The sequence below is a fragment of the Silene latifolia genome, chromosome 7 (genome assembly GCF_048544455.1).
Source record: "Silene latifolia isolate original U9 population chromosome 7, ASM4854445v1, whole genome shotgun sequence".
NCBI classification, from domain to species: domain Eukaryota; kingdom Viridiplantae; phylum Streptophyta; class Magnoliopsida; order Caryophyllales; family Caryophyllaceae; genus Silene; species Silene latifolia.
Window position 1 is genome coordinate 114,222,261 of NC_133532.1, and position 72,089 is coordinate 114,294,349.

General features: G+C 39.6%; 2 protein-coding genes, 1 long non-coding RNA gene and 1 pseudogene across 3 annotated transcripts; all 4 read right to left on the reverse strand.

Annotated features, from left to right (window-relative positions):
• Window positions 1-903: 903 nt before the first annotated feature.
• LOC141592586 (uncharacterized) lies at window positions 904-3,742 on the reverse strand. The gene is made up of 6 exons (XR_012521184.1): window positions 3,648-3,742; window positions 3,433-3,515; window positions 2,160-2,344; window positions 1,913-1,997; window positions 1,600-1,662; window positions 904-1,092 (listed from the first exon to the last, which is right to left on the reverse strand). It is a non-coding gene; the product is annotated as an uncharacterized LOC141592586 (long non-coding RNA).
• Window positions 3,743-7,519: 3,777 nt separating this feature from the next.
• Window positions 7,520-11,478, reverse strand: LOC141592587 (heat shock cognate 70 kDa protein 2-like; annotated as a pseudogene).
• An 11,777-nt stretch (window positions 11,479-23,255) lies between these two features.
• Window positions 23,256-26,145, reverse strand: LOC141591254 (heat shock cognate 70 kDa protein 2-like). Its single transcript, XM_074411605.1, has 2 exons — window positions 25,773-26,145; window positions 23,256-25,009 (listed from the first exon to the last, which is right to left on the reverse strand). Exons 1-2 carry the CDS (start codon window positions 25,984-25,986, stop codon window positions 23,382-23,384), a joined length of 1,842 nt encoding a protein of 613 aa, XP_074267706.1. The 5' UTR covers window positions 25,987-26,145; the 3' UTR covers window positions 23,256-23,381.
• Window positions 26,146-27,115: 970 nt separating this feature from the next.
• Window positions 27,116-30,366, reverse strand: LOC141592589 (heat shock cognate 70 kDa protein 2-like). Its single transcript, XM_074413319.1, has 2 exons — window positions 29,898-30,366; window positions 27,116-29,049 (listed from the first exon to the last, which is right to left on the reverse strand). The coding sequence occupies exons 1-2, from the start codon at window positions 30,109-30,111 to the stop codon at window positions 27,320-27,322; spliced, it is 1,944 nt and encodes a 647-aa protein (XP_074269420.1). The 5' UTR covers window positions 30,112-30,366; the 3' UTR covers window positions 27,116-27,319.
• Between the last annotated feature and the right edge of the window lie 41,723 nt (window positions 30,367-72,089).

The window sequence follows — 72,089 nt, forward strand, 5'->3', positions numbered from 1 at the left end:
ATCCTTTTGCTCGGTCATGATTGGTTCGTTTTTAGTCTGCAAAGTACGGCGTAACTCAAGAGCGGTATCATAAATAGGGGCGTCAAATATCACCTAATTTTCTTCCTGGATGTCGTCATGGCTTGTTATAAATAGACCGTATTCAGTATCTTCATCCAATTCATCTCGATAGGACTTTGCCTCTCTCAATGTAACAATACGATTATTCGGGAAAGCGTGCGTAAAGTGTCTAAAGCCTTGACATTTAAAACACCTTACTTTCGACAAATTCTACTCTTGATTCACGACCACCTGTTTATCTTTCGTTTGAGGACTCGGAGTCGCTGTTCCCGATTTCGAGTAAGTGCTCGAACTATCAATTGAGCCAGCCCTTGTTTAAACCGTCTTGGGCCTGCTCCAGGATGATGCTCGCGGCTGGCCACTTGGCTAGCTTCGGCTGGTTTTAGTCTGGGCTTCAACTTTCACACAGATTGCAAAGTGCATCGAAGGAAGCATAGGGATGTAAATCGACTATATTAGCAATAGAACGATTTAAACCTCGACAAAACCGTGCCATCCACTAGTAGAAAACACCCCTACGGTGGCGGTCAAAAATGACCTTTTATGGCGGTTTTTAAAGGTTTTGGGTGCGTCGTTTATCACGGGGTCGTATATACTTTTGCGGCGGTTGTACAACCGCCACTATAGCTCGCCTACGGTGGCGGTTATTAAACAAAACCATCATTATAGACTTATATAAAACGACGGTTTTTAGACAAGAACCGCCACTGTAACTTATCTATAGTGGCGGTTTCATACTTAAGAACCGCCACCATAGATAGATATCTTTTTTAAAAAAAATGGTTATTTGCTACCAAAATTTCGGTAGCAATGTCGACATTGATTTGATAAGCCAAGTAGCGAAATAAACAAACAATACATACAAAACAATGCCAACCAACGAACTTGCATATCATCCGACAGAACAATAATGTCGATGTTCAAAATTATACATCCAAGTGTATAAATAATCACATACACGTCTGAGTTAATAAAATAATCAACATTTCATGTTCTCTCCACACCTCTTTAACATCTTTCATCTCCTCGAATCTGCAATAATACATTTAGCAAACCAATAGTTAGAAAAACAACCTAAACATTATTAAAATCAACATAAGACATTATAGAACACTCCCGAACAAAAGCTTTTGCATGAGTGAGACAAAATCGGCGCAAGTAATAACTAATACGACCTAGAGACCAATTTATTCAAATTTCAACTTCATATTTGTTATTAGCGAGGATAAGCCATGACATGACAAGTGCGATCGCAATTAAGCCTAACACGACTAGAGGTAAAATCCTTTTTTTTAATGATGAATTGATTGATATGAAGATAGCTTGTTTATATAACATGAATAAATCTTTAGCCTATACTTCTGGATGATTGTTGTCTACCAATTGGTTCATCAAGATTTGAGAGGAAGCGCATATATATCAAGTATAATTATAATTATATCCCTCGGAGATAATTGACAGCAAAGGATAATTGAAAAAACAAGAATCAAAGTCATAAGGATCTAGAAGATTAACACAATTTGGGAAGTAGTGCCGAACCTTTGATATTCCATTTCGCGAGCATGGAAAATAGATATGCCGGACCATCCATTTATGTACAAGCTGTGGCAAAACAAGTGAACCTATGAACGGATGGTATATATACAAAATTATAAAAAAAATCAAAATATTGGTTGAAGTTAAAATGACACATCTTATAAATGAATTTTATACACTAGGGGATGCGAATCATTTAAACTAGCATGAGTTGTTACTCTACGAACTGGCTTGCATAAAAACTGTGAAATGATAAACTAAAATCTGAAATGAAGACAAAAACAAGCAAAGGAAATAGAATATAGAAAAAACTTACAGCATCAAGCCATTATAGTTTGCGAGCTCAATTAGCTGGCTTTGACGGGTTTGATTACTCTACAGACAGATATTGTTCAAATTTCCTATAATATGGCAATATATAAGTAGATAAACACAATAAAACCAATACACATGTAAATACTCGACGGAACAAAAATAAATTCAAGACAACCATTAATAAAATGCAGCAATCCATAGAATCAAAAATACATAGCATCACTATAAACTTAGTAGATATCGATTACCTATGCAACCAACATCAAGTCGGATGAGCAAGACATGCGAAAGATGGGAGAAATACAGCCTGCTCCGCTTTCTGAAACTCAAGGTGACCTGAGTCACTGAGTGGATGAGAAAGAAAAATTTTCAGGCATCCTTCATTCCAGACAGAGAAATCAGAGGGTCTTGTTTGGGCAGGTGTAGTCTAGACCTGCAGAACAATCACTTAAAATTGCTAATACCCCAATACAGCGGATATAATAGGGAGTCGGGGTCAGTATCAAAACTTAAGAGAATAGATCCTTGTGCAACGAGGTAGTGATGGGTGCCTAAATTGATTCTAAACGAGCACAAAAACTTACATGAGACTATCAGGTATTTAGTGTGGAATCCAGAAGAATATGGAGTTAGTCTCAAGTATAAAACTGTTCCATAGAAGACTAACTGCTGATGGAGATACAGGGTGTTGAGGCTTCAACCACATGTTGGTAGGAGGTTTCTCCACATAACCCTTACTCCCTTAAGATATCAAAGGCGAATATTAGCTATCCTCTAAACTCAGCATGTCGGAAACTCTCAGGGGTCACTATTAAGCATCCATATAGTGTTACACAATCTGAACTCATGCAAAAGTATCGATAAAGATACATTGCAACAGAATAAAATCGGACCCGACATAGTTTTCCAGTAAACTAGCATGTGTATAAACTTCTTACATCTTGGGAAATATGGTACAAATTATGGCTAAAAATGCGGCGACTCCATTTTTCGACAACCTACGCTCACAGCAAAAGTTGTCTAAAACAAAATCAGAGGATTTAATACGAGTTTAGAACGCTTTAGGATAGCAAGGTCTAGAGTAACAGACTAACAAGGTATAGTCGAGAAACTTTGACAAATGTTCAGCTTGGAAAGGAAAGGAATCCACACTAAACAGATGATATAAACAGCTAATCCAATACCCAAAGACAAATCCTTTCCGTTTTTATGACTAGTTTTGCGCTGAGATTTTAGGCTAATAATCGAGCATTTACACAAACTACCACTAATTATCATAGTAGGGTGCCAAAACACTCAATCCTGGTACAATAGTTAACAAAATGAATAAGGTAGGATAGAGCAAATAATCGGTACAATATTAAACTTAATGACACAATGAGAAATTGATTATAATTGGAACAAATAAAGCAATAAAACGAAGAGCATTTGATTTGAATCGGAACCAAAGTAAAGCGATGAACCAAATAAAGCAATGAAACAATGAAAAATAATGGAGAGGAGGGTAGATAGAAAACGAACCTTAGCAGGTATGCTTTGGTGAAAATAGCGAAGGTTTTTCCACCATTGGATTAGAGATGAATCGTTAGATTTCCACAATTTGACTGCAAAAATGAAGAACCCTAAAAATGAGATTATCAAATCTATGAACCCAAAATCAAATTAAGCAAAAATATAACAGATTGAAGTGATGAGATCAAAAATAACGTTGTTTGGTTAAGGAACTGGAGGTGTACTGGTGGCGTTGGCGTTGGAGGGACTGGTGGCGTGGGATGGATGGGTGACCGACGGATATGGATGCATCGATTGGGATTAAGAATGGGAATGATAGGGAGATAAAGGTAATACATGTGAGATTTAGAAGAGGCCGTGTTTGTAAAGAGTGGGTGATATTTTTAGTGTCGGTTTTAAGACCCTGACAACGCTACCCTAACACATCGGTTATAAATAAAACCGTCATAAAAGCTTTATAATGGCGGTTTAAAAATCAAACCGCCACAAATACATTCTTTTATCACGTCAGTTCTTGCATAGAATCGCCACGAATAATTTTTTAACTACTTTTCGCATCGTTTCTAATAAAACCGCCACAATAGCACCGACGTGATAGGGGTTTTTTCTACTAGTGATCTTCTGCTCTTCGATTTCATCAATTTCACACATTATAGCGAGTTTCGAATTCCGTAGTATATTCCGCCACATTCATACTTCCCTGTATTAATTTCGCGGATTTACGAAATAAATCAATCTTATAATTGTTTGAGACATACCTCTTGCGTAGTTTACGCTTGAGTGACTCCCAAGAATTCATCTTTTCTTTGCCTTCTCGAGCACGATCCGCCTTAAGCTTCCCGTACCATAATGATTCATTTCTACTGAGCTTTAGAATCGCATATATGCACCTTTTCTCGTCATCTATCTCCTTAAATTCGAAAATCCGTTTGATTTTCCTTTCCCAGTCGAGATAGTCTTCTGGATCTGTGCTTCCTCCGAATTTAGGTAATTCGGTGATCTTGAATTCCTCCTGCTGCAACACACGGCGTGGTTGCATTCGGCCACCACCCTTGGGCAGAGTTCGCAACACTTCTCGAATTCTGTTGACTAGATTATCCTCTTCGTAACCGTCCATATTGACAGAGGATTCGCAACCTGGCTCTGGTAACCACTAATGATCTGAGTACGGAAGCGATTAAGCGCAACAAACGTTGCTTGTGGTGATAATCGAACCCGCCTTGAATCACGAAGGTGATTGGTTAGTTTCTCGAAGGATATTTAACTGGAATTCGCCTAAATTCGAGTCAATGAATGCTTAAATAACGACGCCGATCGATATTTAAACGGGATTTGTGATCAAAAACTTGATCGTTTTCTGATATTTTATTTATAACTTCAATGCCAAATTAGCTAATATAGACGTCCTATTTATAGTTAAAATAAACTACTCCTAATTGAAATAAAAGAGCAACTAGTCCGAGACTCCTAATTCCAGTCTAACACACGGCTTCCTTAAGTCCTACGAACGATCAAAGATCGGCTTATTCCTACTGATAGTATGAATTGTCTTATCATACTAGCTAATTATAATAAGGGTTTTTCTATCCTATGCCCACTAGGCATAGGATAATAAACCAAAAAAAGAAAGTATTAAATGATATTTTCATGGGAAATTGTAATATCTCATCACTTTTAGTTTTCTTCACAAAAAATATATTTAATACTTTCATATTTTAGCTTCTTATCCTATGCCTAGTGGGCATAGAATAGAAAAACCGTTATAATAATTACTGAAATATTAATTGCTACGTCCTAATATAATTAGTACTCCAACTCCACGGTTATTTTTCTGCCCAAACATTGCCATTATTCTCGACTCAACTTCTTGTTCATTTCTTCCCTGGTTCGAATCCTAACTAGCACTTAAATCCAAGCTTATTTCATCATTGACGTCATCCAGAATTATATCACAACCTCTATTCAAGCTTCACAAGAAGCAATTTTTTGGTTTTATTACCAACTCATTCAATAATTACGTAAAAGTAGTTCTTTTTTTCAAATTGAAAAAAATGGGTTATTTTACAAAAAAATTTGTGTTCGTCCGTGTTTATTTTAATAGCGGAAATATGAAAAAAATTCCGTTATCCCGTATATACTGTCTTACAACCAGTTGTATAATAGCTTTGTATAAATGCCTCAAAGTTGTTGAGCTCTTACACAAAGTTCTTGAGCTATTTTACAAGTTATTGAGCTATTTTATGAAGTTATTGAGCTTAATAATTATTCTGTTAAGCTCAATAACTTTGTATCATAACTCGATAATTTTGTTAGTAGAACTCGATAACTTTATAACAAAACTCAACTACATTAAATAAGTTGTATATACAACTAGTTGTATAATGCATTAACTGCTCCGGGTGGAAGGTATCGTAAAATTACAGATTCTTATGTAATATAACTTACATAAAAATTTTGTAAAATGAATTCATTTGATAACTTATTTTTTCACTTATTCGTGTCACAATATATTTTACACAATATATATCTATACATATCCGTACGTGAAAATAATTCATGTCAAATATATTTCATTGTTAACTTAAGCGGACTTCTTGTATTTTTCAATGTAATTCGAACTCACATTATTGATATCCTTCATAACTTTACCAACTAAGCTTATTGACAGGGATTTTACATTACCGTTGTTAATGCATCCTCATCTTTGTTGCTGAATTTTACTATTCATAGGAATTTGTGAAAATTTAAAGAAAAATGTTTATTTCATGGTACTTTATTATTTACAAAAAAATGCAATGGGTAAAAAATTTTCACATATTAAGTCATACACATTAAGATTTAGTAACCAACTAGTTTAGAACCCAATGCGCGGTATTTATAGAGTTTATTTTTGTATTACTTGATCATGCTAAATTAACGCCTCATTAATTTTTCATATTTCACGTCTTTATATTTTGATGTAAGAAAAAAAAGTTTGAACTATAAAATAATTCAAAAAAAATTGAGTAAAATTGAACTGTAAAATAATAGTGGTATCTAAATAATTGTTCATTTTTCTCGTTATTGTATTTTGTTTCGAGAAAAAAATAATTAAAAAGTGAAAATTAATCCAAGAGAACTGAATAATGTACTCAAATGTATTTTTTAAAAAAGGTATTTTTATACGACAAAGCTAATGTTTACAATTTATAAATTCCCTCAATTTTTTTTTTGTTATGAAAATAACCAAAATTATGTTATTTATACTTTAATTAAAATATTATAGGTAGTATTTAGTGAAACTTATATAATATGATGAAAAGATTAATTTTAATGAAAAGACTTATATAATCAAATACATTATTACATTATAATTATTAATTTTCTTATTTAGTGAATACAATTAAATTATCAATAACTTCCTTATTTAAAAAGATGTTTTTTGTAGAAAAAATTTGTGAGTTCACCTATTCTTTTAGTAGATAGGAGATTAGTGAAGACATGAATAGGTTTTTTCTCGATTCAATAAGATCATGATACATTCCGATTTACTCAAACACGATTAGACTTGCCGAATTTTATTTTCTAAAAGAGAATTTTTTTAATCAAAGACTCACAGGGGCAATAATAAGGATAATCAAATTGAAATAACCGTTTGGTGAAAGAATTTGTACCTAGCTAGTTTTGTGATGTAACAAAAATGGGAACCCTTGTTAATGGAAAAATTGATTCTACCACCAGTTGTATTATTAGGGGTGTGCAGTGGGCCAGGCCTGTGCGAGCTGGGCTGGGCTGACTTGGGGAAGTGGAGCCCAGCACGGCACTAAACCAAACTGGGATTGGAAGGGTCGGGCCAGTGTTGGGTTGGGTTGGTGTAGCACTAGCCCGGCCCACTTAGTAGCGGGCCAGGTCGGGCTGGTCAATGTATTTTTTCTAAAAAAAGTTAGTGATTGAACGGGCCAGGCCAGGCCAAGGAAGTTGCAGCACTAGCCCGACCCATTGATGACAAAGTGCCGGGTTAGGTTGAGCCATAGGCTGACAGGGCCACCAGAACATAGCACAAGACCGGGCCAGGCCAGACCAGACCAAGCTGGCCCGTTACGATGCACAGCTCTAGTTGAATAAGAGTAATGTACCAACAGTTACAGGCTTACAGCAGTTGACAAGGATAATAGAAGACCCAAATTTACAGAAGAAATTATCCACCACTGATTATAGCATTGTTTACAAGATACCACCTAATACAACCACAAAAAGAGCGACTAGAGGCCTGGAGCTCAGATAACCAAACTGCAAAAACAACCTAGACAAGAACCCCACACATTATTCACATAAGCCAGAGCACTGAACATGGTCAGGAGAAAAGAGCGAAGTTGACTGCCTCCATCTTAGGACCGGTGCCGCCAGCATGACAGGAATATCATTGTCCATGGGAGCTCCATCCTCACTATTCACTACCAGCGGTCAACACCCTGTTATATATCTGCAATAATCGGGTTGCAAATGCTCTCGAGCTCCTTCATCTTGTTCTCAAAATCATCAGCCTCGGCATGTGGGTTACCATCAAGCCATGAAAGGGTCTGGTCAATGGCACCATCGATCTTCTTCTTCTTAGCCCTCACCGTGTTCCTCATCTTATAAGCATAGTTCTCCAAGGCATGCCTGGCCTTGACCTTCTTCTGGCGTCCTTTATTCTCGGACTTGTACTTCTCGGCCTCTTGCTTCAACTTCTCGAGCTCTTCCTTGGTGAATCTACGCTTGTCATTGGTGATGGTGATCTTGTTCTTTTTCCCAGTAGACTTGTCCTCAGCTGAAACGTTTAGGATGCCATTGGCGTCGATATCAAAGCTCACCATGATCTGGGGAACATCACTGGCTGCCGCAGGAACGCCAGAGAGCTCAAATTCGCCAAGTAAGTTGTTGTCACGAGTTCGGGTTCTCTCACCCTCATAAACCTGAATTAACACATCAGGCTGGTTCCCGAAGTCCAAAATAGAGAACATATGTTCCTTCATAACTGGAATTGTCGTGTTTCTGGGGATCATCACTCTCATAACACCTCCAGCCGTCTCCAAACCAAGAGACAAGGGGTTGACATCTAAAAGCATTACATCTTGAACCTTCTCGCTGTCCTTGCTACTCAAGATGGCAGCCTGGACAGCAGCTCCATAAGCAACAGCCTCGTCAGGATTGATGCTCTGGCAAAGCTCTTTGCCATTGAAAAAGTCCTGCAAGAGCTCCTGAACTTTCGGAATCCTAGTGGACCCACCAACAAGAACAACATCATGGACAGAGCTCTTGTCCATTTTGGCGTCTCTCAAACACTTATCAACAGGTTCCATACACTCCCTGAATTGATCTCTATGTTAGTCTGAGCAGTGAATGAAAGAGCTCTCTTTGCCCTCTCACAGGCTGTTCTCAATCTTGTTAAAGCCCTAGGATTTCCACTAATGTCTTGCTTGTTAAACTCCAGCACAAAATGTATCCACCAATAGCTTTCACCTCAAAAATACCCTCCTCAATCGTAAGCAAAGAGACATGCAATGTCCCACCACCAAGATCAAAAATCAACACATTCTTCTCACCTCTGCTAGTCGAGTTCTTGTCAAGACCATAAGCAATGGCAGCAGCTCTAGGCTCGTTAATGATACGGATAACATTCAAGCCTGAAATGACACCAGCGTCCTTGGTGGCCTGACGCTGAGAGTCATTGAAATAGGCAGGGACACTCACAACAGCATTCTTTACTGTTGACCCGAGAAAAGCCTCAGCAGTCTCCTTCATCTTTGTGAGGACCATGGAGGAAATCTCCTCGGCAGAAAATTGCTTTTCCTCGCCTTGGTAGTTGACGACAATCATGGGCTTGTCATCTGGACCAGGAATGACCTTAAATGGCCAGTGCTTCATGTCATCTTCGACTGATGAGTCACTGAACCTCCTACCGATCAACCGCTTCACATCTGTCAAAGTCAAAGCAAAGAACACAATTGCAGGTGAGTATCTGGTCGCATAGTGAGAATATACATTGCAATGAAACTATCAGAGATAAGCATCGAGATAATTCTTATGTTCAAATCGTACATTTAACCATGAAACTGGAAGGACTTATGACATTCACCATGGGATAGAATATTTCATACCTGTAATAGTTACAGAGTACATGACGAATTATAGCCAGAAATAAAGTGACAAATTTGAATAGGAAGGGCAACATAAACTTCGAGGCTTTGAGCACCTCATGCCTAAGAGACGACTTTAGTTTATCCACAATATCGCATAAACATTCAGCTAATTCGAGAAAACAATTGCTAACCCACAAAGATAGATAACAAAAACAATCATATAGTATCCTGATTTTTCGGCAAACAGCGCACGGATACAGATATACAACTAAACATCCCTACATTCAATATATTTTTATAATATTTATTAATGCATCAAAACTACCATATCGACCATTTATCACCAATATTACATCCTCGTTCTCCATCTTATGCATTCTCTTAAGTCTTACCCACTTCTCATTGGGGATTGTTTGATTCGATTTCTTTTATTTCAGGCATAATGTCGGTGGCAAAAGTCTTCCATCATAAGAATCCCTTCTTTTTTAATACTCCGTAGTAAATTAAAAGTCCTTAATTCATTTAAGGTGTTACCAAATGTGTTCTTGTGAGTATTTTACACAACCTAATATGGTTGGTTGATGAGTCTTCTGCACAACTTTAAATTGTTTAAGGAGTCATATACCAAACCTAAATAGTTCGATGAATCCTATACGCAACCTATATGGACTATGGTCCGACAAGTCCTACATGCAACCACAAAATTGTGCACCAGTCCTATATAAGTTTATCTTCTCAACCTTGCGAAAACAACAATTTAGTACAATTACAACTTTAAGAGTAATTATCCCTCTGGCTTGCTAGGTACTCCCTCAATCCCGCTCATTTGTTTACCTTTGGGTTTGGCACAAAAACCAAGGAAACAGGAGAGGGTCAATTATTAGATGACAAGTGGACCAAATTGAGTATGTACGATCAAATAGCTCATCGAATGCCCTCCCAAAATAGAAAGGTAAACAATTAACCGCAAGATGGAAATGGTAAACAAATGACCCTGACGGAAGGAATAATTGTTAGTATGGTTATAGAGACTAAATGAACAAAAACAGTGTAATAGTTCCGAGAAATAGTTACCTACCTCTCCTATTAACTAATGTATTACTTCTATGGAATTAATAATTCCTCCCTCACCTCCACTTTTTGTTTGCTTCTTTTTGTGTGAGCCCCTTCTCTTTGGTGAGCCCCTTCTCTTTGGTGGGATTAATGAAAAAATTAACAAATCGCTGTTGGAGGCAGCGATTTTGTGGAAAATGAGTAAAATCGCTATTTGGCATAGCGATTTAACTTAGATCTGGTAAAAAAAACCAAAAGTGCTGACGTGGACCCATCGGAAAGAAATAGTTTGAGACGGACGCTAAAACGAGAAATAGTTTGCTAAGTAACCCTATTTTGAAAAAAAATTCGCGAAATCCTTTCAATAAATCAAGAACTATCAAAATTCAATACACAATCCAACAAATTAACAAAATAACCGTATAAAAAAGAAACATGCAAAAAGAAGTAAATAAAGATTATATAAAAAGAGTTACCAAAGACGGTGTTGATAGGGTTCATGGCGACCTGATTCTTAGCAGCATCTCCGATAAACCTCTCGGAATCGGTAAAGGCGACATAAGACGGCGTGGTTCGATTACCCTGATCATTCGGAATTATCTCGACGCGGCCATGCTGCCATACTCCGACGCAACAGTATGTTGTACCCAGATCAATTCCGATGGTCGGGCCTTCTCCTTCATCCGCCATTGTAGTGCAGTCTTTAGAAATTTATGCGTTAACTGGAAGAGAGGGAAAATACGAAATTGAAGAGTCAGTGAAGAAAGAATAAGAATATGGAGGGAGAACAGGGGGGGTTTATGTAAGGGAAAGGGAGTGATTCTGAACCGTTGGATTAGGAGAGATGATAGATGTTGGGTATGTTGTTAAGATTCACAAGGAGGGAGAAGAACATCAATGATAATTGTATTATTGATTTGTGATGATTGATCGATCAGAATATAAGGAGGATATATATAATAAATCACAATACCTTAAATTTTATACGGTAGCTGCCATATTTTGTAACCTAATTCTAATGGGCCTAATATTCTAATACCCTCCCGCAATCGTAAAGGCAGTACGTAGTACGAACTTTACGATTGGAGAAATACAAGAAAAACATAAGAAAATTCTTCGTCAACTTCTCCATCTTCATTTCCGCAAGGTTGGCAAGATAAACGAGTATAAACTCGTCAGAAGAAAATTTCTTCGAACAAGAACGTTAAGTTTTTCGAACTTGTCGAATAGCAAATAATTTGTTAGGAACACTAATCGGACCTAAACAAATTTCAGTAAGACGGAAAATTATCCATTAATTGTAAAGTTTGGAGAACGCTAAGTTTTTCAAACTCCAACTTAGATATGAACCACCATCACGGTGATTAAAATTGTGTAACTCGCCAGTACTCGCCAGTAAATTTATACCACCTTGAACGAGAAATTGAAGATTTTAAAGATTCAAAGAAACAACAAATATGTTTTTTTTTTATTCAACGAGAGAACGAGGGAATTAGACAAGATCATTAAAATTGCAAATCCATAGGCTACTCGTCAGGTAGAAATTAGGGGATTGAAAATAGCTTCTTGGCCATGATATCTCACGACAAACTTCTTATTTTTTTTTTTAATGAAAATTAAAATTAAACTAATCTTTATTATTAGATCAACGGAGAAAATCCCGCCGGTGGGTGTTTTACATTATCGACCCCCCGACGAGGTAGCGGAATTTTGTTTTAGGCCTCAAGAGCGTGAGACTCTGATACCATGTTAAGATTCACAAGGAGGGAGAAGAACATAAATGATAATTGTATTATTGATTTGTGATGATTGATCGATCAGAATATAAGGAGGATATATATAATAAATCACAATACCCTAAATCATATACGGTAGCCGCCATATCTTGTAACCTAGCCCTAATGGGCCTAATATTCTAATAGTGTCCATTATTATTACTCTCGAGGAAAAATGGTTGTACAAATTCTGTGTCCGTTATTATACTCCCTCATAGTCTTTATTTTCTTCCCTTTATTTGTGGACACGAGTATTAAGGCGAGTAATACTAATAAAATAAGAGTAAAAAAGTTAGATGAGGTTTGATGATATGAGAGAGGTATGAATAATTAGTAGTTAAATAAGGAATTGTGGGGCCAAAACATTAAGAAAAGTAATAAAATATGGGTAAAAGAGTTGGGTGGGGTTTGGTGATAGGAGAGAGAAATGAATAAAATAAGAGTAAAAGATACCAAAAATAAAAAGGGGAAGAAAACCTGAATAATCCGTTTTAGAAAATAGGGAAGAAAATAGTGAATAGGAGGGAGTATGTCTTAAGCTTAACATGAGTTAAATATACTCACGTGGAGTTAGGACAGAACAAAATGTATTGAAAGTAGTAAAATATTTGTCATATATACCTATGTGAGTGATATTTGATCGTATTAGGCTTAAGATGCTAGCCGTTCTAAGGAACACTTACAGAAATTGTTGATTACACCGGTTTAAAATTAAAATTTTGAAAAAAAAAAATCTAAAAAAATTAATATAACTAAAACCACTTCTTATTAAAAGTTGGTATCGGGGTTTGGTTGGCACCATTAGAATGGTGATCGATTTCAATGTTTGGTTGGATTGTTTTGGTATAGAGTTTGACAGTCAATGGATTCTAAATGGGACTTGCTAAATCCAACACGCATATTACTAAATCAATTGGTCTCCCTTGTGACGGGTTACCATTTGTGACGGATATTTTGTGAGATAAAATTGTAACAAAATGGGTTAGTGGAAAAAGGGGACCACATGAATAGTGTTGCAGAGAGAGAAAAAGTGGGTACTTTATGAGGTAAAATGGTATCCGTCTCTTATTTGTGACGGATAGATGCCGTCACAAACAAGAATTTGTGTTACTAAATACCGCACACTTTTTACGACTTTTTCCAACTTCACCCCTCTCATTCTTTACCCACAAACAACCCTAAAAGAGAGGGAAGAGCCAACTGAGAAAGCCCACCAGCCGCTCAACCACCCGACCAGCGACGGAAAAGGGGATGATCGACGGCGTCAGAAGGTTGACGGCGACATCAGGCCGACGATGTCATCAGTTCGACGGCAACGACAGGTTGACTACGACGGTAGAAGATTGGATTGACGGCGTTAGAGAGTTAATGAAAGAGGATGATGTTGGATCGACGACGGGATGATGATGGGATGGAGTTAACGGCGAGGGGCCGACGGTCGGCGCCGATGGTGGGTGGTCGGTGCTGTGGAAGGGGGAGGGGAGGGTGGGCATGGTGTGTCGAGTATTCTGGAGATTGGGGTTTGGGATTTATTTTTTTTTTTTTTTTTTTTTTTTTTTTTTTTTTTTATAATGAAGGGTAATGGTGGAAAAATTAGGAAAAATGTGTTGGATCTAATAAAATTGTGTGTTGGATTTAGCAATTACGTTCTAAATTCATTCCAACACCTTAAAATCTCACACCACATTTTCCCTCTTTGTCATTTTATCTTTGTTATCTTTTTTTCTCATTTTGTATTTTCTGACCCAAATAACAAAAAACTCGGATTGGACTCTAATCGATATCGGATCAATTTGAATAATAGAATTGTGATTTTTTGCTCAATCCTATTATATACAAATAATTCGATTTAGACTTGGAAAATTGACCCGCCTTACCCCAACCGAATCCGAATTTACTCGGCCCGAACGTTTTTTGTTGCAAAAGGATTGTTATCCATAAATAACATGATAATTGTTGGACCGAAAATGACTCAACCCAATCCTATTCGAACTCCCGCAAACCCAAAATTGACCTTATCTGAACCTGACCTTGTTGACCTGTTTACCTGGTCTAATCCGATTTCCCAAATAGATCTGATATCCGATCTGAAATTTTGGATATTTATTCGATCCAAATTTTTGTTATCGGATATGGATTTTAGTACTAATTAAAACATTTGGATATCATATCCGATTTGGAGTGATCTAAAATGACTTGATCGACCCATAATAACTTTAAATGACTTATTAAGCAAAATTTGGATCTGGTATGACCTAAAATGGCTCGACCCAAAATGACTCAATCCAGAGTGACCCAGCCCAAATATAACCTGACCTGAAATTGACCCGATAATTGTTAACCCAAAAATGATCCATCCCGAAGTGAGCTGACTTAATGACCCATTTGCCAGCTCTACTTACCAGCACCTACACAAGGGACCTGAATTTGACACGAATGTTTACCGCCGCACACATACTGTACTTAATTCGGTTACCCCGTTTATCAAGTCTAAATAGTACTAGGGCCATGTTCTTTTGGACTGAAACTTATAGGATCTGAACTGAACTGAACTTATAAGATCTGAACTGAACTTATAGGATCTGAACTGAACTGAACTTATAGGATCTGAACTGAACTTATAGGATCTAAACTAAACTGAATTGAACTTATAGAATCTGAAGTTAACTTAAATTAAGTGACTTTAAGTCCAAAAAAACAGGGCCTAGGAGTTATAGTTCTTCTTAGCTTTTGGGCTGATATGAATCCGCGGAGTACATGTATTAAGCCACGGACATTTCAAGCACCTTACCCCTATAAATCCGGATTCGTTTATATCGACGACGTTTTAGTAAACGTCGACGACGTTTTTCATAAAAAAGACGATGAATGCCCCTACTATCTCACTAACCTTTCACCAATTCTCTCTTTATTCTCTCTAACTCAAAACAACTAAAAATCAACCTTCCACCAACACCACTACCACACCCCCGCGGCTGCAACCACCACACCACTGCTACCACCACGGCCCTGCCGCCGACACCACCCCCTGCCGCCGACACCACCACCCTCCCCGCTACTTTGCTACATAGAAAGGTAAGTGGCGTTTTTTTTTTTTTGGTTAAATTAGTTTAGAAAATTGAAAGTAATTGAATTAAACTATGAAATTAAATAGTTTTCTTTCCTTTATTGTTTTTGTTAATCGATTAAATTGATTGGGTTTTGTTTTAGAATTGAAATTAGGTTATGTGTTAGGTTTTTATTAAAATTAATTGAATTAGTTTAGAAATTGATAGTTTTTCTATTAAAATTCATGTTAATTAGTTGTTATTATGTAAATTCATGGCCAAACTATGTTGTTTGCGAAATATAGTTGATTGGGATTGATTTTTGAGTCGAAATTTGTTGTTGTTAATCGGATTGGGAGTGAATTTGTTGCGTTTTGTGGTCGAAACCACGGCCAAACGTGGGAAATGGGCGTTTGGGCCGTGGTGAAACGTTGCATTCCAACGTTTAAGGGCAGAGCAACGTGGGATTTGGAGGTTTGGCCGCGGTCAAACGTTTAATTCTCACGTTTGACCGTGGTCAAACGTTGGAAAAAATTGTTTGGCCGTGGTCAAACCTCCATTTTCGTTGTTTGGCCGCGGTTAAAAAAAAAAAAAAAAAAAGTTTGCCCGCGGTAAAAAAAAAAAAAAATGTTTAGCCACCGTCAACTAAGGGATTTTTTTGTTCAACATGCGTCAAAAGAAAAAAAAATGTTTGTCCGCGGTAAATTAATTTTTTTTTTTAAAAAACCGTGTTTTATGCTATTATTTGCCGATTTTTGTTACTTTATATGATATTTAGTCGATTAACGTGTTTTCTAACAACTTCCAATTTCCTAATGCAGATGGCAGATCGAAATGAGAGAGGAAAGGCAATCATGAATGCTCCTCATCCGCCTAACATACACGACCGTACGGGCGTTATGTTACGAGCTCAAGCGTCGTTGCGAGTTAAGCAGGCCCACAAGCAGCCACCCCCACTTCGAGAGACGTCTGGTATGGTTATGATGCCTACTCCCGGTCACGTCGTTAGCGAGTCGGAGGAGGCGAGGTCTCGGGAGGTTGCTGGTAGTTACCAGCATGATAGAGATGATGAGCCGTCGGATGACGGTTAGGGGAGGAGGAGGAGGACGCTGGAGAGTATGTGGTCCAACCGAACCCGGCACCGCCGAGAGTGTTGAGTCTGAAGTTGGGCCGGGATAGTAGAGGACGTTATTCGAGTGTTAGAGAGTCCTCTAGCACCGATAGGTCGAGGAGGCCGAGTAGGGATAGTTCTTGGGTCCTGAGAGAGCCCGTTCCTGGTGGTCCTAGGAACATTAGCACCCTACGGAGTTTTGGTGGTCACGTTGCGTTCAACAGTTGGTCGGACCCTAACCCGGAGAATATGAGGTCGTGGATCAAGATCTACGAGAGGCCGAAAGTCGCGAGGGAGATTAGGCACATGGTTCTCACTGAGGGTGTTGCAGCTAGGGTAGAGGCGAGCGGGCTTGGGGTTTTGAAGGGGTGTTTTACCACCGGTTTAGATGATAACCTCCTTAGTGCTTTTATCGAGAGGTGGCACCCGGATACTAACACTTTCCATATGCCTTTTGGAGAGATTAGTATCATGCTCCATGATGTCCAAAGATATTCTTGGGATACCTGTTAGTGGTGATCGGGTTCTTGTGGCCGGTTCGGGCGAGGATGATGACAAAGGGTTTGCGGGGCAAGATTGCGAGGTTTTATGGAGTTCCTGAGTCCGATGTTGTACCACCGCTCTACAAGAATGGCGGTTTACTAACATCGGAGTTGAGTCGTGTTGTTTACCTAGGGAACGAGCATGACTCGTTACGGGCTTACCTCTTGATGTTACTGGGTCACACTCTTTTCATGGATAAGAGTGGTGATAGGGTGTCCGCTCAGTTGTTGCCCTTGTTTGATAGTCTTGAGCGGGTTGGTTCATATGCTTGGGGTGCGGCTTGTTTGGCTTACTTGTACCGACAGCTAGGGATAGCATCGCGCCGAGATAGTTTGGGTGTTAGTGGGTGTCTACCGTTACTCCAGGCGTGGATATACGAGTACTTTCCCAGGTTCCGACCCGGTGCTGGATTCTGTTTTGAGGGCCGTCCTCTTGTTGAGGGTTGGGCCATCTTGCCTCGGAGTAAGGGCGATTCTCATACTTTTCAGTTGTATCGTCATAGTTTGGACGATCTTACGGCAGAGCATGTCCGATGGTTGCCTTACGGGAACCGTCCTCAGGGAGCTTGCAGAGTATCGCTTTACTCGGGTTTTATCAGACATCTTGATATAGTAGAGCCGTACCAGCCGGATCGATGCATGCGTCAGTTTGGGTACCGTCAGGATGTCCCGGCCTCGATGCCTATTGCGGTGAAGGAGTCTCGGCCCGCGAACGGGACTTACAGGCTGGATTTCGGGCAAGACCCCGATAGGACATGGATGTGCATTTGTGAGATCCATTTTGAACAATTAGGTCGATTCTTATTTGATAAACTCTGGTTTTTTGTGCATTTGTGAGATCCATTTTAGAATTGTATGTTGTGAATAGAATTGGATGTTGTGATTAGAATTGGATGTTGTGATTGAAATTGAAATAGAACGGCCTATTTATAAGCTAGTAATTGTAACGGCTATTTTTGAATTATAACGGTTATTTTGAATTATAACGGTAACATTTGAATTATAACGGTTATTTTGAATTATAACGGTAACATTTGAATTATAACGGTTATTTTGAATTATAACGGTAACATTTGAATTATAACGGTAACATTTGAATTATAACGGTAACATTTGAATTATAACGGTAACTTAATAGTTTTTTCAATGCGAACAACTACTAACTGAGATAACTGTCGCACTATCAGACACCTGACTTCTACGACGTGTTCTCGGAGTTTCTAACATGAACGCTTGCCAAATCTCAATGTTATGTTGGTACAAAGTCTCTAGGTGAACGACACTGGGATCTCGGAAGGTCAACCAAGCGGGATCAAGTGGCGGCATAGGGAGACTCTCAAGGGGGCTGCTAGAATGCAACCGCATCCAATGGCTATGATGTAGGACAAACCACAAAATACCACACGGTAGTCGGCCTTCAACTCGGGTCTTCAATGGCATGATAGTTTTGCAACTTCCTTCCCAAACATTCTTCCCATCTCGCAGTGTATGACCAATCACACATATCGTCCAGTTGAACATCGTTGCAAAAACTAGCAAATCGTCGCTACACATCCAATGGTCCTGCCCACAACCAATCTGCAAAAACTCAACTCGTCGAATGCTAAATCTAACCCGACATACCGCCGAGTGGTGATAGAAAACCTCCATATAACTCTGCGTAGATAGAGTCGGACCTCATCTCCTCGAACACCATTCCCGCATAACTATATAATCTGTCTCTCGGCCTCGGCCAGGCGTGCGATATTACCCGGAATCCACAATGACCGTCATCTCCAACATCCACCCAACCATCGAAGTGGCCCCACAAAACCTCAGGTATACCCCACCGTTTGACCCATGTTGATATAAAGCCAATGGTAAAGTTCATTCCCAAAGGAGCACCGGAGTTCCGATTCGAAATCACCAATTCTTTGTTGAACCTCTGCATTTGTTGAACAGTGAGTACTTGGTGTCCCGAACTTCCTTTCTGCATGCTCAAAACCCGACCTGTTTCTAGTGGTTGAACCTCTTGGACGACCTTTCAGGTGCTCATTAATAGGGGGTGGCAAAATCTCTTGGTCCTCCGGTCTTTGGAAATCACGCAACAAGTCTATGGCCGCCCTTAGTTTAACCGGGTCACTGTGCCTCATATCATTCGCTAATTCATCCCATAAATCACCGTCATTTTTTCGGCATTTGTTGAGGAATATCATACACCAATGTCTTCCAAAAGACATGAATATCCTGGAGATGGACCCTCCTACCTTTTCCGTGCAAAGATACCAAATTGCATGCACAAGGTAATCCATGAGTCGTTCGCATCACGTGTCGGCAACGATTATTCAATCCGATACCCAAACCAAGGCCTCTAGTAAGTTCTTTCTCCATTAACTCTATGGCCTTAGTAGACACGTTTCCTTGCAATAAGGAGAAAGTACGAGATGTTCTCCTAGGTTTACTCATTTCATCTTCGAGTTCTTTCTTAATCTTCGAGTGTTGACTTTCAAGCATGCCGTGGATACGGGACCACATGGAGTCAAGTGTGAGATGCTTTGACTTCAACCAAGCCTTCAATAGAGAATGTGCTGACTCAACACGGGAAGTTGCCGTGTTACCAAAATGTAAGACCTCGTTTGTATAGCATAAAACGAACTTCCCTGCGTGTGGACCCCATGCTTTGTCCGTACATAATCCACCATTTTTGGCCACTTACGTTGGAAACACTGCCACGAACGCCAAACGATTCCTCGGTGGTTGAATTGATCACCTTAAACCAACCGGATTCATCATTTGAGATGACAAATTTCCTCATACTTTCGATTTGGTATGTTGTCAAGGCTTTTGCATTGACGGCTTTGTTAACATGCCATCTACACAACAAATGCTCGGCTGGGAAATACTTGCTCAAGAGCGCCGATCAAACCCATTTCCCGGTCGGTGACAAATACAAATAGGGGACGCAACTCCGGTGGCATCTAAAATCGCAGCTAACTTTCTCAACAGCCACTGGTAATTCACGTCATTCTCCTTAGGAATCATCGCACATGCAATTAAGAAGGACGATCCCGTGGGTGTCACACCAACCATCTCAATGAGTGGATTCTGGTAAATGTTGGTTTTATAAGTCGAATCCATGAGGACCACATAAGGATAAGCCCGGAACAACTTAATCGCTTCAGGATGAGCCATGAAAATGTGAGTCAACTCTTTTGACTCATCGGAAGAAATCTCGTAGAAGTGGACGTATTTCGCTGCCACCGCTAGAGCCAACATTTGCTGAGCGGTGTTTCTTTCACCCATTTCTTCTTTCTTAATTTTCCTTGTTTCATTATACAGTTGGGTGCTTGACGGTTGAGGTTTATCAGGGGATCTCAAATGAAGACCATTTTTAATATCCCTCGGTTGAACCCCGGCCAATGTTTGTTGCCTAACATATGCCTTCTCTTCCGCGTCCAATCCCGCAAAGTGCCGATCCCCGTCCTTATAAACGGCTACGTTGTGGTTGTGTAGTCCACCACCCTCGGAGGTTAGAATGTTCCACACCATCGTCTCTTTATCATTTTTAGACACGAAATTTTGAACGGCACGAATACGAAACTTGCATGAACACTTCTGCGACCTCCTTGGCTTTTCAAGATCGTCCGTTTCTTTTGGTTTACCATGTCTTTTACATCGAAAATAACTTGCCAACAACCCGTTCTTTTTCCTATTTTTAGCTCCGTTATTTGCTTTAACCAAAGCAAACCCATTCTCGAATGCGATTTTATGAGCCCAATTGAAAGCATCGTCACGCGTTTTGAAATCTATAGTAGTCTCGAACAACGGGTTGTAATCAATTGGATTCTCGCCAAAATCCTCCCACGATTCCTGTTACAAGCAATAAGGACTATAGTAAGACAATAAAAAGGATTAATAAACAACATAAGTTGCGTAAAACGAAAGAAAAACATGTAAAAACGAGTAATTCATGCCTAAAACATTGAATTCCAACGAGACTCAATAAACGACCGCGGCAAAACATTACTTTCCATCGATCAACCGCGGACGAACAACGAAATACAACTTTAATCCGCGGCCAAACAATGAAAATCAACATTTGACCACGGCCAAACAACGAAATCCAACGTTTGACCACGGCCAAACATTGAATTCCAACGTTTGACCACGGCCAAACATTGAATTCCAACGTTGGACCATGGCCAAACGTTGAAATCCAATGTTGGACCATGGCCAAACGTTGGAAATCAATGTTTGGTCCGTGGCAAACGTTGGTTTCAACGTTTGGACCGTGGTCCAACGCTGGTTTCCAACTTTGGCCATGGTTCATCTTTCAGGGGACATTTTTCAGATTACGCAACAAATTCTAACATTCGCTACTATTAAGTTAATACGTCAATTAATTCAACTATCGAATAGAATGAACGATGCGCAAAAAAAAATTGAAAAATTAAGCAAATGATTAAGTTGTTTACATACCGTTGAATCGAGATCCGACATATTGTTAATTGTTGTTGTTGTTGTTGTTGTTTTTTGTTTTTTATTTAGTTGAATTTGAGAGAATTTTTTTTAGAGAGATAAAGTCAAAAGGGCATTCATCGTCTTTTTTATGAAAAACGTCGTCGATATTTACTAAAACGTCGTCGATATAAATCAGCCCCCCTATAAATGTGCTTTGTGGGCCCCATCCAGATAAATTGCAGTACATTAAAAAGGGTGCCTTAGGTATAATACTCATATTTACCGTGGATTAGTTCATTCATTCAGTGGAAATATGAGCACCAATCGACAACCATCATCTGCTCCTCTTTCTGTTCATTTTAAGCTACTCCCTCCTATTCAGGGTTTTTTTCCCTTTATTTGTAGGCACGGGTATTAAGGCGATGAATAAAATAAGAGTAAAAAAGTTGGGTGGGGTTGTTGATAGGAGAGAGAGATGAATAACTAAGAGTTAAATAAAAAATTATGCGGCCAAAACATTAAGAAAAGTAATAAAATATGCGTAAAAGAGTTGGGTGAGGTTTGGTGATAGGAGAGAGATGAATAAAATAAGAGTAAAAGTTTATAAAATAAGAAAGTGGAAGAAAACCTGAATAATCCGTTTTAGAAAATAGGGAAAAAAACAGTGAATATGAGGGAGTATATCATTCCCCTGACAATCAGCTAGTCTTGCTATAGACGGATATATCCGTCTATAGCTAAAGACAGGTCAAAGAGCTTGAAAGTGGTGACATTTTTTGCCCCCACCACCCCACTTGTTGCTTGTCCTAATAGAAATATGGTATTCCGTATTATATTTGACCCGTCTTTAATTATAGACGATGGACCGTCTATAATGAGATTTTGTGCCTGGCAATAAACATTATGGAATGACTTGGCACCAAAAAAACCGCCGCATTTTATTGGGAAGGATCAAAACTTGGAGCCGATCCAAATAACGCGTACTCTGTTGAACGCCCGAACTAGGGATCCGAGCTGAACTCGTAACCTAAATAAAAAAAAAACTTCGCCCAATATAACTTGATCGAAATATTTAATAACACAAAAACTTCAGAGAGACGGTCTCTCAATAGCGTTACTGAGAGACATCTCACATGGGGTAAGGGACTCACTGAATTTCTTTTTTCCCTATTATGTCTTCCATTAAATTAGTGGGAGACGGTCTCTCATGGGTGATGAGACCTACTAATTTAATAATGAACTGATCATGAACCGTTCACTTGATCAGTGTTTTAAGGTTAAATTAAACCATTGGTCTCCCTTGTGACGGGTTACCATTTGTGACGGATATTTTGTGAGATAAAATGGTAACAAAATGAGTTAGTGGAGAAAGGGGACCACATGAATAGTGTTGCAGAGAGAGAAAAAGTGGGTACATTGTGAGGTAAAATGGTATCCGTCTTCAGCTTGTGACGGATATGTCATGTCTTCAATGAGAATTTGTGTAAATTAAATGAGGTTGTACCCGACATTTTCAGTTTAAATCGATTAGATTAACAAAACTTAAAAATTGTGCAAATTTTCGGTTGGTTCTACTAAACAGTACACACATTGACACATCCTCCCTTTAGTTAGTCAACTGCTAACTCAAGAAAATCAAATTTAGCCTCATTGGGGATTTGGGATGCATTGCAGAAATTTTTATAGATAATGAACTTTTTTAGTTAACGCAAACATCTAAAAAGCATAAAGCAAAGATTCATAACATCAGGCCAAGATTTATAAAGAAATGATTATTTACAGTACTTAAGTACTTAACCATATGAATGAACCCACCTGCAAGAAACGAGGTGTAGCAAATATGGCAACACTAACCAGAAAGTCACAAGAAAAGAGCTTAGTCGACTTCCTCAATCCAGGAAAACCTCGCGATACATGTTTACAAAAATTCGCTTGCAAAAGTTCTCGAGCTCCTTCATCTTGCCATCAAACTCTTCAACCTTAGCAAGCTGGTTATCATCGAGCCATAACATGGTCTGGTCAATGGCATCATCGATCTTTTTCTTCTCATCCGTCACTGTGTTCCTTATTTTGTAAGTGTAGTTCTCCAGTGCATTCTTGGCCCTGACCACCTTCTTGTGACCTTCATCCTCGGACTTGTACTTCTGAGCCTCTTGCACCATCTTCTTGATGTCTTCCTTGGAGAGTCTACCCTTGTCGTTGGTGACAGTGATCTTATTCTTTTGCCCGGTGCTCTTATCCTCGGCTGAAACGTTGAGGATGCCATTTACATCGATATCAAAACACACTGTGATCTGGGGAACACCTCTGGGAGCAGGAGGAATGCCCGAGAGCTCAAATTTGCCCAGCAAGTTGTTATCACGGGTACGGGTTCTCTCTCCCTCGTACACCTGGACTAAAACACCAGGCTGATTGTCGGAATAAGTGCTGAACACTTGTTCCCTCATAGCTGGAATTATCGTGTTTCTAGACATCACTGGCGTCATTACACCCCCAGCCGTCTCCAAACCAAGAGACAAAGGGGTGACATCTAAAATAATTACGTCTTGGACCTGCGTGTTGCCCTCACCACTCAAGATGGCGGCCTGCACAGCAGCTCCATAGGCAACAGCCTCATCGGGATTGATGCTCTTGCAAAGCTCTTTGCCATCGAAAAAGTCCTGCAAGAGCTGCTGAACTTTTGGAATCCGAGTGGACCCACCAACAAGAACAACATCGTGGACATCTCTCTTTTCCATTTTGGCATCTCTCAAACACTTCTCAATGGGTTCGATACACTTCCTGAACAAATCCATGTTCAATTCCTCAAAATCGGCACGAGTGATAGTGGTGTAGAAATCAATACCCTTGTAAAGAGAATCGATGTCGATGGTAGTCTTAGCAGTGGATGAGAGATTTCTCTTTGCCCTCTCGCAAGCAGTTCTCAACTTCCTCAAAGCCCTAGGGTCTCCACTAATGTCTTTCTTCTTCTTCTTCTTAAACTCCTTCGCAATATGGTTAACCATTCTGTTGTCAAAGTCCTCACCACCAAGGTGAGTGTCTCCAGCTGTAGCTTTCACCTCAAAAATACCTTCCTCAGTCGTAATCAATGAGACATCAAAGGTCCCACCACCAAGATCGAAAATCAACACATTCTTCTCACCAGTGGCAGTGGCCTTCTTATCAAGACCATAAGCAATGGCAGCAGCACTAGGCTCATTAATTAAACGGATAACATTCAAGCCGGCAATGAGTCCAGCATCTTTGGTGGCCTGACGCTGAGAGTCATTGAAATAGGCAGGGACACTGACAACAGCATTCCGTACAGTGGATCCGAGATAAGCCTCAGCAATCTCCTTTATCTTTGTGAGGATCATGGAGGAGATCTCCTCGGCAGCAAACTGCTTGTCCTCGCCTTTGTAGTTGATGACAATCATGGGCTTGTCACCAGGGCCTGCAATGACCTTGAATGGCCAGTTCTTTATGTCATCTTTAACTGATACATCGCTGAATCTCCTACCAATCAGCCTCTTCACATCTGTGACAAGTACCAACACAACAGCAAGTGAGACAATCGTCACATAACAAGAATACACATCGGCAGGGGCGGTTCTAGGACAACCCAAAATTTCATACAAGAGTGAAAATGAAAATACACGAGGAAATTGAAAAGACAAAAAAAAGAAAGGGATATTCTACGGTGTACCCTCCAGTTTTTCGGTTTTCTATATTATACCCTTACATTTTTTTTATATATTCTACGTTTTACCCCTAAACTTCTTACTTATTTCTCTATCATGACCTCCTTTAACTCTTCATTAACTTTATAACTATCAAACAACCGTATTTTGACCTTTATTATAACTCGTTAATATTCTATCACTATCCTATGTGAAAAGTATTACAAATCACTTTTTATAAGCTTAAATTACTATTAAAATCCTTAGTTATGATTCATGAAATGATAATGGAATTTTGATGAATTTTTAGTTAGATTCATATACTATTTGGTTTGTTAATGGATAATTTGGTGAATTAATAAGTAAATGAGTAGGTTATCGAGTAATTGGAACGGTAAATAAACGATAATAGATCAATTAAGAAAATAACATATCAAAGATAATAAATAAGGCCATGGTATAGACTAATGTATAGACTTCGGGGGTACACCATAGAATTTCAAAAATATAGGGGTACACTATAGAAAACCGAAAAACTCGAGAGTACACCGTAGAATATCCCAATAAGAAAATATGGGAAAAAAGAAAATAAGAGGAAGTAAAAGGAGGAAAATGGCATACCAAAGACGGTGTTGTTAGGGTTCATGGCAACCTGGCACTTAGCCTCATCTCCGATCAACCTCTCAGTATGCGTAAAAGCGACGCAAGACGGCATGGTTCTATTACCCTGATCATTAGCAATTATCTCGACGCGGCCATGCAGCCATACTCCGACGCAACTGTATGTTGTACCGAGATCAATTCCGATGATCGGACATTCGCCTTCACCCGCCATTGTAGTGCACTCTTCAGAAATGCACAATGTCAACGCCAAGATAGAACATAATATGGAGAGAATTTGGGGTTTTATGTAAATAAAAAGAGGGGGTCAAACTGTCGAAGACTGGTTCTAAACTCAGTAATCTAAGATTCTACACAAAAGGCATTTAAATGTTACACTTAGATCAACTCGTAAACGTTTGTTTTAGCTTTTAATTGAAAGGTCTTGAGTTTAAGCCGTGTAAATGCCACCATGACTGGTCATACCCGGCTCAAGGTTAGACTAAACCGAACAGTATAAAGAAATCCCAATAATCGCAGAAGACTTGGTCTAAATGTTATCATCCATAAAGTTCAAGAACGGGTAAGTCATGATTAGCTAGGTTGCACGGACACTCCTCCTAATCGGCGTGCCGAACACGACACACGTCAAAACGTGTCGGATACTTGTAAAGCCGTGTCTAACTTTCATCTTTTATTTGGGCACGTGTCCGACCCGTGTCCATGGTATTTTGAGCCGTATCCATGGTATTTAGACACACCTTCAAACGGAATCAAGTTGAATTTAAGGTAATGGCGTAAATTGTTATATGATTGAATTTGGTGGGGAAATAAGTTGAATTAGCAGTAAATGATGTTCTTTAGACTAGTAATGAGATGTCGAAATAGTTGATTATAAGTTAGTTTCTGATTTTGGAAATGAAAATGGGTTATAATCCCGCGTCCTAAATTTCATGAGAGGTCGTATCGCGTGTCTGTGACGTGTCCTAAATTTCATGAGATGCCGTATCGCGTGTCCGTGTCGTGTCAGTATCCGTGTCGGTACTACCTAGATGATTAGTAGACCAGGTCTCAGTAGTAGACCTGAAGACCTCGTCTAGTGTCCAACTTAGCCACCTGACCTTAAATTGGCAATTTGGCATGTGCAGCAGGCATGCCAGGACGAGTTAGCTTAGGCCTGATCTTGAACCGGCCCGTGAATGATCAAGCCAGCTACCGAGGGCTATAGAACATATCTTTTTGGCAGGACCGAGGTGAGTCAGGCTGCAAAACCTGAGCCATGGTAGAAGTAACCACCATCCATCATGTTAAACAGCACTATTAACAAATTTTCTATTGTGATTTCTGACAAATTTAGACAATCATTGAGCCAAAAGCTAAGACTACTTAATTATTAATTATAGCATAAATGACAACAAAACAAACAGCTGAAGTTCCAACGAACCCAGCTGCAAGTAACATGTAACAAGTATCTAAGAAACATCCCAAAAAATTTAACCAAAAATTGTTCATAAACCGGGCATCAAAACAACAATAAACTAATAAAAGCCAAGTCACAAGAAATTAGTTTAATCGACTTCCTCGATCTTAGGACCGGCACCACCAGCACCAGCAGGGATATCATCATCCATGGGAGCCCCACCATCACCGCCAGCACCCTGGTACATCTTTGCAATAATTGGGTTGCAAATGCTCTCAAGTTCCTTCATCTTATCATCAAACTCATCAGCTTCAGCAAGCTGGTTACCATCAAGCCATGAGATGGCCTCATCAATGGCATCATTGATCTTCTTTTTGTCTGCTTCAGAAAGCTTGCCTCCAATCTTTTCATCCCTAACTGTATTCTTCATGTTATAAGCATAGTTCTCCAACGCATTCTTGGCTTCAACCTTCTTCTTATGTTCCTCATCCTCAGACTTGTACTTCTCCGCCTCTTGAACCATCTTCTCGATATCTTCCTTAGAGAGCCTACCCTTGTCGTTGGTAATGGTAATCTTGTTCTTTTGCCCGGTGGTCTTGTCCTCGGCTGACACATTTAGGATGCCATTGGCATCAATATCAAAGCACACAGTGATCTGAGGAACACCTCTGGGAGCCGGAGGAATGCCCGACAGTTCAAACTTGCCCAGCAAATTGTTGTCACGAGTTCTAGTTCGCTCTCCCTCGTACACCTGGATCAACACACCAGGCTGGTTGTCAGAGTAGGTTGAGAAGACCTGTTCCTTCTTAGTCGGGATAGTCGTGTTCCTGGGGATCAACACAGTCATGACACCTCCGGCTGTCTCCAAACCAAGAGACAGAGGGGTAACATCAAGAAGCAACAAGTCTTGGACCTTCTCGTTACCCTCACCACTCAGGATAGCAGCCTGAACAGCAGCTCCATAAGCAACAGCCTCATCAGGATTGATGCTCTTGCAAAGCTCCTTGCCATTGAAAAAGTCCTGCAAAAGCTGCTGAACTTTCGGAATTCTGGTCGACCCACCAACGAGAACAACATCATGGACAGTGCTCTTATCCATCTTGGCATCTCTCAAACACTTCTCTACAGGCTCCATACACTTTCGGAAAAGATCCATGTTCAATTCCTCAAAACGGGCACGAGTGATAGTGGTGTAGAAATCGACACCCTCATAGAGAGAATCAATCTCAATTGTAGTCTGCGCAGTTGAAGAAAGAGTTCTCTTCGCTCTTTCACAAGCTGTTCTCAACCTCCTCAATGCCCTCGGATTTCCACTAATGTCTTTCTTGTTCTTCCTCTTAAACTCTTGAACAAAGTGATTGACCATCCTGTTGTCAAAATCCTCACCACCAAGGTGGGTATCACCAGCAGTAGCTTTCACCTCAAAAATACCCTCCTCAATAGTAAGCAACGACACATCAAACGTCCCACCACCAAGATCAAAAATCAACACATTCTTCTCACCAGTGCTTGTGGCCTTCTTATCAAGACCATAAGCAATGGCAGCAGCAGTAGGTTCGTTGATAATACGCATAACATTCAAACCAGAAATAACACCAGCATCCTTGGTGGCCTGCCTCTGGGAGTCATTGAAATAGGCAGGGACAGTAACAACAGCATTCTTCACAGTCGTCCCAAGAAAAGCCTCGGCAATCTCCTTCATCTTAGTGAGAACCATGGAAGAGATTTCCTCAGCAGAAAACTGCTTCTCCTCGCCTTTGTAGTTAACAACAATCATCGGCTTATCACCTGAGCCGGCAACAACCTTGAATGGCCAGTGCTTCATGTCATCTTTAACTGATGCATCGCTAAATCTCCGCCCAATCAACCTCTTTGCATCTGTCATAAGGACGATCACAGCAGTAGGTAAGAAAATCAACACATAACGAATATTCACATTACAATTGAAATATTGCAGCTCCCATGACAATAACAAGACACAATCACGACCGCATAGGCATGTGAGGAAATTGTTACATAATGACAATAAACATTCAAGTGAAGACATCAGAGATCAGCATTAAGATATCAAACATGTTAAATCAAATGCTTAATTTTAAAATTGAAAGCTCCCATGACAATAATAATTAAGATAGAACAATTCACATCCACGATAGCTACAGATATTTTGCCAAATTATAGCCAGATGAATGCCACTTGACCGATTTCAAATTCAATTGTTACAAGAAGAAATTACTGGAATAAATAGAATTTTCAAATTTGCAACAAAATTAACTTTCAACTTTATCCGCGTATAAGGTGTTTTTACTTGATTAAAATCACAAAACGTCCAGAATATTCGAGAAAACAATTGCCAATTCGCGAAAATAGATAACCAAAACAATCGAAAATTATCCAGATTTTTCATAAACCAACGCATAAATACAGGTATACAACTAAAATCACTACATAGGATTCTAATTTGATGAAATCTAGATTCAATTTGATACAGGTAGAAATCACTCAAACAATATACAATTTTCAAAATCAAACCAAAATTAACACAATAAATCAATGCAAAACTACAAGATTAGCATAAAAAATCAGTGTAAAACTGCAAGATTTGCATAATAAATCAATGTAAAACTACTGGATTAGCATCAACAAAACAATACAAAATTTGAGTAAATCAACAAATAATAAAAAAACTACTAGCGTAAAAGAGAGAAGATTATATGAAGACATACCGAAAACGGTGTTGATAGGATTCATAGCGACCTGATTCTTCGCAGCATCACCGATTAACCTTTCAGAATCAGTAAAAGCAACATAAGATGGAGTGGTACGATTACCCTGATCATTGGCAATAATCTCGACACGGTCATGCTGCCATACTCCGACACAAGAGTATGTTGTACCGAGATCGATTCCGATAGCTGGACCTTCTCCTTTGCCAGCCATTGTAGTTCACAATATTATGAAATTACTGCGTTACAGAGAATAGATTAAGAAATTGGAAATTGAAAATTAGGGTTTGCGATTGAAGAATACGAGTATGAACGAGTTGGAGGGAGTGGCGGAGATTTGGGTGTTTATATAGTACAAAGGAAGGGTTTGAGAAGTCCAGGACGTGGGTTCTCGAATGTTCTCTGTCCGAAGAATATTAGCCGATTTTTGGCAAGTTCTAGAATGTTCGCTTTTTGACTCGGGGTTTGCACGAATCATAAGGGTGGACCTTTTAAACGGGTCAATCGAATCACAGTTGGGTCGAGTCAATTCGAGCATATTTTTTACTATTACTTATTTATAGTTTAATTTTGATAATTGATTCCATTTATTTGAAGAAAATAATATTAAATGTGATTTCAAATTAGTCATTTCAAGTTTTATATTGTCAATTAGAGTCATGTTTTCCCGAGTCATATTCCGGATTGAGTGGTTTCAGATGGGTCATTCGGGTCGACCAGTTACGGGTCAACAAAGTTCGGGTCATGCTCAGGTCGAGTCGAGTCAATTTATGCTTTGAGTCACATTGAAAGGTTGTAGTTCAGTCAATATCGAGTTCTATATTCATTAAAGTTTCCATGCCCAACATCCGATGTCGGGAATCACTTTTAGTTTCCTACGTAACTCTCCACCTCATAACACAAAAGACAATAAAACTATGTACCATCTATTTAGGGATTGCTATGTTGCAAAAAATAACTATGGTTTTTTTTAAAAAAAAAAAGGAAAAGAAACTAGATCAATCAAAATCGACCTATAACATCCTCGCGGATGAGAACAGTAATCGAAAGCCAAAAACTTTCAAATCACCCAAAGAACGTAACATAGGGAAACAAAGGGGGGCAAAGTATACTCTCAAAGAAATTTTGCTAAACTTTGAAAACCCAAAAAAATAAAAAATAATCAATAGATATGCAGGAAAATGGAGAGTCGGATTAAACCTAAAATCCAAACGCACCATGCTACAACAATCAAACCATTTAAAACTATTCGATAATCATCAAAAAATAGTTTAGTGATTCAAATCTCCATTCTACCCTGAAAATGAAGTAAAAAAACCAAAAGCTCTCAACGCAATTTCTAATTGAATTTTGCTAAAATCAACTCATGAGAGTAAATCTCATAAATTTCTGTTTAAATTTCTGTTTAATTTAAACCTTCAAACTAAAGATGTAAGACTAAAATTAACTCTCCGATGCTAAAGATGGAGAGTATAATATGTCAGATCTTATAGAAGGTAAAAAGTAAAACAAGAAAATTAACTGAAGAACCCTTTCAAAAAGAAAAGAGGAACAAAAAACTAGGGAAGAAAGAAAATGAAAGCAGATTCATTTTAATTTCTTGGGATTTTGAGGCTTTTAGATGACTTTTTCTCCCTCTAAAATTTTAGGGAGAAAGAGTTCTTTACACCACTTTACGCTAAAAAAAACCAAAAAAAAAAAAAAGAAAAAAAAAAAAAATTGGATGTTCTGTGGACATGGTCTGTTGCCTTGACAATAAACTTTGGATTATCAATTGGATCCAGGAGCGGATTTGCGGAGAGGAAAGGGAGGGCAGATATTACCCTTAAAATTTCAGAAATAATTTGTTATTGGTACTTATTAGTAGCATTAATTTTCAACTGGTTGAATGGTTGGAGTTTCACTTTCTTAATAAGACTACCAAGGTTTGAATCCCACTAAGAGCATTATTGTTTGGGCAAAAAATGCAAAATCAAACATTCTTTTAGTAAAAAAATTATTGTGCTCTCCCTTAAGTAAAATCCTGCTTCCGCCCCTGATTGGATCCTCTATTTCCAAAAAATAGAGATTGTAATAACCTAATTTTTACAAAGGTGGTTACCCTATAGCGAATTTGCATTATTTTTTGGACAAAAAATGCAAAACCAAACATTCTTTTAGTAAAAAATATTCTTGTACCCATCCCTAACTAAAATCCTGCGCCCACCCCTGATTGGATCCTCTATTTTCAAAAAAATAGAGATTTTAATAACCTGATTTTTACAAAGGTGGTTACCCTATAACGAATATGATGTTGTAGAAATGACAAACGATTTAGAAATTACCCTGACATGTTGTATGAGAGCAACAAAATATTTTGGATGAAATTAGCAGGTTGTCTAAGACCATTTCAAGTCAAGAAGTCTAGCAATGATATTCATGGTTACAAAATACCTTTTGGAGATGCTAATCTGGGTGCAAGAGTTATATCGACAAGGTCTGGATTATTAGAGGTGTAGGTTGTGATAACTGTTGTAGAATCAATTTGCGACCATTTCAAGTCAAGAAGTCTCCATGACTAATTACGCGCAATCTCAGTTCAATTAATTTTGCCTAGAATCAGATCAACATTTGTAGTTTTTTTGGTGTTATAAGAAGCATTCCCTATCGACACTACCTGTTTAAGAGATATGAGCTCTTACCATGAACTTTGAGCGTAGTTTCCTATGAAGATGATATGGCGGTTCGTGTCTGAGGAACGGGCTTGTTGATGGTGCAGTCGAATGAAACCAGAGAGACGAGATTGGAGTTCGCCAGGATTTGGATACGCATTTGAAGCGACCAAGTGATTTTGCCGGTAATTTTGCGAGTATGTAATGTATTACGTTCATATGAAGGGTTGTAACACCCCAACTATCCGGCCAAGATAATTGGAGCGTTACCATCTCGGTTTCCCGAGGTAGGGTTTTAAAACTTCAATCAAAGAACATTTTATTAGTGTAATGTTTAATGAATTACATAAAACGTAAACAAATGTATAAAAGTACAACTCATGACATTTATACTCTTCTAGCCAACTAGACTCGTCTCGTGACTCATCAAGCTCGTCCCGTCTCCCGCGTGCTATCCAAACAACTTGTACTTAACCTGCTCCCCATATTATCGGAAATATCATATGGATCGACACAGACCACCCCAGAAATAGGGGACAATTACACAGACACAACAAACGTCTTCAGTTTCATTAAATAAATAAAGTGTGACACAACTCGAGGGTGTGAACAAATAACATGATCGACTATAACATGAATGAACCACTATCAAGCAACCACCACCACGGTACCAGAACACGCCCAGACATACCGACAACCACAGTGGTACCGGGACACGCCCAGACATACCGATAACCACAAAAAGGTACCGGGACACGCCTAGACGTACCGGGTTCGGAAGCCAACCGGATCCCCTGCCAGACCTCGTGTCTCAACCACCACGAATCCCTCCGTAACTCAAGACATTAATGTGCACATCCCTCTTGAAGTGGGAAGCTCCAAGAGGCGACTTAAGCGTAAGACGGTCTCCCAACCGTCTTACGTCTCCAGAACAACAACACAAATCCTCCAACATATACAATCACAACCGTCACAATACGAAATGCATGACAGACAATATACACCATGGCATGTTGGCATTCCATGGATACCAGTTCCTCAAATATCCCGACTCCTCGAGTCGTCATGACCAATAACATGCAATACGACTCACTCGATGCAATTAAATGACAAAAGACTCATTTTATAAATAAATACGACAATGAAACTGAGTAGGATAAACCTACCTCACAGCATATCCGCATAAGCAATCCGTCACACAAGCTAGGCCCGTCTCGTAAAACCGTCTCACAAAACCCATTTTCCTAAAATACGATAATAATACAAATACGTATAAATATACTAATCTATTTATACCAATACGTATAAATATACTAATTTAATACGTATACGACTAATTAAATACCCGTCTTATACTCTTGCCCAAAACCCGACTCAACTCCACCAACATCAATCGACACCATCAACAACACTAACAAATACCACAACACCAACAAACCCACCATACCCGGCCACCACGGCTCCAGCATGGGTCCCCCACTGGCCATGGTGGGCCCAACCACTCCCGGTCACCACGGCACCACCAACGCGCCACCAATAAGTCCTAATCCCGACCCAACATCAACAACAACGAACACACACAACCCGACAACCCCTTTTCCCTTCGGTTTTCCGACTACCACAGCCGCCATATCCACCACCACAAGACTCGCCCCTCAACCCTCGAGTAAACCACCCCACCACTGGTCCAAGTCAGCAACAATTCAAGTGGTAAAACTGTAGCCCTAACCCGAGTCACCAAAGGTCCCGAAACCCCTTAAAATGCTCAGTCAAACCGTCCCTAAGATGGTCGACGATGGTTGTCCGGTCAGTCACGGTGGTCACATAGCGGGTCTAAGTCGCGGGTGAAACAATGGTATAAAAATAATAACATAAAGGTTATTATAAGACGGTTTACCTTACGATCTCGAGGCGGAGGGACAAAATTTCCTTCTTCTTATCTCCTTCTCCTCTCTCTTTCCTCTCTTTAGATTTTATGGTGGATTGTGTTTATGAAAGGATAAGGGATAAGGTAGTATGGGTGGGGGTGTAACACCCCTATACATCAAGGTGCCTTACCAAGACCACCTAATGCATAAGAGTGCTACCACCTCGGTTACCCGAGTCAATGAATATCAAATAGACCATAAAAACGTACCTTAAATAAATAGTTTAAGTGATTACATGCCAAAACCCAAAAACTGTAAAGTACGATACAACTGTTCCAAAACCAAACCAACTAAAGTAAATAAAATGTTGGACATAACAGCAAAAGACTTCTAATAGACTCGTGGTGACTCATGCCCAGCTATTCCCCCGCGCATCCAAATCATACCTGCTCAATAACTGCTCACCATCCCCGAATGGATCACCACAGTTTTTAAAATAACTAAACGGGGTCAGTTACTGATTACACAATATAAGACAATGCAACAACAATTCACAAACACAATTCTCCAACACCGTCACATCACCAATAACCTGGCTAGCCTGAAGGTCTAGCCCTGCAAGATTCCAATCGCAACCAGTAATCCATTCCGCCAGTGGGGGACCGCAGCTTTTCCCACCTAAGCCCCTCTAATCTTTACCGAGCGAAAACCAATGTTCCTTAATGTGCACATCCCCTCTTGTGGCGGATGTAACATTCCGTTTGATGTTTATGTAGTTGGTTATGTATGGAGTTAGTGTCGGGAGAGTTTATGATGTAGTTGATACGACATCGTGAGCGAGGTGTGAAGGTAGGAATAGTTGGTAGATTTGGTGTTAAGAGTTCATGGTTTCATGTTTTGTAAGTTGGGGTTTTGTTTTGAGTTCTTAGTAGCTTTGTTGCGTCTTGACCGAGTTAGTATGTTGTTTTTATGTATGGGTTGAACTTCGGGGACGAAGTTCTTTTTAAGGAGGGAAGACTGTAATACTACGGTTTTATGAGTCTCTGGGTACTCTATCGAGTAGGCCTTACTCTGTCGAGTAAGGGTGTGTTGCGTTATAAAATAGTTTCTGACCTGTTGGGTACTCGATCGAGTAGCTGGGGTACTCGATCGAGTAAGAGGGTACTCGATCGAGTACCTTGGGTACTCGATCGAGTGTCCGGTTTTACGGGGAGTTTTCTCGGGTTTTGTTAATTATGCGATTAAGGTATTTAAACATAGTCGTCATTGTTTTAAATCACTTTTACAAAACCTAAAACCCTGTTTAAGAGAGAAAGCAACCAGTTCATCTTCCTAATCGCATTCTTAGCAATTCCCGGAGTTCAGACGGTCGGTTCTTGTCGTTATTCGTGTCGTTGAGTTCCTTGCGTCGAGGGTAAGCTTTTAATATAATTTTTATAATGTTTTGTTAAGTTTGGTTAAACCCTAATTTAGAGATTGGGGGTTTTGTGTGTAGTATGTGATGTGTAGCCTCTATTTGTTATATGATAGGAGGGTTCGTAGAAGAGGCTTTTTGACTCAAATTTGTTGATACCGCTTTGATCGTTGTGCTTTCCGGTAGGATTTCCTACTCCGTATTAGTCCCATAATGGGATGATTGTTGATGTGTTGAGATTGATTGTTTGATATAGTAATTGTATTGTGACGGTGTGATTGTGAGTGTACACTGTTGATAGATTCGAGGCGGTTGTTGATATTGTGATTGTGATTGGTTGCCTATGGTTCTCGAGATGCGTTCTCGGCTGAGTGGAGTCACTTGCAGGGGTGGCTTCACGCCCTAGTTTCGCCCTTCGTGGAACCCGCCACGGAAGGGGATGTGCACATTAATGGGACGGGGTTATCGCTCGGTATGATGAGCGGGGCTTAGGTGGGAACGGCTGCGGTCCCCCATCGCGGCTGGTCCCAGTGGACGATCGGTGACGGAGATTGATTGGAGTGGGTGTGATTGTGTGTGTGACTGTTTGAGCTATGTTGTTTGTTGTGTTGTTGGATCATATAAATTATGTGGTTAATCTTGACCCCGTTTAAATGTTTTAAAAACTGTGGTGATCCATTCGGGGTGGTGAGCGATTATTGAGCGGGTATGAGACGATGCGTATGGGATAGCTGGGATGAGTCACCACGTTGCAGTTTAGAAGTCTTCCGCTGTGTCTGACGCTTGATAGTATTTTGATAGTAGATAGTTTTGAGAACTTGTAGTTCCTTTTATCAGTTTTGGTTTTGAACATGTAATCACTTAAACTGTAATTACTTTTAAAGTACGTTTCTTTATTGTCTTATGATACTCATTGCCTCGGGCAACCGAGATGGTGGCATCCTTATACCTGAGTGGTCCTGGTAAGGCACTTGGAGTATGGGGGTGTTACAAATGGTATCAGAGCGACGATCCTGAAACCTGTAACCAATGAATCTAATGAACCTAGGGAGTCTAATTAAAATGAACCCGGGGTAAAGGTTGTAGGAGCTAATGCAAAGACTCGGGAGACGTCCTAAAGTCGCGAACTCGCCCTACAATTTTGAACCGGTCACCATGGGATATGTGTCGGGATCGTTATGTGCTTATTGTGTGCTTTGTGTATCTATGTAGTAGTATGTTGTATGAATTGATGGATGCATGCATGTGGAGGATGGGGGATCTGAGTTGAAAGATGATGATGACGTGAATTGTATGATGGTTGATTGTAAAGCATGAAAGTATAATGATTGATACATGTAATTTGGCATGTTATAATTATGTAAGGAAAAGTGTTATGTTTATATATATATAAAGCGATGCGTAAGTATACATGTTGTTGTTGTCGTTTTGAGTAAGAGTACAGAAAGTTGGGAGTGTGAATTGAACATGTGTTGGGTGAATATGTTGAACGAATGTGGTGGATAAATATGTGGCATGATGGATGGATGAATTAGTGGAAAAATATGAATAATCGTTGTATGATAATATGATTTATGATTAAGCATGTTATATAATGAAAGTTATTTTATAATGTTGTTATGCTAGTAACATGTGAATAGGGGACTTGATGTCATGTATTTGTGATTTTGTTTACGAAAAGTGATAGAATAAAAGCACGTGGGAAGCCATGATTGGCAGTTTAAATGAATTATGTGCATGATAAATGTTATTGTTTGGCTTTTGGTAGGTCGTAACATGTGGTTAGGGATAGTGGTTTTCCAAGTATTGAGTCGCTTTTATTCGCTTTGTTGATGTTTAAGTTGTTTGAAAGAGAAAATCGAATAGTTATGTCGTCTGATTACAGCAAAGTTGTCTTTAAACTGTTATAACTTGAGATGCATAAATGATTTTAACGTGATTCCAATTGGAGGTGATAGCTTGTTCTTTTACGATTCTAACGATAGGTCGCACGCCCAAAGCGACCAAGAAATGAGTGAGTTATGGCTGTTTTACGAAAACTGGACAGTGCTGAGAAACGCGTAGGTACTCGATCGAGTAGCCTTGGTACTCGATCGAGTACGTTAGTTACTCGATCGAGTGTCCCTGGTAATTTGTTTTACGTGCTTCTGATCTTCACCTACTCGATCGAGTAAGTCCCTTACTCGATCGAGTGTCCTGTACTCGATCTAGTGACCCCTGTTTTGGGTCATATGCTTATCTTTTGAATTCGTTGCATATTATGTTTAATTCAAAGTTATTATTTTGCTTCTTTATGCATTGGTTTACATGTATGTTGGTCGTGACACATAAGTTACCCAATCTTGTGGTGTAGTAAGTGGCACCTGTGGTGAGTATGAGTTCGGTGGGAGGACATGAGTTATACGTGGTCGTAATAGATAGTGGAAAAAGAAAAGGAAGATTGTTATGGCTTAATTAAGACATAGAGCATGTTTTCTGAGATGAAATGAGATGAGTGATATGAGTGTGTGTTGAGTAACGTAAAAGTATGTGAATGTGGGCAATGGATGATGTGAGTCTAAGGAACGTGAGAATGAAAGGATTGAGAGTAAGGATATGGATAGTGACAACTTGAGATGTGTAAAGAATTATGGAGGGAGGTCGTTAAGAGCCGTGTGGGTTAAGAATATACATAATGAAAGTTCGTTTTAAAGGGGTTGAGAAGAGTGGTATATAGTGAACTTTGTGGAGACACGTCACGGGGTGGAGATTTGGTTTTTTTAAGAGATGAAACTATTGTGGGTTTTCCTTGGGCAATTAGCGGTATGAAAGGAATTTTGATTTCTAGAGATGTAAGAAGGAGATGCAATTGTTGAACAAGAACGTTGATTCTATGGATGGATTAGTGGCAAGGGTGATTGATGACATAATAAGAGAATATTTGTGGTAAGAGAGAGTGAGATGATATCGATATGAAATAATTAGATGTGAGTTTTGGAGCGGTGAGAACGTGCTTAGGAACACTAAAGAGTTAGGTAGAAGTGATAAGGAGTTGAATGGTTAATTGATTTTGTAGATGTAAAGGAAAACAATGAGGGGAATAAAACTGAGAAAATGTTGACCGGAGTTATGTGATATAGAGGTAAGGAGTCGTCGAGATGTGTGCTACCAATCATGAGGATGTTAGTTAATGGTTATAGAGGAGTTTTGGGACAATATGATTAGTAATGAGTTTCGAGGAATTAAGGAAAGTAAGAAGTTGGTAGAATATTTGCACGATACGAGATTTTTGGCGGAGAGTTAGATGATGATACAATTAAGGATAGTATTGGGAAGAATGTTGAGGTAATTTTGTTGATGGATTCGATGCTTGTTATTTGGGATGTCAACCAAAGATAGGAAAGAAATCGTGATGTTTAGAGATGAGTGTAAGAGGTTTGATGTTCGGACAGTGGTAGTGTTATCGTTTGTGACTAGTGGTTAAGGGTGATGGTATATTAGAAAGGTAGCAATTCTAAAGAGGTTGATTTTGTAGAGACCAGATGGATATTTATGGTTGTGAGAGGGTATAAGATGTGGTTAGATGGGGCGGATGCTAATAGTTGAATAGTAATGGTATGGTTATACTGGGCAGGAAGTGATGGTTATGCGGATGGGGGAAAAGGTTATGAGGGGCATATGAGTTAAGCTCGGGCGGCAGGTAACCTATGTTGAGTGGTAACTTACGTGATCAGGATTGACTGGTTGGATGTGATGATGGGTCTATGTCATATATAAATGTTTGTGTGAGGTTGTGACCTCACAAGAAATGGTATGGTGTGATAATTATAAGTTGTTATCCGAATTTTACGTAATACATGTTGGATACGAGTACGTAATGGAAGGATGTTTAAAAAGGTAATAATTTGACTTTTTTGGCATGACTAGTTATGCCCGTGCGTATTCATGGTACATGTCAATCTGTGATATGGTAAGGAGATGATATTCACGAGGTTATTATCTGTTTAATTCATAAAATATGTGGTGTTATGATTTAGTAAAGTGGATTTGAGTAAGTTTTTATTGTCTGAGAAATTATTCTGAGACAGTATTTATGGGAGTTGTATGCAGTCGTGATGACTATCGATGTGGTTGTGGTGCCTCGGGTGGTGATCCGGGCACGATATTTAGTGTTGTGATGCGGGTATTTTTGCACCGCGGTGTGGCTGTTGGTGGCGGTGTTGTGATGCCGTCACCGGTTGTGGTGGAGTAGGCAGGATGATTATGATTCGAGTTTCGAAAGTACATAGCAGTTATACATAGATTGTTGTTTTGTTTGATGTTGCTCCCTGCGAGTTTCAGTTTGTGCAGATAGACAGTTGTCTTGTTTATTGATGTTTTCTTTACCTGGTTAAGTTGGGAATGAGGGTAGAGTATGATATACATAGAGTTGTATATGTTTTCGTTGTTGTCATAGACTCATAGTATAGTGACATTCTGTTAATGGGACACGGTTGTGAGAGGTTGTTACAATAATTATGATCTTGTTCTAGTTAAGGTTTCAGTAGACATGGTAATGGCAAGTGAGTCGTAGAACATGTGTGGTAATGACCCGAAAGATGCAGGTGGTTCATAATCTTTTGTTGAGCCAGTGAGTGTAGGGTATTGGGAATTAGTGTCATGTTAAGTTGTGTATGAGTTTTGCGGTAATGGAAGAAAGAACTTGAGGATCTAGTGTGCGTGTACGTAACGAGTGTGGATCGTGAGTTATGCTTCTGGGAGATAAGTGCCTTACATAGAGAGGTATGTTGTTTTGCAGAAATAATGGAGAGTTAGTATGGTGATTTTGCTACGAGTTTTATGGTATAGGTTAGGTGTTATGCCAAATGAGTTGAGTTATGAGGAATGTTTAAGTAAGAGAGCCTTGGATATATGCATGGTGAGTGTTTGGTTTATAGACGGTTATCTTTGACATGTGGTGGTAAAGAGGGTAATGAAAAGATATATCTAGGATTTAGTATTAGTGAGTTACGAGGACGTAACATTTATCTTAAGAGGAGTAGGATGCGATAAAAGAGATTTTGATGGTTGTTCACATGGTAGTATATTTGGAAGTAGAGTGTTGGTGTAGCATAAGATATGGATTTGTATATGTTGTGGTTGATGGTGTTAAAAGGTCATGGCCGTGCTTGTAGTAGTTTGATGTTAGGAATGCGAGAATACTTCGATAGTGTTGACAGTTGGATGATGAGATTATGAGTGTGAGTAAACTTCGAGGACGAAGTTCCTTTTAAGGGTGGTAGAATGTAACATTCCGTTTGATGTTTATGTAGTTGGTTATGTATGGAGTTAGTGTCGGGAGAGTTTATGATGTAGTTGATACGACATCGTGAGCGAGGTGTGAAGGTAGGAATAGTTGGTAGATTTGGTGTTAAGAGTTCATGGTTTCATGTTTTGTAAGTTGGGGTTTTGTTTTGAGTTCTTAGTAGCTTTGTTGCGTCTTGACCGAGTTAGTATGTTGTTTTTATGTATGGGTTGAACTTCGGGGACGAAGTTCTTTTTAAGGAGGGAAGACTGTAATACTACGGTTTTATGAGTCTCCGGGTACTCTATCGAGTAGGCCTTACTCGTCGAGTAAGGGTGTGTTGCGTTATAAAATAGTTTCGACTGTTGGGTACTCGATCGAGTAGGCCGGGGTACTCGATCGAGTAAGGGGTACTCGATCGAGTACCTTGGGTACTCGATCGAGTGTCCGGTTTTACGGGGAGTTTTCTCGGGTTTTGTTAATTATGCAATTAAGGTATTTAAACATAGTCGTCATTGTTTTAAATCACTTTTACAAAACCTAAAACCCTGTTTAAGAGAGAAAGCAACCAGTTCATCTTCCTAATCGCATTCTTAGCAATTCCGGAGTTCGAGACGGTCGGTTCTTGTCGTTATTCGTGTCGTTGAGTTCCTTGCGTCGAGGGTAAGCTTTTAATATAATTTTTATAATGTTTTGTTAAGTTTGGTTAAACCCTAATTTAGAGATTGGGGTTTTGTGTGTAGTATGTGATGTGTAGCCTCTATTTGTTATATGATAGGAGGAGGGTTCGTAGAAGAGGCTTTTTACTCATTTGTTGATACCGCCGATTTGTTGTTGTGCTTTCCAGGTAGGATTTCCTACTCCGTATTAGTCCCATAATGGGATGATTGTTGATGTGTTGAGATTGATTGTTTGATATAGTAATTGTATTGTGACTACTGTGATTGTGATTGTACAACGTGATAGATTCGGACGGTTGTTGATATTGTGATTGTGATTGGTTGCCTATGGTTCTCGAGATGCGTTCTCGGCTGAGTGGAGTCACTTGCAGGGGTGGCTTCACGCCCTAGTTTCGCCCTTCGTGGAACCCGCCACGGAAGGGGATGTGCACATTAATGGGACAGGGTTATCGCTCGGTATGATGAGCGGGGCTTAGGTGGGAACGGCTGCGGTCCCCCACTGGCAGGGCTGGTCCAGTGGACAGTCGGTGACGGAGATTGATTGGAGTGGGTGTGATTGTGTGTGTGACTGTTTGAGCTATGTTGTTTGTTGTGTTGTTGGATCATATAAATTATGTGGTTAGTATCGACCCGTTTAAATGTTTTAAAAATGTGGTGATCCATTCGGGGTGGTGAGCGATTATTGAGCGGTATGAGACGATGCGTATGGGATAGCTGGGATGAGTCACCACGTTGCGATTTAGAAGTCTTTATTTGTGTCGACGCTTGATAGTATTTTGATAGTAGATAGTTTTGAGAACTTGTAGTTCCTTTTATCAGTTTTGGTTTTGAACATGTAATCACTTAAACTGTAATTACTTTTAAAGTACGTTTCTTTATTGTCTTATGATACTCATTGCCTCGGGCAACCGAGATGGTGGCATTCTTATACCTGAGTGGTCCTGGTAAGGCACTTGGAGTATGGGGGTGTTACAGCGGATTCCACAAGGGGCGAATCAAGGGCATGAAGTCACTTCTGCAAGTGACTCCACTCAGCCGAGGGCGCACCTCGCGAACTACAGACAAGCAACAACAACCAACTACAACATCAATAATACCAATTCAATTACGATATAAACAAATGCCATTAACCAACAACCAACAACCAACAACCAACAACCAACAACTATCTCATGATCATGTAAACAATAACAGAGTAGGAAACCCTACCTGGAATGCAATCACCATAATCGACACAACATCAGATCAGAAACGCTCCTCTACGAAATCACCTCCTATCAACATATAATCATACAATCACCATCTAATACCAATAATACTCCCAAAACCCCCAAATTACCCAATTAGGGTTTAACCAAAATTAACGAAACAATATAAAAACTGTACTAGGATATTACCCACAATACGACGATCTCAATGGTGTAAAGAACTCTGGAATCCGACGACTCAAGCCCTTGGATTTGATAGCAATGTGAGAAAGGAATGCTACGTAGCTTTTGTTTTCTCTTTGTAAAATTTTGAATAAAGTAAAAAGTAAAAGTAACTGACGAAAAGTACTTTTTATATCATTCTCGAGTTGTTACCAAAGCCCGGCCAAAACCTGTAAAACTCGATGCACTCGATCGAGTAAGTGAGATACTCGATCGAGTGGCCCCTACTCGATCGAGTACCCATCAGACAGAACACTGTCCAGAACGCAAAACTGATTTACTCGACAGAGTAAGCCTTACTCGATAGAGTACCCAACAGCTCATAAAACCGTAGTATTACAGTCTTCCCTCCTTAAAAATGAACTTCGTCTCCGAAGTTTAAACCCATACATAAAACAAACTTACTAACTCAACTACGACACAACAACGCAACAAAAACTCAAAAACAAAAACCAACCACAACTCATACCGACTCAAAACAACCACTAACTGTACCAAAACCAACATAAAACCATACCAAAATCTTATGCGATCATCTCCTACCCCCTAAAAGAAATATGGTTACGTCCCCGTAATCACACATACCTGGTAAAAAAAAGACGAATACCGCTCCTTCATAACCTCTTCCGCCTCCCAAGTCGCTTCCTCGACATTGTGATTAGACCAAAACACCTTGAGTAACACTGTTTCCCCATATCTCATTTTGCGAACCTTGCGATCAAGAATCTGTTTTGGAACCTCTAGATAAGACAAGGATTCATCCAACTCGATGTTCTCCGCCTCTAACACATGGTTTGAAGGGTCACTCACATACTTCCATAACTGAGACACATGGAACACATTATGTACACGATCCAAAGCTGGTGACAAAGCTAACCGATAAGCAACCTCTCCCACACGATCCAAAATCTCATACGGACCAAAGAAATTTTGGCTTAACTTCCCTTTCTTACCAAACCGCATAACCTCGCGCATAGGTGACACTTTCAAAAGAACCTTATCCCCAACGTGAAACTCGATGTCCCGATGATGTAAGTCCGCGTAGCTCTTTTGTCGATCCTGGGCCGCTTTCATCTTTTGTTGAATCACTTTCACTTGTTCTATCATCTTCTGCACTATCTGTGGTCCTAAAACCACTGCCTCAGCACTATCATCCCAGCAAATTGGACTCCTACACCTCCTCCCATATAAAGCCTCAAACGGAGCCATCCCAATACTCGTATGGTAGCTTTTGTTGTAAGAAAACTCGATCAAGTCCAACCTATCTTCTCAACTACCACCAAACTCCATCACACAAGCCCTCAACATATCTTCCAAAGTCTTGATAGTTCTCTCTATCTGTCCATCTGTTGCAGGATGAAACGTAGTACTCATCTTCAAGGTAGTTCCCATCAACTCCTGCCAAAACCGAGAAATGAACCTCGCATCCCGATCTGACACAATGTCCTTCGGCACCCCATGTAACCTCACCACATGCTTCCTGTAGCCATTAGCCAACTGCACCTTACTCCATGTATCTTTCATTGGAATAAAGTGAGCTAACTTAGTCAAATGGTCAAGATCACCCATATCATATTATTACCTTGCTGACTCCTCGGTAAACCCACTATGAAATCCATGGAGATAGACTCCCATTTCCACTCAGGTACCTCAAGAGACTGAATCTTACCTTGTGGTTTTCGCTGCTCCCCTTTGACTCTCTGACATGTCAAACACCTAGCCACAAACTCAGCTGTCTCCCTTTTTATCCCAGGCCACCAGAAAGTCTTCTTTAGATCCCTGTAAAGCTTGTCACCACCCGGATGCACTAAATGAGGTGTGCGATGAGCCTCTATCATGATTACGTTTTTCAACTCGTCATCCTTAGGTACACACCATCTCCCATCAAACCTAACACTCCCATCATAATGAATAGAGAAGCGAGACCCTGTCCCTTTCTCTACTCTAACCCTCCACTCCTGAATCTTAGAATCAAGAGCTTGCTTCCTGCGAATATCATCATAAAGATCTGGCTCCACTGTCAAGTCTCCTCTAGCATCCCCTTTTTGAATCACATGTATGCTTATCTTACCTACCTCATCTCTCAACCTCATCAAGGACATAGCTGTGCATAGAGAATGCACACTCTTCTTGCTCAACGCATCAGCAACCACATTTTCTTTCCGTTCATGGTATATGATATCCATGTCATAATCCCCGATAAGCTCAATCCGCCTCCTCTGTCGCATGTTCAGCTCCTTTTGAGTAAAGATGTACTTTAGACTCTTGTGATCAGAAAACACCTTAAAGGTCGCCCTATAAAGATAGTGCCTCCAAATCTAAAGAGCAAACACAACTACACCCAACTCTAGATCATGCGTCGGATAGTTCTCCTCATGAGGCTTCAATTTCCTAGAAGCATAGGCAATGACTTTCCCGTTCTGTATCAACACACAACCCAACCCGTCCTTTGAAGCATTTGTATACACCTCAAAGTTCTCACACCCTTCAGGTAAAGCTAAGACTGGAGCTGTGGTCAAACACTTCTTTAATGTTTGGAACGCCGTCTCACAACTTTTATCCCATCGAAACTTGTTCTCTTTCCTCATCAACGCGGTCATAGGCCTGGCAATCGTCGAAAAGTCTTTCACGAACCGTTGATAGTACCCTGCCAAACCCAAGAAACTCCTGATCTCGGCCACATTCTTTGGTGCTTCCCACTTAGCTACTGCCTCTATCTTGCTAGGATCCACATATACACCCTCTTTAGAAATCACATAACCCAGAAAAGCCACTTTCTCTAGCCAGAACTCACACTTAGACAACTTTGCATACAAATGGTTGTCGTGTAGAGTTTGCAACACCAACCTCAAATGCTCCCCGTGCTCCTCCTTAGTCTTGGAATAGACTAAGATGTCATCTATAAACATCACCACGAACTGATCCAAGAACTGACTGAAGACCCGGTTCATCAAATCCATAAACACTGCCGGCGCATTAGACAACCCAAACGGCATCACCATATACTCATAGTGACCATACCTCGATCGAAAAAGCTGTCTTTTGTATGTCTTCATCCTGAATCCTCACCTGATGGTACCCTCATCTCAGATCAATCTTTGAAAAGACTTCGGCCCCATTCAGTTGGTCAAACAGATCATTTATCCTTGGCAAAGGATACTTGTTCTTCACTGTAACACTGTTCAACTCCCTGTAGTCGATACACAACCTCAAGCTCCCATCTTTCAACTTCACAAACAAAACTGGTGCTCCCCACGGCGATACACTAGGTCTAATGTATCCCTTCTCTATCAAATCATCTAGTTGTTTCTTCAACTCCCCTAACTCCTTAGGACCCATGCGGTACATGGCCTTAGAACCTGGTATCTCCTCTGGAAAAGCATCTGGAAACTCTCCCACCACTGGTATCTCATCTGCTATATTTTCTACCATACTATAATCTTTCACATGGCATAGAATCAAAAGACATCCTTTCCTCAAGTAAGACTTCAAGGTCACTGCTGCAATCACTTTGACTTTGGGTTTGACAACAAACCCACGATAAGACATTCTAACTTCCTTAGGACCTCTCAAAGAAACTTTCTTTTGGTGAGAATCTATTCTAGCCTTGTACTTACTCAACCAATCCATACCAACTATCATCTCAAAACCATCCATAGGAAATGCTAACAAATCCAATGGAAGATCAACCTGCCCAACTATCATGTATACACCCTTATACAACCTCCCACAAGACACTGACTCACCTGACGGTATAAAAACCTCATCTTTTACAGACTCAAACTCTCTCAAACCCATAGATTTAGCATGACCCGAGGATACAAAAGAATGTGACGCTCCCGAATCAAACAAAACAAAGATAGAAACATCATTAACAAGAAAGGTACCGGTGATCACGTGCGCATCATCCTCAGTAGATTTCTTGTCCATCATAAACAGCTTGCCACTGGTCTTTTTTCCACCTCCTTGAACTGTATTAGCTGAAGTAGATGGCTTGGCCGCTGACCCCTGATTGTTGTTAGCCGCCGGTTTCTGATAAGAATTACCGCCATTGTGGTTGGACCCACCATTGTTGTTACCATGCCCTCCTTGATTATTCCATGACCCAGCAGGTCGGTTGCTAGCATAGCTCTGTGTCGGACCCTGCGAAAAGCTCCCCTGTGATGGCCTCTGGAAACCTCTCCCCCCGACACTAGTACACTTATGCCTCTTGTGGCCCATACCACCACAGTTGAAACACGAGATACTCCTGAAAGATCATAGATCCATATTAGACTCTCTAATAAAAATTAAATTATCTCATAATTTGTCATTTAGGTGATCTATGTAACATGCATGCTAATATGAAAGCATAAAAATGAAAGTATAAGGAAAAACAATTTCCTTACATTGATTTTGTGGTAAAAAGGGCACAAACTAGTTCACCTTACTAGCTTGTTCTTGAGCTTATTCCAAATGGATGATCCTCCTTAATAATCTTCAAAGAGAAGATCTCCTTCTTGTTGCACCCAAGAACTTACCCAAAAATAATAACAAGTATTGAACTAGAACTTGTTAATATTGAACCCTTGATATTATTTATAATATTACTAACAAGTCTTAGTAATAAAATTTATGTATACTAACAATCTTAGTAGAGATGGATAATTATTTTTTGAGAGATGAATGATATTGTTCACATGCAAAATGATACACAATGATGTAGTGTAGAAAATGAACAATAGATAGAGTATAAAGGAAGGGAAGTGGCGGGTGGAAGTTGTGTGTTGGAGTGGACAAATTTTTCTTATATTTTTCATCTTACATCACATGCAAAATCTTACATAAGATAAATTATGGTAGTATATAAAGTAAGGTGAAATGATTATGTGAGTAATCATCCACTACTCTATGTTACACGATCCACTTGCCCATATACGGGTCCATGTTGGTTCTTATATTTGTCGCACAAATACGTGCAGTTTTATTTTAAACATCGTTTCATGTTTAAATACTTCCATAATTAATTCGTCCAAATCACTCCGAAAATATACGTGTACCACTACACATATTATTTACGTACTAATATTAATCACATTAATCAATTAGTACAATTTTAGTGAATTAACAATTAATTAACTAAAACCCGTCTCCCAAAATTTATTATTCAATTATCACATAATTAAATAATAACTGTCGTTCCTCGAGTTCGCAACTCGAATTCTCTCTTAAAATAATTGACTAACCTTTTAGTCTACAAATCAAGGGACTAAATAAATTGTATCTCATACAATTAATTAGTTGTCTATTGGGGTTCGTTTCTATAGGTGTGACCGAAAGGGGTCAGTTGATCACCGCCGTCTCACGACAATAACTTCAAACTCTAGTCAGCCAACCGTTATCGATTTATGTTAATCAACTGACGAGGATCAAATAATTAAATATCTGATGATATTCCATTAATGAGATTTATTATGTTAACGCACTATTGTGAAGGACACTAACTCCAACAACTCCAACTGCTGCTACTACCATGACTATGCCCATAAGAAGCTCCACCACTGAAACTCGATCCCGATGAATAAGCCCTTGCCTGATTGTGATTACCCCTCTTGTAGTTAGACTGACCACCACCCTCACCCTCACTCTCAGCCTCTCTCTTTTCTGGACCCCTCTCTTTGTTTTCTTTGGCCATCTCGACCAACCGCTCAGCTCGTCCTGCCCTCTTATACACTTCCTTAACATCAGTAAGGACCCCAACCGGTAGCTTCTCCATGATCTGGTAAGTTAACCCCTTTTCAAACCGAAGTGCTAACTTCTCCTGACTCAGACCCATATCCTCAGCATATCTCAATTTCTCATTAAACTTGTGATAGAACTCCATCACCGTTATATCCTGGGCCATCTTGAAAGAATCAAACTCTTCCCTCAACTTACTACGAACATGCTCCGGAACGAACTCCCTTCTCATCGCTCTCTTGAACTCAACCCATGGAATAGCAGAATTACCCTGCTTCAGATAAAGGTCTAGGGCACTCTCTCTCACCTTGTCCCACCACTTCCCCGCTGCATCTCTCAGGTAGAACGCATCTTGTTCCACCTTAAAATCTTCGGGACAATGAACCACTCCCAAGATATTCTCCATCTCCCTGTGCCAATTGTCGAGCAAAATTGGCGCACCTGTACCCATATATTCTTTTGGGTTGAAGCGGGATATCGTAGTGCTCATCTTGGCAAAGTCTACCCCGGCATCTTTGTCTATTCCAAATCTCTTAAGGGCCTCGGTAAGCGCATCTTGATGCCCAAGCATCTTGGCAATCTCATCTACACTCATCTTATGATCCCTAGCATACATGGCAGACCTCTTTGGTGGCATATCTTTGAGCTATAAGAGGAGAGATAAACGTAAGTACATATCCTACGGCTCAAAGAAAATATGACCCGCACAACACCTACTTGATCGATTAACCACACCCACTCGATCGAGTAGAGGTCACTCGATGGAGTTGCCCACTTACTCGATCGAGTTCCCCAACTCCAGAACCTGACCAGAACTGACGTAAAAACACACTCGATCGAGTAGCCCCACTCGATCGAGCACTCCCCTTACTCGATCAAGTCGCACAAAACAACAGCTACTGTCCAACGTTGTCATATACCCACTCAATCGAGCTCAACCCACTCGATCTAGTCCACCCTAATCGATCGAGTTACCCTCACTCGAACGAGTCATGCTGACGTTTCTAACTACATGCATGCTTTTAACTTTATAACTTTTCACAACAATAAGAATATACATATACAAAACAACATCTCCTATTCACATGTTACTATTAGCGCCACATTATAAATCATTTCAACATATATCATGCTTAAACATAATCATATTATCATATACATCTACCTTCACCTTTTTCCACCACATCCTCCATTCAACCACACATCATCCATCCAACATATTCATATAAACATTAGTAAACACATAGCGATCCCATGACACACCATAGTGACCGGTTCAAAGTTGTAGGGCGAGTTCACGACTTTAGGACGTCTCCCAAGTCTTTGCATTAGCTCCTAACAACTCCTACCCGGGTTCATTTTAGTTTGACTCTTTAAGTTCATTAGATTCATTAGTTACAGGTTCCAAAGTCATCGCTCTGATAGCACTTTGTAACACCCCCAAACACCAAGGTGCCTTACTAAGATCACCTAATGCTAAGAGTGCTACCATCTCGGTTACCCAAGGCAATGACTATCAAATAGACCATAAAATAACGTACCTTAAATAAATAGTTTAAGTGATAACATGCCAAAACCCAAAAACTGTAAAGTACGATACCAACTGTTCCAAAACCAAACCAACTAAAGTAAATAAAATGTTCGACATAACAGCAGAAGACTTCCAATAGACTCGTGGTGACTCATGCCCAGCTATTCCCTTTCACATCCAAATCATACCTGCTCAATAACTGCTCACCATCCGCGAATGGATCACCACAGTTTTTAAAACAATTAAACGGGGTCAGTTACTGATTACACAATATAAGACAATGCAACAACAATTCACAAACACAATCCTCTAACACCGTCACATCACCAATCACCTGGCTAGCCTGAAGGACTAGCCCTGCCAGATTACCAGCCGCAACCAGTAATCCACTCCACCAGTGGGGAACCGCAGCCGTTCCCACCTAAGCCCCGCTCATCTTTACCGAGCGAAAACCCATGTTCCTTAATATGCACATCCCCTCTTGTAGCAGGTTCCACAAGGGGCGAATCAAGGGCAAGAAGCCACTCCCGCAAGTGACTCCACTCAGCCGAGGGCGCACCTCGCGAACCGCAGACAAACAACAACAACAACCAACTACAACATCAACAATACCAATTCAATTTCGATATAAACAAATGCCATTAACCAACAACCAACAACCAACAACCAACAACCAACAACCAACAACCAACAACCAACAACCAACAACCAACAACCAACAACCAACAACCAACAACCAATAACCAACAACCAACAACCAACAATCAACAACCAACAACTATCTCATGATCATGTAAACAATAACTGAGTAGAAACCCTACCTGGAATGCAATCACTACAATCGACACAACAGCAGATCAGAAACGCTCCTCTACGAAATCACCTCCTATCAACATATAGTCACACAATATAAAAATTGTACTAGGATATTACCCACAATACGACGATCTTAACGGTGTAAAGAACTCTGGAATCCGACGACTCAAGCCCTTGGATTTGATAGCAATGTGAGAAAGGAATGCTACGTAACTTTTGTCTTCTCTTTATAAAACTTATAATAAAGTAAAAAGCAAAAGTAACTGACGAAAAGTATTTTTTATATCATTCTCGCGTTGCTATCAAAACCCGACAAAAACCCGTAAAACCCGACGCACTCGATCGAGTAAGGGAGGTACTCGATCGAATGGCCCCTACTCGATCGAGTACCCATCAGACAGAATATTGTCCAGAACGCAAAACTGACTTACTCGACAGAGTAAGCCTTACTCGATAGAGTACCCAACACCTCATAAAACCGTAGTATTACAGGGGGTATATATATATATGGGTAGAATGGTAGGTTGGAATATATAATACATGTATCTTATTATTATTATATTATTATATTATTCCGTCTCAACATAAGTCGCTAAATACGATAAAATATTATTATTATTATAAATTATTAAATACGGAGTATTACAATCTTCCCCCCTTAAAATAAACTTCGTCTCCGAAGTTTCACCTCACTCTTCCCTTTCCGACTATTCCCTCAAATCTCATGTGTACTCTCTTCCCAAAGTTCGGTATTCCACTCTCGCTACTTTTTCACAACTCTCACTACTTCCTCACATTACGCACTCCCTTTTTCCTAAACTTCCGAATTGTTACATTTACTTCCCCTAAAAGAGAACTTCGTACCGAAGTTAAATCCTCAAAATACGATCTCATACACTCATTCCTAAGTTCCACAAATGACTTTGTTCCAGGTTCAACATTCTCTCCTAGTTTTCATAAATAATCAGATATAGTCCTAATGCCATTGATATAACTCTACTCTACGAGCCTTCCAAACGTTAAGGTAGAAGGTTCAGCCCACGGTTCGAAACCCTAATCCCATAACAACTCCCAACTCAATTGGTTCTAAGTCTACGCATCGGTCTCGAGGTATAACTCGATTATTACTACACACACATACACACACACACACACACACACACACACACATACACACACACACACACACACACACACACACACACACACACACACACACACACACACACACACACACACACACACACACACACACACACACACACACACACACACACACACACACACATATATATATATATCACGTTTAATCTCATATATGCACCTGTATGAAAATCAATCATAAGCATGCTGACTCTTTGAAACAACCAAATAATGCAACTGTAATACAACGGTTTTATGAGTCTCTGGGTACTCTATCAAGTGGGCCTTACTCTGTTGAGTAAGGGTGTTTTTATTTACGAAACAGTATTCTATCTGTAGGGTACTCGATCGAGTAGCCTTGGCACTCGATTGAGTAAGTGGCACTCGATCGAGTGCGTTAGTTACTCGATCGAGTAGGTTGGTTAACGGGTAATATTTTGTCGGGTTTTCTTAATAATGCAGATTAGTACTTATATTACTTCGTCTTCTTCCCTAAACACTTTTTATAAACCTAATTCACTCAAAGGAGATTTCAAACTACGTTGTTCTCTTTATCCGCATTATTGACAAATCCCGGAGCTTGAGAGGTCGGATTTCATTGTTCTTTGTGTCTTTGTGATCCTTGCGTCAAGGGTAAGTCCTACATACCAATTTTATAACATTTGGTTAAGATTGTTTAAACCCTAATTTATGGGATTGGGGGTTTTATGATTAGTTGTGTATGTAGTAATTGTATGATTATGTGATAGGAGGAGGATTTGCAGAGGAGAGGTTTTGAGACAGCTGCTAAGATCGTCTGCTGTGTGTGTTTGCATTCCAGGTAGGGTTTTCCTACTCAGTATTAGTCACATGATGTGGATTGGTGATTTGATTTTAATTGTTGTTAAAGTATATTATTGGTATTGTGACGGTTGTTGCATTTTATCATTATTGATTGTTGATTGATTGTATCTGTCTGTGATCTTCGGGGTGCATCCCTGACTGAGTGGAGTCACTTGCGGGAGTAGCTTCACGCCCATGATTCGCCTTCTGTGGAACCCGCCACAAAAGGGATGTGCACATTAATGGACTTGGGTTTATCGCTCGATGGAGATGAGCGGGGCTTAGGTGGGAACGGCTGCGGTTCCCTACTGGCGGTGTGGAGTACCTGTTGCGATGGGTGCTCTGGCAGGGCTACACACTTTAGTTTGTAGTCAGTGATGAGGAGTTGATTATGGAGTTTGGGTTGATGTGACGGTTGAGCTGTTTTATTACTTGTCTTATTGTGATTATATTGTGTGATTAGTACTGACCCCGTTTATTGTTTTAAAAACTGTGGTGATCCATTCGGGGATGGTGAGCATTTGTTGAGCAGGTTTGACTAGAGGCTTTTGGGCTAGCTGGGATGTGTCACCACGAGCTGATTAGAGTCTTCCGCTGTCACATTTTAGTTGTTTAGACATTTGGTTTTTGAGAACATGTATTGTACCTTTTGTCAGTTTGGATTTGGAACTGTAATCACTTTAAACAGTTTGGCTATTTAAATTATGTTTCTTTATTGTCTTTGATTATCATTGCCTCGGGAAACCGAGATGGTGACGTTCTTATACCTGAGTGGTCCAGGTAAGGCACTCGTAGTATGGGGTGTCACAAAGTGGTATCAGAGCAACGATCCTAAAACCTATAACCAATGAATCTAATGAACATAGGGAGTCAATTAAAATGAACCCGGGGTAGAAGTTGTAGGAGCTAATGCAAAGGCTTGGGAGACGTACTAAAGCCGCGAACTCGCCCTGCAATTTTGAACCGGTCACATGGGGTATGTGTCAAGGTCGTATGTATTGTCTATTGGTTTGTATGTGTACATAGTGGCATGTGTAGTGAATTGTTGGATGTTGAATGTGGAGGATTGGATGTATGGAAGTTGAAAGATAAGTGTTTTATATGTTGAATTGGATGAAAAGCATGTTGTATGTTTATGATGTGACAAATTGATAATATGAATAGATCGTTTATTGATTACATAATGAGTTGCGTATATATATACATGTGTAGTATGGTTAATTTTATTGAAATTATAAAAGTTGTATATTATGTTGGGTAGTAAGATGCACATGCGGGTAGTCTATACGAGTCTGCATGACTCGATCGAGTGGGGGGCACTCGATCGAGTAGGTGAGGTGCTCGATCGAGTGGGTGTAACTCGGTCGAGTAGGTAGTTTGATGTTTTTCTGGTCAGAATCGTGTTTTTGGGTACTCGATCGAGTAGATAGGGGCACTCGATCGAGTAGGGGACGCTCGATCGAGTGGCTGGTCAGCTCGGTCGATTATGTTTATGATCAGGAGGTCTGATTAGGTTCTGGAGTCGAGGCACTTGATCGAGTAGGTGGGCACTCGATCGAGTAGCCTCAACTCGATCGAGTGGGTTCTGGTACTCGATCGAGTGGGGTCTGTGAAGGCTATATACGTGTTTTGGGTTATAGTATGCGTGTTTATATCTACCTTTTCTTATATAGTTACAAGATGTCGCCAAAGAGAAACGCCCTTTATGCTAGAGCTGAGAGTATGCCAGTCGATGACATAGTAAAGTTGTTGGAGCACCAAGATGCTCTCACAGATGCGTTGAAGAGAGTGGGGAAGGATAAAGAGGTTGATCATTCAAAGATTAGTCTCTACATAGCGAGGTTTAATCCGAAAGAGTACAAGGGGACCGGAGAGCCAATTCTTCTAGATAATTGGCACAGAGAGATGGAGAACATCCTGGATTTGGTGCACTGCCCGAATGAGATGAAAGTTAAACAAGCTGCATTCTACTTTAGGGAGGCGGCAGGAGAGTGGTGGGATAAGGTAAAGGTGAATGCTAGAGATATGTATACGAAGCAGGGGTTACCTGTTATTCCTTGGGAAGAGTTTAGAAAGGCTATTAGGCGAGAGTTCGTGTTGGAACATGTGAGGAGTAAGCTGAGAGAGGAGTTTGATGGGTTTAAGATGGCATCTGATATGACGGTGACTGATTACTACCGACAGTTTAATGAGAAGGCTAGGTACGTTGAGGATATGGGGTTGAGTGAGGAAAACCTGGCGTCGAGGTTTGAGAAAGGGTTGACCCCAAGATAATGGAGAAGCTACCTGTGGGAGTCCTTACAGATGTTAAGGAAGCTTATGAGAGAGCGGGGAGAGCTGAGAGGTTGGTGGAGATGACCCGAGAGACACTACAAGAAAAAGGCTGATTTGCAACGGACTAATTGCAACGAACTGTATAAGCCGTTGCTAAGTATTACTTGCAACAGATATTATTATATTTGCAACGGATATTAAATTATGCAACGGCTAAATGAAACTTTGCAACGGATGTTAAATTATGTAACGGCTTAATGAAAATTTGCAACGGATATGCGTCATATCTATTTACCCGCCTAATAAATTTAAAGTTGGTTAATTTATGCAACGGATTTTGTAATGCCTATCCGTTGCATATTGGTTAAACTCCTACAATTCCCAATAAACCATCATGCGCGGGTTTTATTTCCATTTTCCCAATAAACCATCATACGCGGGTTATTCATCCAACCGACATTAATAATGACACTAAAGATAATGATAAATAACAACGCTTCTTTATCAAAACCGCCACCATATAAATTTTGTGGCGGTTTTAGTTACAATAGACATCTATCTATCTATCTATATCTATCTATATCTATATATCTATATAAAAGTATAATAGAGGAACCACTATTGACTAAGCTTGACACGTGTCGCTATTCTATGCAAAAAATTCCCGCCTAACCTTTTCTTACGCTAAACCCTAAAATAATTTTCACTGTACATATTTCATCTGCCGTCATACTGCACTCTCCTCTCCCACATCTCTCCTAAATTAAAATTATTTCACTTACCATGATCATGATTCTCTCCCCTTTAAACTATTATCATCGCTCCCCAAGTTATATCCCTGTTTCAATATTCATTTTTCCTAAATTTTTTAAAATAGTTTTATAATGATGCTTTTTACTACTTGTCCGCGGGCGATTAGATGGCCTATTTATCAAAATCAATCGACTTTCATTATCAAGCATTGGATTAATGACATTTTTTGTAGGTTTGAGATCAATTTGATGATGTAACGTTCGTATACACAAAATTTTTATTTGTTTGCTCTCGATTCCATCGATTTTTTGCTGATGCTGATGGAGTATTAGGTAATTTAACTAACTCAACTCAGTTATGAAATAATTACATAATTATTTATCTTTTTATCATTTCATTTTTTGCCTATATATGTTTGAATGATTGGATTTTGATTGAGAAACACGCTAATTTATGCGCCTATATGTTATTCTTTTGTTAATTTGGTTGATTTATCAATTCTTAAAATTTACTTTAGGGATATAATATCGATGTTTGGGATGAATATGATGTTGGGAATTTGTGCGACGGAGTTTAGAGTTCATTGCATTATTGGCCTGGTATGTTTCACTGATCGTTTAAATCAGTTGAGATAGTGATATGTCTTGATATTGTGATTCTAACAAGCGAAAACAATATTGTAATATCGACTTCATTGTTGCAACTCTTAAATTATTTGTGCTGCTTATATTCTAATTATTTGTCATTAGAATAATTTATGACCTTTCTTCAACTCGGAGGGCGCTTCTCACATATCTCCTCTCACCCAATTTAATGGGTTTACAAGTAATTAACTTTGAAGATCTTCATTTTTCTTATTTGTGGGTTTAGGTCTCAAATTAGCATGTGTCTTCACCAAATTGTATTGTTCAATCCGTCCAAACATGATGATTTCATTCTAAATTAAGCCCTCTATTTTTTTGTTGTTCACGACTTCCCTCAATTTTTAAATTCTTGATTAAATGATTTGTCTAACTTTAGCCAAATTCAGATACTTTAATATATTATAATACAAGTATACGAAACTATGCTATTGAACAAATATGATTATTAAAATAATTAATTAAGAGACCGTCTTTTCAAGTACTTGGGCAAATATGATTGAGAACACTATTATTGAGGCTAACATGAGTTTTATTCTATAATGATTATCAAGACTATTGAATGTGACCGATCTTGAGCACAATGGAGATCTTTACATATACTTATGTAATTAGACTACTTTATAATTATACACAAGTGTAAAATATGATTATATGACTAACAGGAGATGTGACCATTTGAGCTTTCGTAGGCTTAGGTATTACATATGCTTATAAATTTTGTTATGTAGATCACACATATATCTAATGGGTTATGTAACTTTGATCACACATATATCTAATGGGTAATGTATGTAACTTTGTGCGTGAAGCTTAATCTTTATGATTGTACTATCGATATATGAGATTATTGGCTATCACACTTAGAAATACGACATGTAGAGGATCTTACTTATGCTAAATAGTTGTACCAAGTCACTAATTGAAAGTTAAATAATTTGTGTGTCTCTGGTGGTTGATTTACTTAAATGAATGGGTGTTGGACTCATGGTGACTCACGAAAATATACTCCCTTTGTCCCAATTATTTTTTTTGCCTTTTTTATTCCTTGTGAGAGGTATTTTAATCAAAGACAAACAAATAATTGGGACGAAGAGAGTATGAGTTTCTATAGTTGTGTCCATGATGAGGTTGGATTGTCTTAACTGATTCAGTTATCCGTAATGTTCCAGGTATCTATTGAGGCAGAAATTAGTGCCCTTCAATCTCAAGGTGAAACGGATATCAATAAAGATAAAATCTACCTTGAAAAATGCGGCTTTAATAAGAAGGGGTTAGTTTTTGGTACTGGAGCCGCACGCGAGCATTACTTTGAACGCTCGGCTACTGGAAGTAGAGAGTCCAACAATATCGACCAGGATTATTCGCCCGGAATACTACCTCGACTTGTGAGCAAGAATGTTGAAACTGAGCTCCGCAACAAAGGGCTCGAAGACAAAGTACAAAGAATGGAGGCGTTTCTACAAGCAAAGTTTGGATCTGACTTTGACCCAAATTGTGATAGCAACCAGTTCTAAAATCGAGACGACTTCAATATGATGTGGAAGTGGCAACTCGACATCAATCCCAACGAATTAGCTAGATTACTCCATAATAGCTAGACAACGAAATTGCTTAGCAAATTACGTATGGATTTTTTTTGATGATGTTTTCAATGTATGTACTCTTTTAAATTTGCTAAATGAACAATTCCAAGTTTCTATATTGTTGGCTTTTTTAAAGTTTATTGTTTAATTGTTTGATATCGTAACGAAATGGAGGAAAATGGATGCAGGAATGCTTGAATCTCCCATTTGTGTTTGCAACGGAAATTACAGGTTTTGTGACAGCTATCCATTAATTAAAAAAGTCAATACATTTGTGTTTGCAACGGAAATTACAGGTTTTGTGACGGCTATCCATTAATTTAAAAAGTCAATTTGTTGACTTTTCCCTCTACTATGCAACGGAAAACATTTTTTTTGCAACGGAAATCCGTCTCATAATTGACCAAACAGGTGCCACGTGGACCTCATTTAAGCAACGGATAATTCGTTGCAAATAATATACGTCCGTTGCATAAAAATTAGCAACGCCGATCCGTTGCATATTTTTTCATTTGCAACGCCATATAAGCAACGCACCAGTTTGCAACGGATATCCGTTGCAAACTGTATATAAGCAACAGATTAGGGTTATTTCGCAACGGATTGGTCCGTTGCAAATAGGCCTTTTTCTTGTAGTGAGAGAGGTGATGAGAAAAGAAAGGCTGAGAGCAAGGGTGGAGGCCAATCTAACTATAAGAAGGACAACTACACTCAGGATAGAGCATATTCATCTGGCTCGGGTTTTAGTGTTGGGGCTTCCTATGGGCGTGGCCATGGGAATAGTAGCAGTAGCTGGGGGATGTCCTATTTTAACTGTGGCGGTGTAGGCCACAAGAGCCATGAGTGCACCAGTGCGGTGAGTGGGGGTTTCTAGAGGCCGAGACAGGGAAGTTTTTCTCAGGGGCCAGCACAGAGTTATGCGAGCAACAAACCGGCTGGGTCATGGAACAATAGGGGAGGCCAGAGCAACAACGGTGGAGGTAACCGCAATGGCAGTAATTCTTATCAGAAACCAGCTACGAACACCAACAACAACCAGGGGTCGGGTGCTAAACCGGCTACTTCAGCTAGTACTGTCGAGGGAGGTGGGCAGAAGACCAGTGGCAAGCTGTTTATGATGGAGAAGAAAGCAGCTGAGGACGAAGCTCATGTTATCACTGGTACTTTTCTTGTTAATGGTGTTTATACCTTTGTTTTGTTTGATTCGGGGGCGTCATAGTCGTTTGTTACTTCGAGTCATGTTAAAAGGTTGGGTTTGAGAGAGTATGAGTTTGTAAGAGAGGAAGTTTTAATACCTTCGGGTGAGTCTGTATCATGTGGGAGGTTGTATAGAGATGTATCCATGTTAGTTAGACAAGTTGATCTACCTGTAGACTTGCTAGAGTTTCCTTTAGACGGTTTTGAGATGATAGTCGGGATGGATTGGTTGGGAAAGTACAAAGCTAAGATAGATTGTCATCAAAAGAAAGTTTCTCTGAGAGGTCCTAAGGGGATTAGTGTGTCTTATCGTGGGTTTGTGGTCAAACCCAAAGTTAAGTTGATTGCAGCTGTGACCTTGAAGTCCTATCTGAGGAAGGGGTGCCCGTTAATCTTGTGCCATGTGAGAGATGACATGATGGAGAGTTCGTCAGTTGAGCAGATACCAGTTGTGGGGGAGTTTCCAGATGTCTGTCCAAAGGAGATTCCGGAGTTGCCACCGAAGAGGGAGATAGATTTCAGTGTTGAGGTGAAACCGGGGACGGGGCCAATCTCTAAGGCACCGTACCGGATGGGTCCTAAGGAGTTGGAGGAGCTCAGGAAGCAGTTAGATGATCTGATTGAGCGGGGATACATTAGACCTAGTGTATCACCATGGGGAGCACCGGTTCTGTTTGTGAAAAAGAAGGATGGGAGCTTAAGGTTATGCATAGATTACAGGGAGCTGAACAGAGTGACGGTGAAGAACAAGTATCCTTTACCAAGGATAGATGACTTGTTTGATCAGTTGAGTGGTGCAGCAGTCTTTTCTAAGATTGATTTGAGGTCGGGGTACCATCAGGTGAAGATTAGGGAGGAGGACATACCAAAGATAGCTTTCACGTTGAGGTATGGCCATTATGAGTATGTGGTGATGCCGTTTGGGTTATCGAATGCACCAGATGTGTTTATGGATTTGATGAACAGAGTCATCCGTCAGTTTTTGGACAAGTTTGTGGTGGTTTTCATAGATGACATCTTAGTCTTTTCTAAGACTAAGGAGGAACATGAGGAGCATCTCAGGATAGTGTTGCAGACCTTGAGGAAGCATGAGTTGTATGCCAAGTTGTCCAAGTGTGAGTTCTGGTTGGAGAAAGTTGCCTTTCTGGGGCATGTGATTTCTAAGGAAGGGGTAGTTGTGGATCCTGCAAAGATTGAGGCAGTTACCAAGTGGGAAGCACCAAAGAATGTAGCTGAGATCAGGAGTTTCTTGGGTTTAGCTGGGTATTACAGACGGTTCGTGAAAGATTTCTCCAATATTGCTAGACCTATGACAGCTTTGATGAGGAAAGAGAACAGGTTTCGTTGGGATGAGAGTTGTGAGACGGCATTCCAAACATTAAAGGAGCGTTGCCTGAAGGGAGTGAGAACTTTGAAGTGTATACAGATGCTTCAAATAATGGTTTGAGATGTGTGTTGATGCAAAATGGTAAAGTCATTGCCTATGCTTCTAGGCAATTGAAGCCTTATGAGGAGAATTATCCTACACACGATCTCGAGTTGGGTGCAGTTGTGTTTGCTCTCAAGATTTGGAGACATTACCTATATGGGGCGACCTTTAAGGTATTTTTAGATCACAAGAGTCTCAAGTAAATCTTCACTCAAAAGGAGTTGAACATGAGACAGAGGAGGCGGATGGAGTTGATTGGCGATTATGACATGAATATTATCTACCATGAAGAGAAGGCCAATGTAGTTGCAGATGCTTTGAGCAGGAAGAGTGTACACTCCTTGTGCACGGCTCTATCGTTGATGAGATTGAGAGATGAGGTTGGGAGGTTTGGGATACATATGATCCAGAAAAAGGATGCCATGGGAGATTTGACAGTGCAGCCGGATCTTTATGATGATATTCGCGGTAAACAGAGGTTGGATCTCAAGATGGTGGAGTGGAGAGCTGGAGTAGAGAAAGGGATAGTGTCTCGATTCTCTATTCATAGAGATGGTAGTTTGAGGTTTGATGGGAGGTGGTGTGTCCCTAATGACGAGGAGCTGAAAAAGACAATTATGACAGAGGGACATTTTACACCATATTCGGTACATCCAGGGGGTGACAAGTTGTACAAGGATTTAAATAAGACTTTCTGGTGGCCTGGGATGAAGAAAGAAACAGCTAAGTTTGTGGCCCGTTGTTTGACATGTCAGAGAGTTAAAGGGGAGCAGTGACGACCACAAGGTAAGATTCAGTCCTTAGAGGTACCTGAGTGGAAGTGGGAGTCCATTTCTATGGATTTTATCGTGGGTTTGCCAAAGAGTTAGCAGGGTAACAACATGATATGGGTTATAGTGGATCGACTGACCAAGTCAGCTCATTTTGTGCCAATGAAAGATACATGGACTAAGGCACAATTAGCTATGGCTTATCGGAAGAATGTGTTGAGATTGCATGAAGTGCCTAAAGACATAGTATCTGACAGAGATTCGAGGTTTATCTCAAGGCTTTGGAAAGAGTTGCAGGAGTCTTTGGGAACGACATTGAAGATGAGTACATCATTTCATCCTGCGACAGATGGTCAGACTGAGAGGATAATTAAGACTCTTGAGGATATGTTACGAGCTTGTGTGATGGATTTTGGTGGTAGCTGGGAACAGAGGTTAGATTTGATTGAGTTTTCTTACAACAACAGCTATCACACCAGTATTGACATGGCGCCATTTGAGGGCTTATATGGGAGGAGATGTAGAAGTCCGATTTGTTGGGACGATAGTGCTGAGACAGTGGTTTTAGGACCAGAGATGGTACATGAGATGGTTGAGCAGATTAAGCTGATCAGGGAAAGGATGAGAGCGGCTCAGGATAGACAAAAGAGTTATGCAGATCTAAATCGCCGGGATATAGAGTTTCAGGTTGGGGACAAGGTTCTTCGGAAAATGTCTCCTATGCGTAGGGTCATGAGATTTGGGAAGAAAGGCAAGTTGAGTCAGAAGTTCATAGAACCATATGAGATTTTAGACCGGGTTGGAGAGGTTGCTTATCGTTTGGCTTTATCGTCTGCTTTGGATAGGGTACACAATGTGTTTCATGTATCTCAGCTGCGGAAGTATGTGAGTGATCCGTCACATGTGTTAGAAGCGGAGAACATAGAGCTATATGAGTCCTTGTCTTATCTTGAGGTGCCCAAGCAGATTCTTGACCGGAAGGTTAGGAAGACTAGACATGGTGAGACGGTCTTGCTTAAGATTCTTTGGTCTAATCATGAGATCGAGGAAGCTATATGGGAGTCCGAGGAGGCCATGAGTGAGCGCTATCCGTTTCTTTTTTATCAGGTATGTATGGTTACGAGGACGTAACCTTGTTTCTTTTAGGGGGGTAGGAAATGATCGCCAAGAGTTTTTGCATCCTTCTTATGTTGTTTTTGGTATAGTTAGTAGTGGTTGAGTCGGCTTGAGTTTGGTTGGTAGTATGCGTCGGAGTTTTTATGTTATATTTTGTTTTGGTTTTTGTGTCGGGAGTGTGGTAGTAAGTTTTATTTTTTTGTGGTTTGAACTTCGGGGACGAAGTTCTTTTTAAGGAGGGAAAACTGTAATACTACGGTTTTATGAGTCTCTGGGTACTCTATCGAGTGGCCCTTACTCTGTCGAGTAAGGGTGTTTTGATTTACGAAACAGTATTCTGTCTGTAGGGTACTCGATCGAGTAGCCTTGGCACTCGATCGAGTAAGTGGAACTCGATCGAGTACGTTAGTTACTCGATCAAGTAGGTCGGTCAAGGGGTAATATTTTGACGGGTTTTCTTAATAATGCGGATTAGTACTTATATTACGTCGTCTTCTTCCCTAAACACTTTTTATAAACCTAATTCACTCAAAGGAGATTTCAAACTACGTTGTTCTCTTCATCCGCATTATTGACAAAACCCGGAGCTTGAGAGGTCAGATTTCATTGTTCTTTGTGTCTTTGTGATTCTTGCGTCAAGGGTAAGTCCTACATACCAATTTTACAGCATTTGGTTAAGATTGTTTAAACCCTAATTTATGGGATTGGGGGTTTTATGATTTGTTGTGTATGTAGTAATTGTATGATCATGTGATAGGAGGAGGATTCGTAGAGGAGAGGTTTTGAGACAAAACCATAAGATCGTCTGCTGTGTGTGTTTACATTCCAGGTAGGGTTTCCCTACTCAGTTTTAGTCACATGATGTGGATTGGTGATTTGATTATGATTGTTGTTAAAGTATATTGTTGGTATTGTGACGGTTGTTGGATTTTATCATTATTGATTGTTGATTGATTGTATCTGTCTGTGATCTTCGGGGTGCGTCCCTGGCTGAGTGGAGTCACTTGCGGGAGTGGCTTCAAGCCCATGAATCGCCTTCTGTGGAACCCGCCACAAAAGGGATGTGCACATTAATGGACTTGGGTTTATCGCTCGATGGAGATGAGCGGGGCTTAGGTGGGAACGGTTGTGGTCCCCCACTGGCGGTGTGGAGTACCTGTTGCGATGGGTACTCTGGCAGGGCTACACATTTTAGTGTGTAACCAGTGATGAGGAGTTTATTATGGAGTTTGGGTTGATGTGACGGTTGAGCTGTTTTGTTACTTGTCTTATTGTGATTATATTGTGTGATTAGTACTGACCCTGTTTATTGTTTTAAAAACTGTGGTGATCCATTCGGGGATGGTGAGCAGTTGTTGAGCAGGTTTGACTAGAGGCTTTTGGGCTAACTTGGATGTGTCACCACGAGCTTATTAGAGTCTTCCGCTGTCACATTTTAGTTGTTTAGACATTTGGTTTTTGAGAACATGTATTGTACCTTTTGTCAGTTTGGATTTGGAACTGTAATCACTTTAAACAGTTTGGCTATTTAAATTATGTTTCTTTATTGTCTTTTGATTATCATTGCCTCGGGAAACCGAGATGGTGACGTTCTTATATCTGAGTGGTCCTGGTAAGGCACTCGGAGTATGGGGGTGTCACAGCAATGTCACTCATCATGACTCAGCTATGCTCAACATTCCCATTTTCCGGATACTATGCCACGCATATATCACGTCAAATCTATCACATGATCACACATATGTTTTCAACATCCATTCCCATCTATCACCAAGGTTTCCGCTCATACGGAAGACCATATATACAAGTACGCAAATAACCACTATGTCACACACACAATTTGTAACCACATCAACTAACATGCATCACACGAGATTATTACATAATTTTGTCATCAATCTAATCATATCGTATTAACGACTTTTATCAAATTACTAAAATGCCACACAACATGGTCAACATAAGCAATTCATAAAATATCACCCATGTAGGGTCAACACGCTCATCTATATATAAGTCAACCACTCGATACTCGGTCGAGTATAGACAAAATAGAGGTCAAGAAAAACCACTCGGTCGAGTGAAACGGTCCACTTGGCCAAGTAGGTGGCACTCGGTCGAGTAAATGGGGCACTCGGCCGAGTGTCACACAACAGAATTAAGGTTCAGTCCAAAATCACTTCCAAGGTCACTTCTTCTAACATACGAATGTAAATAGACTTCCAGGGTGACTAGTGCATCATCAAATGATCATATCCAAAACAAACTCTTGACCTTACGGCCATCACTACTACACAACTTAAATAAAACATCCAAGGCATACTACCAACACAAACTTACCATTTCATCACCAACAACTGCACCGTAGTGCGACACTTTAGTCACATCGGTAAACAAAACGCTTTGCACTATCTTATGGTCACGGCCTAATCACTCATCACACTCGAGGAATAGTAACAACATCATCACTCACTCAAACACTACAACAAAATCACGATGTACACCGTGGGCGTTTCACAATAACGCTTGGGAGGCAATTTTACAAACAAAATCTATACTACCACTCTCATGGTCGGAGTCCGACACAACCACTTTCACATATCATGCCTATGTACTTAAGTTAACGGTCACTCTATGTATCTCAAATGATCAAACTCATCAACCATAAGATTGAATCCTTAAGCATTAAGTGCCCCACTCTTACTCTCACGACCACAAAACCAAACTTGGTAATATCGAATCCACAATTATGCCACCTCACACGGGTTCACTCGACAATTACAACAAATTCCTTATTAAATGTCGGGTTACCACTTGAAAAATCTCCAACTCATCTCTTGCTCTAGTACTCTATATCTAGTATTCCAGATTCCTAACCCTTATCACTATTTATCCAGTTTACACCATTCCTCCAGTCACATCTCACATTCTCCACAACTCTTATCAGCTCACGTCACTACTCTCCCTTACTCTTAGTTCCCCAATTATTCCCTCATCATTCTACAAATTCTAACTCGACCATATGTTAACCAAAACATCCGAGTTGTGCTCAAAAGGTCATCCTCACATGTCCTCAAATGGCGTTCACTATCTATGAGTCCACACAACCGCTAAGTATCCAATTTTAATGGTATTCCACTACCATTCTAATTGTCTCTCATGATCAATTCACCATACTCAAAGCATTACATGGGCCAACTACCGTCCTAGTGTTCCCAAATTATCAAACTTGACAACTATATCCAAAATCACTCGTCTTGTAGGAATCATATGCCTAAGGGCTAGGGTGATAAAACACTCTTTTGGGGCTCACACGAAACTCTATGTCTGGATATCCCGGGTTAACTCAACGGATAAGGATGATGGGAATTAAAACAAGCCAGAACGGATATGGAAAAGATAGGAAATCAAATAACATGGAGGGGATAGGAATTCCACGACCGACACCTTAAAGTTGCCCTAATAGCACACTTGAAATATGATGAACTTTGGAAAATGATGCAACTGTAAAACTCAACTCGAATGTAATTTTACTCAAACTTGACTCAAAAGCGAAATGTTATAATAAAACGTTGGATGAATTGATAAAAACACCCCTTTATATATCAAAACTTTGAAATTACACCCCTTTATGTTTTTTTTACAAAATTACACTCAAAAACAACAATTCTCTTCAAAATTGATACCACATCCTCACTCCGACAACAAAAAAGGAGTATTCCAGTGTAATATTATAAGATTTACTAAAATATTAACAGACGTTTCCTATTATGCCCTTTATTTAACTCACTTATCTATTCCCTCTTGCATTGACTCATTTATTTCTATTTTTATCATTCACTCCCTCTCCTTATTCTTCTTTTCTTCACTATCAACTTTTTTCCCCTAATTTCTTGCCACTAATTTTGGCATACTGACCAGTAATTATGTTTGTTGCTATCTCTCCATATTGTTCTCCTTCTTTACCAAATTAGTGCCCAAATTTAGTATATTTTACTTTCGTCTTTCTTGTATTCATTAAGAATTGTAGCTACGTAATGAAGTGCTTGTCGAATGAACATTGTTATTCATTAAGTTGTACAGTTGCCCTATTGGAGAAGGTAATGAATGAAATTCATTGTGTGGCTTATTGATTTTCTTTAATGATTCTTCTTTAAACACGTCAATTATCAATTTATGCAAAAAGTTAGTGCATTTTTCAACACATTACTTATAAAATACCAAGAATTTTCTCAGTCCAGAATAAAGACAGTGCACAGTCTGACTCGTTGATATGGATTTTGGTTAATCTACGATAAGATTGAATAAATTTAGGGGAATTTAATCCTATTTTAAGTTTAGGGAAAAGTGAGAAGTAAACTGTAAAGTGAGAGTAAAAGTAAAAGGAAAGAAGTTAAACTGATGATAGGGAGTACATAAGTCAAGGGTAAGACGGCCAGTTCACATTTTTTTGGGCGGGATAATGAGAGTGGTACCAACTTTGAAGAGAATGGTTGTTTTGGGGTGTAATTTTTAAGAAAAAACATAAAGGGGTGTAATTTTAAAGTTTTGTTACATAAAGGGGTGTTTTTATCGATTCACCCTAAAACTTTAACATAAAGGTCAATTGTCTCAAATTTCTTGAAAACTTTAATTGATTAATCCGTCATAGGATGGTACATGTCACTATATGCCAAATTCAAAGCATTACCATTCGATTGGTGCAACACATAACTTAGAAAAGTCAAAAATGCGGGTAGATATACCATTCTTTTTCGGAAATAATATTTTAAAGCGGAAAAACTCCTTATGCACAACTTTATCAAAACATTGTACTCAAAGATGAATAATAAGGAGTAAATACGGTGTCATGAGCGGAAAATTAAAGCTTATGTATACTTTTCACAACATTTTCAGGAAATTTGTCAACCTTTAAGAAGACAAAATTTTGATTCACACCCTTTTATTACAAAATTCCAAATTAATATTATAGTTTTACAATACTTTTAAACCATATTTGGGTTAAAATCAAAAATATTCATATTCCTCACTTGGTTCAAAATTTTAGGCTAAAATTTGCAACGAAATCCTCATTTTTGACAATGTACAACACCACTAGGGATAGCTGTAGTCTTTGTAAGACGATTAAAATAAGTTTTGCTCACGAAAATGAAAAGGAAGTCAAAACTTTTAAATTGAAATATTCGCATACAAGGTAAAAATCCGACATTAACAACAAGTGTTAAGCCTTGTTCAATATGACCCAACAACAAACACGAAAATCCGGTTATCGACTCAAAGCACAAGTTTCTAAGCTCATCCATGGTGGAAAAGGAAATTTATCGTAAAAATATGATTTTTGACCACTCCAATGATATAGAAAATCAACCATTACTACGAAACTGAATAAAGTCATGCAATTATTTGATAAAACATGAATAAACATGTGTATATATAAAACCATTTCAAATTGCAAAATGAAGAAGATGACTCAACTACATGGTCGAAACTTGAGAAGGCAAATAAAGAAAAGCGAGGTAGCAAAGTGTAATTTAAACAACAAATCACAATATGAAAACCTTGAATCATTTTAAGATAAATCGATGCCGAAGTTACGAGGTTCGAGATATAAATGAAAACATAAGGTAGAAAAAGCAAATTTTTACACGAATTTCTCAGCTCAACATGCCCACTCGGCCGAGTACTTAGGGCATTCGGTCGAGTGCAACTTCACTCGGTCTAGTGACAGGTTACTCGATCGAGTGGAAACCTTTCAGAAGTTTTCCAGTTTCTTGAATTTGCCCACTCGGTCGAGTGACAGGTCCACTCGGTCGTGTGACTGGTCGACACGCTCGAGTACTACCCTACTCGATTGGGTTTGGTCTCACACTCACTATCTTTGGTACATTACTCTCATAATCATATCTACTCTACCAACAATCATTATATTACCATTCATGCATTAACAACGACACTAGCAAGCTCTAACACGCAAATGATATCTACCGTCCCTCATATCAACACATACTAATCATATCTACGATATACTACTCACATGAGTCCATTTATTCATCCATCACATGTTATCACATTCTACATGAATGATTCTATCATACTATAAACCTATTGCGAGTCACAAAATACATGCATTCATACCACTTTCATTAATGATCATACTCAATGCTATATTCAAACACACATTAAAACCATAACACATATGCATTCGTATCACGATTCACATAATGTTTCCCATGCTCCTAGCCATTGTTGTCAGAATCACGATTCGATCCTATGATTCTACGATTTTACGATCCAAAAATGCTTGACCGATCCCGTATCCTACGATTCTATCATGTTTGTAGAATCTTACGATCCTATTTATTTGAAGATTTCTAGAGATAGAATCATAATACGATTCTACTATCTTACGATCCTACGATCCGACTCCATAGTAAGCATATTAAAATATATTTTTATATAATGACATCGTAAAATCCAAATTTTATCTAATTTGTAGAGTTATGTTCATGAAATGATACTAAACTCATTAATTATCAATATTTTGGGTATAAATAAGTGTTTTAATCCTCAATTATATATTTTTACCAAATAAAAAACTATATTTAGTGAATTTGTAGAATCGTACGATTCTACGATCCGATTCTACCGATTCGATCCTACCCTCCCCATCGATTCAAAGTAGAATCCCGATCCTAACAACATTGCTCCTAGCCACCCACGTAGTGACCAACTGAGACGATAGACACTAGCTTTGGCATGAGGGCGCCTACTCATCCAAATCTGATCTCCTATTGTACTCATGTCGGGTTCATTTTACTTAGACTCTCCTAAATTCATTTTTGGTTCATTGGTTCTAGGTTCCAAAATCGTCGCACTGATACCACTTTGTAAGACCCCAACTATCCGGCCAAAATAATTGGAGCGTTACCATCTCGGTTTCCCGAGGTAGAGTTTCAAAACTTCAATCAAAGAACATTTTATTAGTGTAATGTTTAACGAACACACACAGCCCGACAACCCCTTTTTCCCTCGGTTTTTCGACTACCACAGCCGCCATATCCACTACCCAAGACCACCACAAGACTCACCCCTCAACCCTCGATTAAACCACCCCACCACCGGTCCAAATCAGCCACGATTCAAGGGGTAAAAACGTAGCCCTAACCCGATTCACCAAAGGTCCCAAAACCCCTTAAAATGCTCGGTCAAACCTTCCCTATGGTGGTCAACGGTGGTTGTCCGGTCAGTCATGGTGGTCACATAGCGGGTCTAAGTTGCGGGTGAAATAATGGTATAAAAATAATAACATAAAGGCAAGTATAATACGGTTTACCTTACGATCTCGAGGCGGAGGAACAAAATCTCCTTTTTTTATCTCCCTCTCCTCTCTCTTTCCTCTCTATAGATTTTGTGGTGGATTGTGTTTATGAAAGGATAAGGGATAAGGTAGTATGGGTGGGGGTATATATATATATATATATATATATATATATATATATATATATATATATATATATATATATATATATAGAGAGAGAGAGAGAGAGAGAGAGAAAGGATCATGTAAGTCCACCTTTTTTTGTTAAGTCCATAAGTCCTAATATAGGCCTTTGGATCTAATAGATGAGGGGTGTAGATTAAATTTAAATGGATGGCCAAGATTAAAACAAACCAAACCCTAACTGTCTCTCCCATTTCTCTCATTTCTCCTTCTCTCACATCTCACTCACCTCTCTCTCAACTTTCTCTCACAAAAGCGGCAGCCCACCAGGCCACCACCGTGCCGCCCTCGCCACCACCCTTCCACCTGTGCTGCCCTCGCTACCACCATACCAACGCCACCTTCATTTCGCTCTCCTTCTCCTGCCGCCGCTAGGCTCCCACCACCAAGTCCTAATTTTTTTTTTTTCAGATTTGAAATGGTTGGCCACGCACCACCACCGCCATTTTCGTCTTCTCCTGCACACCCACCATGTCTGCCGCCTTCCCTTCTCATTTCTCTTTTTTTTTTTTCCAGATCTAAGATCAAAAGCTTTTGGTGTTGTTGTTGGTTGTTGCTTTTTAATGGCGGTGGTGGCGGCTGGTGGAGCATGGGGGTCTGCCGCTTCCTCTCCCTTTTTTTTCTCCAAATCTGATTGCGGTTTGGAGGTGGTGGTGGGATTGGGCTGGTGGTGTTGTGAGGGATGCGACTGGTGGTGCGTGGTGGATCTGCCGCCTTCTCCTTCTCTCTCTCTCTTTTTTTTTTTAGATCTGAGATAATAAGTGGTTGGTGGTGTTGTTGGTTGTTGTGGTTTGGAGGTGGGGTGCTGTGGTGGTTGGGGTAGGAGGTGGTGATGGTGAAAGAAAGTTTTTAGTATAAAGTTACACTTTCGAGGACTAAAGTTACAAATTTACGGAGTTGAGTTACACGCGTAAGTCAATAAAAATACACCTCTATTGACTAAACTTACACCTTCAGATTCAAGTTACAATCTTAAAGACTAAAGTTATAATAGCAAAGTATATTAATTCAAATTTTCACATACAAGTCACTATTATGACTAAAGTTACGACTTCAATGACTAAAGTTACACTTGAAAGGGGTAGAATTACACCCGTAAAAGTATAGAAACCACCATACGACTAAAGTTACAACTAAAATGATTAAAGTTACAACCAAAACGACTAAAGTTATACTTGTAAAACAATAAAGTTACATATACTTATGTTAAAATTACATAAATTCTAATTTATAAAGTCAAATTTTCATATACAAAATGACTTTAAAAACAAAATTTCCACTCATGAATCAATAAATGACTAAAGTTACACTCACAAAGTAGTAAAGTTACACTCAGAAATGATTGGCTAAGAATGGGACTTAGAGACTCAACCAAATTTGTGGACTTACCTGAACCTATCTCATATATATATATATATATATATATATATATATATATATAGAAGGGTTCTTATAAGGCCTTGATACCATATAAGGCCCTAAGTCCTTATAAGAACCCTTGGATGAAGGGATTGAAAGGGTGAGAGATAAGGAGAGAGGGGGCGTTTTTCAGAGCAAAAAAAAGAAAAGGAAATGGTTGTTGTATGAAA

Bases quoted from the DNA above. Each gene is read 5' to 3' on its own strand.
- LOC141592589 (XM_074413319.1), bottom strand. From the start codon at position 30,111: ATGGCTGGCAAAGGAGAAGGTCCAGCTATCGGAATCGATCTCGGTACA. The intron at 29,050-29,897 runs GTATGTCTTCAT...TCCTTATGACAG, and splicing joins TCCTATCAACACCGTTTTCG to ATGCAAAGAGGTTGATTGGG.
- LOC141591254 (XM_074411605.1), bottom strand. From the start codon at position 25,986: ATGGCGGGTGAAGGCGAATGTCCGATCATCGGAATTGATCTCGGTACA. The intron at 25,010-25,772 runs GTATGCCATTTT...TACTTGTCACAG, and splicing joins CCCTAACAACACCGTCTTTG to ATGTGAAGAGGCTGATTGGT.